Here is a 68,078-nt window from a genome sequence, read left to right as displayed (position 1 = left end):
TTGAGAGCCTGCACGCCGCCCTGTCCGAGATGATCGTCGGTGGCGTGGTGATAGAGACGAACCTCGACAGGATCGTCGCGGGGGTCAAGGCCCAGGGTACGGTGGCGAAACGGCCAGTCAACGAGTCTAGGAGCACGGGGCTGGGCGCTGGCCTCGGTATGGGCGGGAACTTTGTCTGGGCTGGGAGATGAGGCGAGCTCGAGCACGCACAACTCATAAATGGCTTACGACAGCTGTGGGCCGTGGTCAAAGCTACTATTGAGGTTCTGTCGGGCGACATGCTGAGGCAGTCTAAATGCATATGGGCAAGGACAGATCCGAGCGGTGGGCTGCTCGAGGACAACAGATGGCTTAGAAACGATGGTCGCCCACTTCTTATCTAGAACGGCAGGACTTAGGGGCAGTGCGATACTGGCCCTGGAGCAGGAGGAGAGATCTTCCATTGCTATGATGCCCGGCCCGACTCTGGAACTGATTGCTATGCCCTGGGTATCCCCAACCAAACGCCGAGAAATGCAGCAAAACAGATAGCGAGATCGTCGAGGACGACCTCAGTGGACCCTCGGTGAGCCTCCGGGGTTACTGTTTTGTTTAGGACCCCCAGACTTAGGCTCATACTCAAATCCAAGAGAGTTCCAAAAGCTTTTTCGAATCTGTGTCTCCACGTCAGTCGTAGTCTTTTGCGAATGGTTGCCGCGAGACACATACTCCATCAAACGGTTGATGCTCCTGCGTCCAGTCCATGAACAGGGCCGCGTATACAATTACAGCTGGAATCTTGTCAGTTTGTGCCCTTCCGCACTTTCAATTTCCACTGGTAGTAGATCTCAGCTCAACATACTAGTAACAGTGAAGAGTTGGGACCAGCTTGATGAACTTGGCCCATCTTGGCCGTTCGGCTCTGATGGCCAACCGCCGCTTGAACTTCTTCTCGAATTTGAGCTGCTCCTGCGGCGACAGTCTCTTGAAGTCAGGCGGCCAGACCTTCTTGGGCGGGTAGAGCTCCCTAATCTTCCGGATGTACTCTGCGCTGGACGGGGACTTCGTGCCCTGTGCAGCCCTCCTGACGAGAGTTGAAAACATGTTCGATGAGATCCCGAGATGTTTCGTGTCTCAGTATCGTAAGTGAACCAGATGATACGCCTCGGATGAGTGGCGTGCAGCAAGGTGAGGTGAGGTGAGGCTATTCTGCATTAGCAGTGGCAGTCCCACAGCAGTGAAGCCAGCCAAAAACCCTTCCACAGCTTGCCGCAGCCACTAACCTGCACCGCAAGCCCCTGCAAGCTTGGCTCGCTCGGAAGGTGCCTCGACATCCCTGTCGTGCATCCGTCGGCCTGGCTCATGAGCCTATGGGCCACCAACCCCGCGATCGGTTCCTGGTGTGAAATTTTGGCCCCTCCATCCAGAGCCAGTAGAGGGAGCATCTGAGTACCTGCCACCGTGACTCAACTTTGGACCTCGAGCACATCCTCAGCCTCGCAATTCAGACCACCAAAGACCGCCACAGACCTAGGGCGGTGAGTCAATTTTGGAAGTAGAGAACGTATACATGTTTTTCTGACCATCTCCTCCTTCCAGAAATCCTGTTACGAGTGCTGTAAACAGCAGCAACCACCCATCATGGCGGCTCCAAACGTCATCGTCCCCGTCTCCAAGACGAAGGAGCTCAAGGGTGTAGGTCTCCATGTCGCTGATATACTGATCTCTGTACTCACCTACCCTGTATAGACCGAGAAGCGAGACGCCCTGGTCGCCTGGGAGAAGCAGATCCAAGCGAAATGGGAGGCCGACCGCGTCTTCCAGCCCGACGCCCCAACGACCGACGAGATTCCCCTGCACTCGATCAGCCCCCAGGAGCTTCGAGAGAAATATCCAAAGTTCTTCGGTACAATTGCATATCCTTACATGTGCGCCATCCCGTCCCGATTCCACGTACTTCGATTATTGGAGGAGTATAATGCCAGCAGGCTATAAGAATGTGCTGCTGACAAGGGCGCTGGACAGGAACGGCGTTCTGCATGTCGGCCACGCATTCTCGGACAGCAAGATCGAGTTCATGGCCGGGTGGGAGAGGATGCAAGGCAAGAGGGTCCTGTGGCCTCAGGGCTACCACTGCACCGGTCTACCTATTCGAGCATCCGCGGACAAGATCGCAAACGAGGTCAAGCTCTTTGGCCAGGAGTTCGAGAACTACAACGAGGACACCGAGATCCCAATAGAAAAGCCGGATGGCAAAGAGAACACCGTGCAGGCCAAGAATGAGGACGTCACGAAATTCAAGGCCACCAAGGGCAAGGCGAACGCCAAGACGGTCAAGGCCAAGTACCAATTCCAGATCATGGAGTCAGTCGGTATTCCCAGGAATGAGATCCACAGATTTTCCGACGCGAACTACTGGCTGGAGTTCTTCCCTCCCCTGTGCAAGCGCGATCTTTCGGCCCTGGGCTGCAGGATTGACTGGAGGAGACAATTCGTCACCACTGACGCGAACCCATACTACGATGGTAAGTGTTTGCTGGTGCTGGCTTGCGGAATTTCATCGTTGAAGGCTAACATCCTGTTCCCCAGCATTCGTCAGGTGGCAAATGATCCGTCTCAAGGAACTGGGCAAGATCAAGTTCGGAAAGCGATACACGATTTACTCTGTCAAGGATGGCCAACCTTGTATGGACCACGACCGGAGTGAAGGAGAGGGCGTTGGACCTCAGGAGTACACCGCTCTGAAGCTGAAGGTCCTAGAATGGGCACCCAAAGCGGCTGAGGCCATCAAGGGAAAGCTCCCCGAGGGCTCCAATGTCTTCTTCGTCCCTGCGACTCTGCGACCAGAAACAATGTACGGCCAGACATCATGTTATGTCGGACCCAAGCTCGTCTATGGCATTTACCAGGCTTCCGACAACGATTACTATGTCATGACAGACCGCGCCGCTCGCAACATGTCTTTCCAGGGCAAGCTGAAGGAGGACGGTGTCACTCCGATATCAAAGGCCGAGCTGAAGGGTTCTGACTGCATCGGGACCTTGGTGCACGCCCCTCTGTCGCTGCACAAGGACGGCGTCCGCATTCTGCCTATGGACACCGTCCTTGAGACGAAGGGAACCGGTGTGGTCACCAGCGTTCCGTCGGACTCGCCTGATGACTACGCAACCGTCCGGGAGCTCGCGAAGAAGGCCGATTTCTACGGTATCCAGAAGGAGTGGGCCGAGCTGGAAATCTTCCCCATCATTTCCACGCCCAGCTATGGAGATATCTGTGCCAAGACCCTAGTTGAGAAGCTGAAGATTGCGTCGCCCAAAGACACGAAGCCCTTGGCCGATGCGAAGGAACTTGCCTACAAGGAGGGCTTCTACCAGGGAACTCTCCTGGTCGGCAAATACAAGGGCGAGAAGGTCGAGACTGCGAAGCCCAAGGTTCGAAACGACCTGATCGAGGCTGGCGAGGCCTTCGCCTATGCTGAGCCCGAGGGCGTTGTTGTCAGCAGGTCTGGTGACAAGGTGAGTCATTCTCCTATGCGTATTATGCAATCGCTCACAATAGCTAACATCCGCCTTTCTCCAGTGTATTGTGGCACTGATGGACCAGTGGTACATCAACTACGGCGAGGAGCAGTGGAGGGACCAGGCCATTGACTGGGTCCAAAACAACCTCAACACCTACTCTGCTGAGACCAGGAATGCCTTCGTCGGCGTCCTGAACTGGCTGAACCAATGGGCATGCGCGAGAACCTATGGCCTGGGCTCGAAGCTGCCCTTCGACCCGACTTTCCTGGTCGAGTCTCTGAGTGACTCTACGATCTACATGAGCTACTACACCATCGTGCCATGGCTGCACACTGACCTCTTCGGCCGGTCGCAAGGCAAGGGCAAGATAGCCCCCGAGCAGATGATTGACGAGGTCTGGGACTACATCTTCTGCAGGAGAGAGCTGAGCGACGAGGTTCTGGAGAAGTCTAAGATCCCCAAGGCGACCCTGGAGAGCATGCGCCGTGACTTCGAGTACTGGTATCCTCTGGATGTTCGTGTCAGTGGAAAGGATCTGATTCCCAACCACCTTACTTGTGAGTGAACCCACGCATCCCAACATCCATGTTATGGAAGGCTTGTCGAAGCTACTTTGATGGACATCTGCTAATTATTGGTCTTCAAGTCTTCCTCTACAACCACATTGCTCTGTTCCCTCCAGAGTACTGGCCCCGTGGAGTGCGTGCGAACGGACACTTGATGCTGAACGGCGCCAAGATGTCCAAGTCGACCGGAAATTTCATGACTCTGGATGACACTGTCAAGAAGTACGGAGCTGACGCCGCCCGTATTGCTCTGGCAGATGCTGGCGATGCCAACACCGATGCCAACTTCGAGGAAGACGTCGCGGACAACGGAGTCCTGCGACTCTTCAACAACAGGGAGTGGATCGAGGAAGTCTCCAAAGACCCAGAGCTGAGGACTGGGGCTTTGAACTCCTACCAAGACGTTCTGTTCGACAACGAGCTGAACGCCCTGGTGGCCGAGGCAAAGAAGGAGTACACTGCAACGAACTACAAGCTGGCCCTGAAGGCTGCATGGTTTGACTTCACTTCCGCAAGAGACTTCTACCGTGAGGCATGTATCGGTGCGGGCATCAAGATGCATAGGGAGCTGATCTTCCGGTACTTTGAGCTGCAAGCCCTGGTTCTGGCCGTCATTGCGCCACATTTCTGCGAGTGGATCTGGCTGGAGATCCTGAAGAAGCCCCAGTCCATTCAGCTGGCCCAGTTCCCTGAGGTGCCTGTCGTCAACCCGGCTCTGTCGGCTGCTCGTGATTATGTCCGCCACACGTCCAGCAACATCAACAGCGCCGAGTCAGCCCAGCTGAAGAAGAAGGCCAAGGGCAAGGAGACTGTCTACGACCCAAAGAAGCCCAAGCAGTTGACGTAAGTTGGATTGAAATGACTCATCTGGGACACGAGTCTCGGGCCTTGACGAGAGCCTTTAACTGACCAATCTCATAGCATCTTCACGACCGACAAATTCCCTGCCTGGCAAGAAAAGTACGTCGACCTGCTGCGTGAGAACTGGGATGCCAACAACAAGTCCATCACCAACGAGAAGGAGCTCAACGGCAAGATCGGCAAGATGGGCGAGATGAAGAAGGCGATGCCCTTCGTCATGCAGCTCAAGAAGCGCCTGCAGTCGGGCGAAGAGCCCTCGGTGGTGCTGGAGCGTAAGCTCGCCTTTGACGAGCAGAAGACGCTGCTGGACATGGTGCCGGGCCTGAAGAGGTCGACGGGCTTCCAGAGGATTATCGTGATCAAGATCCAGGAGGGTACAAAGAAGGGCAACGACCTGACGGACGGCGGCAAGGAGGTCGACATCACCAGCCCCATCGGTGACAATGCTGTGCCTGGGGTGCCGAGCTTTTTGCTTGAGAACTTTGAGGCATAGAGTGGAGTAGATACTAGACAGGAGTGAGTAGCAAGAGGTGATAAATATCAAAAGATTTGTTCTCGGTTAAGTAGCACTGCCTGCTGATAGACAGTAGACCCGAGATACTTGACGTGAGGTACGCAAGAAGTGCTTGGATGAGTGCTGGATAACGGCCCATTCTAGACAGGGGCTGGTACACCATCACGCTGTTCATTCCTGAAGACTATACAAGGGTATTTGGAAAGGAACAAATATACAAGAACACATCAATACGCTGCCCCCCATGCTGTCGACTGCCGAGCACATCACACCCGCGAAGCCAGCTTCCGCCACCACAGGTTCGCAGTGCCGGTCGGCCGCGGCGAGGTGATCCTGAGCAGCGTGTCCCCATTGGGATCCTCGAATACGGTGTAGTTCCTGGCCTGGCTGGTACCGACCCAGGCCGGGATGGTGGCGACGTCCAGAGGCCCGTGGATCACCTGGCCCGAGGTTTCGTTGACGGGGATGGTGTCGCTGACGGAGAGGGGGCCTGCGTAGCAGAGCAGGCTGGATGGGAGGCATGAGAGGTTAGCCAAGTATTTTTTTGGGTGCCAGGAAGAAGTGGAGAGGAAGAGAGGAAGAGGATATAGTGCAACACGTACTGCTTGCCGACAGCTGCCCACGCCGCGTCCGTCTGGTTCGGCTGGGCCGGGAACGTCAGGTCCAGGGGCCGCCACTCAGGCTCCGTGGCTGTTATCGTGGCCGACATGTAGCCCTCAGGCGTGTAAGTCAGGTGTCCTACAGGCGCGGCGCCGTATGCCTCGTCCAGCAGGGCAGTGCCGTTTGAGGTGATTCTGTTGTTGGCGGCATGTGTTAGACTCCTAAACAGGTCTGGGCTTGACGCGCTTGGGGTTGTTTGTTACTTGGACTTACACTGTGACATTCAAGAGAGAGTAAGTGCCCGCAAGGGCTGAAATGATGTCTGCCCGCATTATCGTGAAGGGCTTTTGGGATTGTGAGTGAAATGAGTGGGCGTCCCTATGAACTTGGGAAGATATAGTGCCGTTGTGTGATGGACCACAAGATCATTAGCCTACCCAGACAGTTTTGCTGGCCAGCAAGCACTTGTTTATACATGGTGGCAGCGTGCTCGAGCCCCGGTATACGGCAAGGTTGACAATTGACAAGAGCACCCAAGACACGGCAGTCAGGGTCAAGACAGGCATGAACAATCTCGCAATGGCAATAAAAGCTGCGGGGCTAGGGGCGACAGTCCCAGATTGGTTCGTGAGGCCCGTGGATGGCGGCGGTATCCCTCCCTGCGGCATGGCCGGCCGACGAGAATCAGGGCCCCTTGAAAGCCAGTTATATTGGGACCTACAGACCCTGTCCCTGTACGTTCATCCCATTGCCAAGTCGTTCGCCAACTTTACCTCCGAATGCTTGTTTCCGTCCCACCTTGACAAGGAGCCACATTTTATGGATCTCGAGAGGAATGTTTCACAACTTCATGCGAGCGATCGTGGCTTTTGTGATACCCAGGGTTCGGTATGGAGCTGTTGGCCGTTTCACAGCATGGCAGAGACATTGGGATCCAACGAGGTGCAGAGTCATGCGGCCGTACGAGCTAGCTGCATTGCCACAAAGTCTCCGGCGTGGTGGTAACTTCGGCGCGGATGCAGTGGATAAAAGTAGATCCTACTTAGAGTTATCAGACGAATCCACACTAGAATAGACCAAACATCCTTGGTCGGCACCAGAGCCTGTTTGAGCCTCAATCTGGTGAATGGCCCGTCCCTTACGTACACAGCCCATTCTCCGAAGGGACTGCGCCTCGGGTACTCTGTTGGCCAGATTCCTTTGATGTTGACATAAATCTTCAATCATTATGCAAAGCACGCAAGTGGCGCGTGCCGATGTCTCGTGGGCCATCTTCAGTGATCCATGAGCCCACATCAAGATTGACGACTGCGTTAAATTGTCTTTTGATCAAAAACGACGAAATATGTACCTGGACCTGCGACTCCGTATCCTTGAAAAATCAAAAACGCGTCCTGAAAAGTCGACGGTGTTGAGTGCCTGTTCCGTGTTGTGCCGCCCTGGCTCTTGGGCGCCTCCTCAAGGCACAGCATTTAGACATTGTTCATGCGGAAGCGTGAATTTCTCGTAGCCAAATAGTGAAGCGCTTGTCCACATCCCGTAGCCATGTGAAAGATAATCAACTAGAGACAATGACACTTATCGTGAGATAACTTGCGCCCCGAAAGGAAGGTGAATGAAACAGTTTCAGGTTCATTACCAGGGTCAAGTTTCGCTGTGCGCTGACTCGCCACGGGAGAGGGGGTTCAGGGGGCAAGGCAGTAGGCATTGACTTTTCCTCTACCGCTGTCTCGGCGGTGTTGAGGTGCTTGTGGATAACGAGAATTTTGACGTACACCTGAGGTCTATCAGTTGACAATTTGTGTTGATTGAGGTTCATGGCCCCTGTTTAAGAGCACCTTGTGAACATTTCCATTCTCTATTCTCATGAACATGGAGTTCAGGATTCAAAGTGAGATCTAGAGCCAGGCCAGAAATAGGCCGTTCAGCATTGTCGACACAAGGCATGTCTCTCCAATTCTTGAAAACCTTGGCCTAATACTTGGCCTACACCCAAACCAACTCCATATCCGTGGAAAGCACACCCATGGTTCAATCAATCAATCAATCTAGTACAGCTTCTAAATCGAGGCACAACGTCAGGAGACGGATTATTCAGTGTCTTCTAATTTTAGCATGTTCTCGGTAGCAGGAGTGAGGTTGGCACCACTGGTACCGTCCTTGTGCAAGGTCAGCTCTGTCTCTCATTGTCCAGTGAGAGACAAAATTCATGCGTCTTGGTCTATTCACAAGCGAATGATTCTAGGATATGCTTACTTGAGCACAAGTGTGTGTTTATCCCCTCCCATAGCAATCAACGGCCCCCGCCCCGGATGTTCGCATGTAACATATTCAAACCGAAAGCGCTCTCTCAAGCCTTTCTCGGAGATGTGTGAACAACGTGGTAAGGATGACGCCTACATCTTTGTTAGTCGGTAGGTCCATGTAGGCTGGTTTCTCACAAACCAGAGGCTCACCTGTCAACATAGCCACAGCGTATCTGACATACTCGCTTCTCCATAAATATCTGGCCCATTGAGAAGACTTCTCTAGGTAATTTTGTGACTCTGGACTGTTGGTAGGCTTGTATTTGGGATACCCGTCGCCATTCCGCTGATCATCATCTTTTGGTTGTGTTTGGCCACCCATCTCATCATCTTTCCCTGTGACCGAAGCCGTCGTTGTCGAAATGTTCGGTTGAAAATCACCAAGTGGCTTTGATTGTTCGTCCAGAATCTTTAAGACCTCCTCCTTTTCATCCAGCAACGAGATCTCAATGAATTCCCTGAAAGAGAAGCGTCGTGTCGCGTGTGTGCCGTTTTCCGATGATAGACCGAACTCACTTTCCTGCCAAGGTAGTTGCCACTCACCAGGTGTTACCGAAAGAGGCCACTGGGCTGTGAATTTGAACAACAGGCCTTGCTTATCCAAATTGAGTAAAAACTCTCTCTTCGAAGCCGTGGTATCCTCGTTCACGGAGATGTCGAATGAAAACTCCGTCTCAGATTTAAACCGAAGAAACAGCTGGAGAGCCTTGCTATAGAATTGTGATAGTAGGTCATAGTTCTCTTTCATGACCAAAGACATACTCTGCCTTGTGGGATGGTACCGTCTTATCAGTAATTCAAGCAGCAAATAATGCCACAACGTCAGATTGGGAGAGCTCTCAGGACATTGACACCAAAAGGGGGATCTCATCACCGGGCGGCAGCTTGTGATGGTGTTGGGAGAAATCCAACCTTTTCTGAACAGTGCTTCAAGGACTTCCAGAGATCGGTGGGGTTTGTTGACAATCTGATGGGGTTTACCTGGTAGTCCTGCTCCGAAGCCGGATAAGCAGAAGCACGCGAGAGTCGAAATACTTTCAGGCTGTCCCGAAAACTCCGACTTGTTGGTAATTTGCCATAGGGGATAGTCGAAAAGGCCATGCATGATCAGTCCATGTAATGGGTCCGAAATAAAGTGGTATTTTACTTCCTTGGTCTCTCCTGAGTTGGACGAGATATCAGCATTTGTTTCGACTGTCTCAAGGGTCTCCGAGACGTCCTCGGCCCAGTCGACGACCGAATGATATCTGTATTCATCGCCTGGCCAACTAAAGACCATGAGAGACATCGTTTTTGCAGACAGTTTCTCTCTCGTCTTTCCAACGGCCAGCAATTCTCCAACGCGTTGGAGATAGGTATACGGCGCTTGTACCAGATCATAACGTTTCATGATCTCCAGAAGTATACAATTTGTGATTCCTGACCGCGAGGTGTTGTATACTGACGTTGCGTTCTCATACAAGACGTCGCTAACCATCAGGTTAAGAACGGCGTCGACGTGATCAAAACGTCTCAAGTTGAGCTGCATGTCATGTTGGACTTCATCTGATTCCAAGAAGTCCGAGATGCTTCGATGCACGAAGTCTAGCTCCATGGGCCAGCTTTTCCAAGCAGCCATGCAAGGTCCCTCACTTGTAGGCCCTGTACTCCACAGAGGCCGTTCGTAAGGCTCGACGAGGCCTTTGCACCAGCCGGCTAATCTTCTGCTTGAAGATTCCGCCCGTTTCGTACCCTGCTCGCCGGTGAGCTTGCTCATGGGGAAGACGTTGTCTCCGTTCATGAAGAAGTTTTCTCCGGCCTCGTACTCCTCAAGAAAGGAATATGCGAGTAGTGACATTCTGTAGTCGCCGTGTTTCTTGAGCTCCATCACCATCGAAAACGTCTGGTAAGCTTTCCTGCGTTTTGACTTCCCCATAGACATTAAAATGTGTTTGTAGAGACTTTCCAATTGGTCCGGGAGAATATCAACCTCTTGTGTCAGGTCTGAGCACGACAGGCCGTCCTCCAGTCCCTCCCTGAGAGATTTTACTACGAGTGCTACCCATAGGAAAACCCCGTTTGCCTTGCTCATAATCAATGAGACAAGATTTTCGAAGCTCTCTTCTGCGCTCGCATGCGCAAGCTTGTCTCGAATATAGATGTCCATGTCGCGCCTCGTCAAGTCATGGAAGCGGATTCTCAGAGTTGGTGTGAAACCATCCATGAAGGCGGGGTACTCTCGGCTTGATACGCATAACTTGATATTTCCAGATGGATTTGCTGCCCACTTGCACAATAATCTCACCAAGTCTCGATGGTCGTCTTGTACGGTCGCCTGGAACTCGTCGAGGCCGTCGATGAAAAAGGCAAAGCAGTGACTCTTCAGCACATCGTGAGCCTCAATGACTCCGCGGAAGGCTTGAATTACGTCTTTTTCTGAGACTTCGATGGTTTTGGAGACAAGCCATGGCGCCGAATTGGCTTGTGCCCATTGAGCCGGCCAGACCTGGGGTATGAAGTCTGGGCACTGGCTGAAGATTGATAAAGAAGGCTGCGATAGAGTCCCTGAAGCGACTTTTCGTAATCGGAGCCAATATTCCAGAAATAGAAGGAGGCGATGGTCAACTTGCGGCCGTCTATGTCGATGGAACTATTCAGTGATTGCATCTTTGACTGAGGCAGGTGTGAGACACGTGCTTACCTGCCCACGAGTTGAGTTTCTCTTCGGTGCGAGGACTCGCCCGTATGTGCTTCATCAACGTCGACTTTCCAGATCCTAACTTTCCAGACAGATGGAAAACATCGCGCGAACTTCTGCTTCCCAGCCATGTCCTAAGCTTCTCTCTTGCACGGATTTTCTCAATGTCTTCAACTCCCCGTGGCTGGCTGTCAACCACACTGTCCCCATCGTGCTCCTCAGACGGTTCCTCGGCCACGGAGTCGTCTTTTAGTATCCATTCGTAGGTATTGGAATGTGTATCAACCACCATGTTAGAGCGTCGATCCATTCCCTCAAAGGAGAGACAGCTCAGTATTTTGCCCTGAGCCATTGATGTGAAGACTTTCTCTTCCTCCGCAAGAAGCGTCATCAGCATCGGCTTAGCTTCCGAAGTGGAAGGGGCTGAACTGATATTTTCGCGTAGCTGTGCAATGTGGCTCTCAATCCTGTTCAGCTTGGCCTCGTCCAGTTTCGACGCTTGAATTAAGCTGTCCAACTTCTCAAGCGTCTCAGCCCTATTTCGAGTCAGCGAATCAGGCATACGACATTTTTGAGAACAAGTACAGCTTACCTTGTCAGATTACTGAGTTCTAAATGAAGTTGGGTCCGACAGTCATTGAGTCTCGCTTCCAGGCCTGCCCTCTCACTATCGTAGATCTTGTTCCGCAGCGCCGATGCGAGGCTTTGAGTCGTGGAGCCTGGGTCTTTGGGTTTAATTTTCTCCAATAAAGAAATGAACTGGGTTGAAAGCTGACGGCATTCTGTGGCCAAAATGCTCAAACTTGAATTGTCGTCCGCTTTGTCTGGCGATCCGGAGACCAACATCCGTGTTGACATTCGCTGCATGTCTCGCACAACCGCCTCACGGCTCCGATTTTCCTCGAGGACCCCATGCTGAGAATCGTGGGCTTCCTTGGCGCTCTTGATAAGTCGGGCACTGAAGTCGATGAATGAGAGGATGTTGGAAACGAGGCCTATGGCCGTCAGAGGGTCCATGGTGCGCGTCTTCAAATAAGGATCAAAAATGGATGAGGGCCGAAGAGTCGTGTGTATTGTAAGAGACCGATATGGTGAACTGTCGGACAGCAATCAGTTGGCCTGGATGAGTGAGGACAGCTTCAATCACAGATGGATGGCCTAGCAAAGTGAACGTCCCCGCTTTCTCAGCTAAAACTTCTGCAGGATTTGAGGCAACCAGCGCTTACGGAATTTGCGACACACAATCATGGTACCCATTGGACGCCTTAGATCCCACTGCATAATCGCTGCTTACCCTCGCACTCAGACTTAAACTCAGACTTAATTGGGTAATTGAGGGTTGCATTATGTGGTCTGATCAGTCTGGCTTGTGAGATGACACACAATTCAAACACCAAAAAACAAGCCTGTGGTAGCGAGCAATTGGGGGGAAATTATTTAGGTCATGCATTAGCGGTTAACAACAGCAGCCAAATGCAAAAAAAAAAAAAAAAAAAAAAAAAAAAAAAAAAATTAGAGCAGAAGAGGACAGTTCGGCACAGGAAACACAGCCAGCAGTGCGGAACGCCATGCATTTGACACGGTTGCACAATTCACCCTCAACAGCGAGATGCGACGGAAAGGGCCAACCAGGGTTTACTTGGATTCCACTAATCTCTTGGGTCGATCGCAACAGGTTAGCCCTTGGGCCAAGCTTCTGCTGACAGCCTCCCTCCCACCCACTGGCCTGCTGCCTGTGCCGATGTTGTAGAATCATATCATGGCTCCTGGACACGTTTCTTTGGCAAAATCTCGTAAAACGAACTACTGTGTCATTTGACACCGTCACCAGAGTGAGTATTGAATTATAAATACAGCCTGGAAGCTTGCTGTGCACCTTCTTTTGGCCGTCTGTAACTTTTATTGCATGGTCCCTCCGGTGCGTGAAACGATACTCACCCACACAAAAAAATTGAAAATGACACAATCACGACAAAGGAACATCGGATGGGGCTTGCCCCTCGTGATTCTCTGTGTGCTTGTTGTCCTGGCTCCTCGTAGCCACGACTACTCGGCCGAACAACCTTATCCCTCGCTATACGGTACGGTCGTCGGTATTGTAAGTCTTACATTGGTAATGGTCTTTGCTCCTCTGCTTATTCTAGTCGGATTCAGAGCCATGGAAACTAACCTTCACCTTTGCATATTTTAGGATATCGGTAGTGTGAGTCTGACCACGACTCAAGCAATTAAAAAAACCTATATTGTGGACTCCGAGTCTTTCAAAGAACCCAAACAAGGCCCCTGAGACAGAAGCGTGCTAAACTTTTCTAGGAGAATTCGCGGGTAGGCATAATAAGAGATGGAAAACTTGATGTTCTAGATCACATGGCGTCCTGTGTCGCTTTCACAGACCAGGGCGTTCTAGTCGGCAACGGTTCGTATATGCCAAGTTACCTGATGCCCTTCGGTGTGCCCTAACTTCTCGGCAGAAGCAAGGTCTCAGAGGACTGACAACCCATCCCGTACCATTTGCGACGTGCGAACGCTACTTGGCCAAAGGTGGTCGGATCCGAAGGTGCAGGAGATAGTCAAAAGCCTGCACTATCGAGTCGAGGGAAAGGAAGGAAAGCCGGTCGTCAAAGTGGACATACAAGGACGAGAAAATACGTTCACACCAGAACAAATAGCAGGAATGTTGATGGCAAAGTTGGGACACACGGCAGCGGCAACCATTGGCGACTACATGGGATGCGCGGTGATGGCCGTGCCGAGCAGCTTCAACGACAACCAAAGACAGGCCGTCAAGGATGCGGGCACCACGGTTGGCCTGAACGTAATCCGCATTATCAACGAGCCAGCGGCGGTGGCGATAGGGTACGAATTGGATAGGCTGGACGACGAACAAAACGTCCTTGTCTTGGATATGGGTGCCAGTAAGACCGACGTAACCATGCTCTATATTGACCAGGGGGTCATCGAGATACTGGCAACGGTATCGACGCCAATCAGCGGACGCTTGTTCAACAGGCGGCTCGTGGACTAGTGAGACATGATTTCTCTTCTGCCCACTTTTTCGTCAAGCTAATGTGTGTCAGCATCGCTGCTCAGTGCGCCTCGGAGGGAGTACTCCTCGATCGGCAGGCCCGAATCAGACTGGAAGAGAGTATTGAGGATACCCAGAGACACCGATTATTTGGACCATCTGCATACTGCCTACCCGTTGACAGTCTAAAACACTGCCCGGGTCTGTCGAACTCCAAGATCAAGCCTTCGACTCGAGACTTTGGTACAGACCTCACTGCCGAGGTGATCGAACCACTCGAGCATGTGCTGGGTACGTACGGATCAGGTAAATTCCTTGTTCAGTATCAAGTACTGACAGAGTTTTAGACGCTTCGAATATGACCATGGAATGGGAAGAGAGCAGGTGGTTTCCGAAGGAGGACATGCCCTACATCCCCTCAAGCATAAACAATGTCGGAAGGGTTCTCGCAATTGGCGGCTTCAGCAAATCTCCAATGGTACAGATTACCCGACCACTCTTTCTCGATGGGGGCTGACAACAATTCTGAAAGGCTACCTGGCTCCTGGATGCCCTTCGACGGAACGACCCTTGGACCGACAGGGACTTCGACGCGGAGGAAGCCGTCCTGAAAGGCGCAGCCATCCAAGCCAGAGTCTTGTCTGATGAGGAGCCCGTCGTGGCTTCTTATGTATCCGTTACTCTTCTCAGCCTCGGTCTGGTATGTTGATTGCCATCCAAGCAGCAGATTCTCTGGGAGTATGCTGATATTCACACCAGGAAACAAGCGAGGGCTACATGCACAAGATCGTCCCGCGCAGGGTGCCGATTCCCAAACGCAGGGTCCAGAACTTGACTACGGCTTACGACGATCAAGACTCTATGGTCATTCGTTTCCTCGAAGGCGATCGCATGATGGCCAGAGACAACTTACTCCTGGGAGAAATTGAGCTGACAGGAATTCCTCGAGCACCCCGGCATGTTCCCGTTGTCGAGATCTCGTTTGAAGTCGATGTATGTCCTCTCCAAGAATTTAAGGACTCGAAAACGACGACCAAATTGATAAAATTTGCCAGTCCCTTAATATTCTCAAAGTTATTGCCCGGTGTCTTGGTAAAGTCCAAAATGAACACAGACTGGGTGGGGTACGTGGCTGACCTGTATGCAGGCACGAATATCGAAGCATCAGCCATTTTCGTAAGAGTACTACCGATTCTTCAAGCCACCAGCTGACAGTCCCGCCAGAATAATACTGCCGTTATAAGTGGAGTACCATATAAGGACATCGAGCAGCTTGCATTTGAGGCAGAGTATTGTTACCCGGACAAGTCCCAGTACGAATCGGGTGAACGCGTGATTTGCTAACAACACTATAGACGGCAGTTCGAGGATACTACACCAATCGACAAGGCGGGCATGAAGCGCTACATCGACATTGTGGAGCGAGCCATGTCCAGGGGCGACGTCGTAGACGTGCCCGGCGCTGCCGACGACCTGAAGAAGTAGGCAAGCTGTTCCACACCTCGCCAGACAAAGCTAAGAGAACCTGCAGGGAGGCCGAGAGAGTCGTCCGGGATACGAAAGAGTGGCTTGCCAACAAGTCCGACATGTCCCCATTTACAGAGTTCAACCGCCGCAAGTCAATGTTATGGGACGTGTAAGTCATCCCTGCCAGGCACAGAGATGTGTAAATTTTAATACTAAGGTTTCAACCATCAGGACTCGTAAGTTACTGGACTTCAATCCAGCCGGCAGGATTTACAGCGTTGGCCCCCAGAAGTCTGTTGACAGAGAGCACGACGAGCTTTGAAATAATAGGGATGTATTGGAGACAAATCACGGACATTGTCCTGTTTCGGCTTTCACCTTGCAATCTGCCACCTGTCGCACACAAGATGGCGGAAAGGGACTCACTAAAGCTGCTTGCTGCCCGTTGAGAAACCGGCTTCATGCCCCCTTGAAAATAATAAGAGAGTGAAGGATAAATGCTAGGCACGACTTGGTCCGTTGCTGAATACCAAATACTTTTCATTCTCATGACACGTCTAATCAGTGCTGCGAATGTACTGTCTATCATCTAAAGCATCTTGATCTATGATCTAGACACTCATATCTTCATCCATTCCTAGCCACCGGCCATGTTGAAACTTAGACCACACCAAGCCTTCAAGGCGGCCAGACAATACCGCCAACCACACCAGGTAGGTAGAATGTACACCACCGACAACCGAAGACACAACCCTTAAGCCCACTGCTTCCTGAACTTCTCGTCAAATTGCTGCTGCACCATCTTGAACATCCGTAGCACTTGCGCCAGGTTCCTCTCACCATCGCCTTCCCACGCGGGCCCGGCAGCCTTGGCGGCAGCCTCGGCAGCCTCTGCAGCTGCAGCCTCATCCTCGCTGCTCTCGTCATCATCCCACGAGTCAATCACCTTCGGCTTCTTGGTCTTCTTCAGGGCGACAGTTGCTTCGGGCTTCTTCGGGCCCTCGTCTTGGACCGGCAACGCGCCATGGGCCATGTCGCTGGGGCCGTCATCGGGCTCCAGCGCATCAGAGGTCTCACGTGCCGCATCCTCGGCGTCCTGGACGTCCATCATGGCCAGGTCCGAGTCAGCTCCGGCGTCAAGATCCAAGAAGTTTGTCAGGCTCGTGACGATTGTTGCCAGAACCAGCGAGAAGTCCTTGAGTAGGAACCAGACGTCGCCCTTCTTGATGTGATTGTCTCTGACCAGGGCCTCCATATCCCCGTGCTTGAAGAAGTCGTAGAGATATGCATTCCAGGGGACACCGTTGGTGTCGTCAGGGAACAGGGGAATATAAGGAATTGCTGACTCCTCGAGGAAGACGTCGCTGCGAACGGTATCGCAGAGCTCGTGGATGGATTCAAAAGAATTGTCGCCGAATCCGGAGAGGGCGTGGAAAGGTGAGCGGAGCTTAGTCGGCGGGTTGTGACCCTCGCTGAAAACCCCTTCAACGTCAACTTCGCCAAGGGTACTCTTTGGCGCTCCAGCCTCAGCCTTGGTAAAAGGCAGATGCATGTCCGGCTTGTCTTCCAGGTGCTGTCGGACATATGTGCTGACGTAGGTCCTGAATATGTCAAGTGTCTCCTGGTTGTGCTGCCTCAGAGTCTGCAGAGCATCCTCTGGTAGAGGCGGAAGGAATACGATTGAGTCAGATTTGGTCACCGCTCCCATCCAGTCTTTCTTGAAAGTGTTGGTCGATATGCGGCCGAAAATGTGCGACAGTACAAGAACGATTTCCAGGAGCGTTGCTTCGGACGCAGTGCGAAACTTTTCACATAGCTTGTGGAAGTAGCCTTCCTTGAGAAGCGAGTGGAAGGCGAACACCGAGTTCTCCGTGAAGTAGAGATGGCCAACGAGGCCGGCAAAGTTGAGCGGAGCACCATCTTCAGAGAGAAGGTGCTGTCTCCGAAGATACTCAATGGAGAAACGCAGGTGGTGCTTTATGGAAAGCTGCCCAGAAGGTCCACCAAGGTACAATCGTGTCTGTGACAACAGCGACTGCACGGCGCCGACTGAAAAGTCCGAGTTGTTGGTGTGGTGAAGTAAGCTGAGCGTCCGCAGCACCAAAGAGGTCGACAATGGGAAATGTCCCCTGAGATCAGGCAGCCTGGAGGACATAATCTCGTACACTCGTTCTTGGGGCATACCGACAAAGACCACGTTTCCGAGCAAGTCGAATCCTCTTCGACCTGCACGACCTGCAGCCTGATGGTAGTTCAGAGCGGTCAAGAAAACGGAGTCTCCGAAAAAGACCACCGTCTTGCAGGGCATGTTGAGACCCAGGGCTAGGGTGCCAGTGGCGACGACCACAGTGAGGAAGCCCTTGCGGAAAAGCATTTCGACAATTTGACGGTACTTGCGATTCATACCGGCATGATGAATGCCTATTCCACGGCGGAGCGCGTTCAAAATATCGGGGTTGAGGTTCTTCCAGCGAAGGGACCAGATCATCCACTCCAGCTCAGACCTCGTGATCTTGGTCTCGTCACCGAGGCAGAAGCGCTCCAGAGGAGCGTCTGGGTCGAAACCCGACAGAGTACTCGGGTCATCATCCATTCTCCCATCGCCCATATCGTCTTCGTCTCGCTTGCCTTTGGCCTTTGCTTTGGTGGTCTTCTGTCTGAGCGAATCGGCTTTGGCCTGATCCTTCTTGTACTGCTCGAACTTGGCAACCTTCCTTTTCCAGCCAGCATCTGTTGATTTCCATGCATTTTCCGCCTCTTGGAGGTCGGAGAGGATACGGAATGCGATCTCCTCACAAGCAACCCGGTCGTAGTTGAACAGAATAGCTGGCAAAGCACCCTGTGAGCGAAGATCTGTCAAGAGCGGAAGGGCCGAATCCTCAAGCCCCTGGCGCGATGATGCTGAGACATGGCATTGCGGTCGCAGGTCTTTCTGTACAGCGTCAAACGGCGAATTGCGATCCAGCATCCAGGAATGGAGAGTCTTCTTCAACGAAGCCTCGTACTCTGCCACGTCGGGTTTTGTTGCAACCTTGGGGAAGACATTTGGCGGGGTCAGCTCTCGATCGAGGGGATAATCAGCGCTCTGATGTTTTGCCATGCTCTTCCACAGCAAGAGACAATCACGCGGCTCCAGAGTGAGATCATCAAGAGTCTCGCGGTTCCTGTTGACCAGCGTAGCCACGGGATGAATCGGGAAGAAGTTTGAGGAGTTTGCGCTGTTATCGTCCAGTCCAGGGACAGGTAATCTATCCACAGGATCCAAGAAGTCCAAAGTGTACTGCTTGGATGGCTGCCAGAGGAACTTGCGTAGATCGGAGTACCGTGTTTGGTGAACAATGGTCTCAAAATCGAGGCCTTTGGACTTAGCTGCGCTCTCGAGCCATTGCCGGAACTCCAAAGGGTTACCAACAGTGGCCGACAAAGCAATGATAGGGCACGGGGCCAAGAGCAGCAATTGCTCCCAGATGACTCCATCATCAGCTTGCCCGATGCAGTGAACCTCGTCGAAGATGACGCGCTTGATTCGGCGTGACCACGAGTTTTCATGCTCGGCGTTAGACGGCGCCATAAGCATGATCTGCAAGATGTGTGGAACCGTGACCAGAATTTGGCATCCGGCTGGGTTGTTCACTCGGTAGTCACGAGTATGAATTGCCCATACGGACCGTCCGTCGTGCTTGTAAGATTTGGTAAACCGCGCTTGGATTTCGGCAGCGATCTGGTTGACAAGAGCCTTTGTTGGTGCCACATATACCAGCACACCGTCATCGCTTTCCTTGAGTACTTTCCTCATGGCATAGAAAGAGATGAAGGTTTTACCAGCTGACGTTGGCGCTACAACGAAGAGGCTCTTGTCTGCATCAATAGCATTAAGAACATTTCGCTGCCAGCCATCTGGATTGAAAGGCACACGAGGATCCGGGGCGGGATCGAAGCTTCGCTCGAGGAATGGTCCGCAGTGTTGTAGCTGGAAGTCGAGGTCAACAGGTGCCAGGTTCGTTACCCCGTTTTTGGCATCAAAGACACAGGAGAACGGAAGTTTTCGAGTCGCGGGCGACGAGGGGTCAGTGGCGAACTCTGCTGGAACCTGCAGAGACGAAGCAAGAACGTTGAGCATCTTGGCAGTGGGTGCGCTAAGGTTGGCGTTGTTGACACTGCGGACGATGGACCAGATCAGGGCGGTTAAGCTCTGCCTCGTCTGAGGTTCATTGCCTGCTTGGACGAGTATGGCGGCGAGAACGTTGCAAGCATACAAGGAGACTTCCGCCCCAATTGATGAGGCGAGATCCCCAGACAAAGCACTGAGATACTTGATGGTCTTGAGATATCTCTTGACCAAGTCTGGCTCTTGCGACAGTTGCTTGCACTGCTGCTCCCACCAGATCAGTCTGTCGTTAGTTTTTGAAGAAGCTTTCTTGTCCTGCAAAGCCTGACTGGTCTCCATGGCCAGCTCTTTACCGCTCTTCGCCTTGCCCTTCTTCCCACCCTTCTGCGCGGCTTGCTTCGTAGGCTTGTTCTCTTCGCTTTCTTTCTTGGCTTCTCTCTTGACCTCCTTCTTGGTCACCGAGCTTTGGTCCCGATTGATGCCTCCGATGATGACTTCAGGTTCAATACGTTTGCCAGAAGCATTTGTTAGACTTGCTGAGTATGCGATTGTGCTGGCCATCATCTTCTGGTCAGCTCTCATTTCGCGCCAATTCTTGGGCGCAGGAGGGCGTCTGCTAGCAACCGAGACACGGGCATTGTGCCAATGGGTCAGCTCTCTGAAGATCTTGGGAAGGGTTTCCTGCTCAGAACTGTTCGTTGGGACAAGGTGAATGTCTTGCAGATAGTCGTTAAGCGCAGGCTGGCTGAAGGGCAATACCCCATGTTCATTGAGGCTACCCTCGTCGCCGTTCTGCGCCGTTCGCGGGACAGCATCCGGAGATGTCTCCGGAGCAGGCAGGGAATCCGCTAGGCTGACACTCGTCAGTTCCTCGATTTTGTTCGCAAATGCGTGCACTGCTGTGACCAAGGACCGAGGAAGCTGTGGCTTCTGGCTCAGGACGTATCCCAGAAGCCTTCCGTCCACAAGGTCGAAGATATCCCAGCGGAGGGTGGGTGCGAATTGATCAAGTAAGGCGGTGCTCTTGCTTGAAAACTCTGCCAGGAAAGCCTGCGTGTCTCTCTCACCTCGATCTTGGACGGCACTGAAAGATCGCTGTGAGAGGGGCAAGTGCCGCAGAAGGACGAGATGAACAATGAAGGCTGAAGCAAAGGCCGAAAATTTGGCCGATTCGTCTCTATGCGCCGCTGCCATGCTGGCGAGCGCATGTAATGAGACTGCCTCCCGGAGCGATAGGAGCTGGTTGTCTCCCCATGGTGACCACTTTTCTGTGGCACTGTGGTCTCCATCAGAGGGACCGATGGCGGGCTCGCTGTCTCTTGCAGGGGATTTGGGCAGGACAGGCGTCACGCGTTGCAAATTTGGCAACGGCGATACGACTGAGGCACGGACCCTTGAGCTCGAAAACTCCACACTGTCTATAAAGGCGAGACAGAATGCCCTTGCAGCAAAATGATGAGCAATGCCTAAGAAGGCCTCTTCTGAGCTGCTGGAGCATGCCCCGAAAGCAGGAGCGTCCAGACACATGAAACAGTGGATGGCATTGTTGGCGAGATAGTGTTGAAAGGATGGGCCGTCCAGGCCTTCGAACTCGAAGGAGATGGTCTTGGCGTCCTCGGAGACGACAGCATCCTGCGACGGCTGTTGCCGGTTGAGGTGGCGGATGAGGACCGCCCGTATCAACAGGTATTTTGGCGACAGCACATCAGTGGCGTCGCGCGGTAAGCACAGGGCCTCGTGGTCACGGAACCAGATAACGTGGAAGTTCAAACCACGGTCCTGCAGCTTCTTTAGGAAGCTCTCCACAGCATGGATGGCATGCAGAAGCTGGAATCCGCCTGCATGGCACGTGTAAGCCGGTGGCCACCACGTGTAGAGGGCAGAGGAGCTGGCACTTACTGTCAAGGTCGACCTTTGCCTTGGTGATGCAGTAGAGCATCAGGGCGTCACCGTGGATGGCGAACAGCTCCTTGCCTGCGAAATCACCGACGAGATCCACCCCAAGCGGATGCAGCGATTTGTACCAGGTGTCAGGCCCAAGAGGGCCGACCTGGTCCTCAGTCGACGACGCCATGTTGCGGGACGTGTGTGAAGGGCCTCAGCGGTGATGAGTTTGCCGAGAGTCGACTGTGGCAGGAGAGGGGGGAGAGAAAGGTGGATGTGGGATGCGGGTGGAATGTGGTTGATGCAGGAAGAAAGTAAGGACGCAAGTCGGCTTCCACAGGCTGTTGGATGTTGACTCGTTGCAGAAGTTGCTGCTTGATTTGCTTGTGCTGCTCCTGCACCTGCATTGCACCTGCACCAACCTGCACCTGCACTTGCAAACTGGGCAGGCAGGCGGGAGGACACACCCTACCACGGCCCTCCAAAACATGCACGGAGGTTTGCACCGTCGAGTTTCAGGCGGGCGTTCGTTCCACAGATGACGTGCAAACCTGGACCTTCACTGTCCACTGCTTCTGTCTCCACGCCGACATGGTGACCTAGGTGTCAAAAAAAAAGCATACAACTCAGCTGCGGCCGCCCCTTTTGCAGTTTAGGCATGCTGAAGCAGTGAATTAAAGATTATTGAGTCGTTCATGGCGCCCTGAGGCTCATGCTGCCCTGCCCTTGAGACGGAGAATCTGGACCGTTTCTCCACGGCAACGGGGACCCACCTAGCTAGCCCCAACCCTCATCACTATCTAGGTCCCTCCCCTCCCCCACCACTTTCCCTTTCCTCCAGCCCAACAGTTTGAAGGATGTGCAGCATGCAACATACAGCATGCAGCTTTTCGGCTTCAATGGAAGGCCCCCTGGCATGTGAACAGTCCCCGAACAGGCCCCTCAATACGCACTGGGCCAATCTCAATTCGGGTATTCGAGACCGTGTCCGAAGCGAAACAGTGGGTCTTTCGTGTCGAAGGGCACATCCTCTCGACTCTCGCTCGCAGCCTTCATCGACCGTGGCAGGTCAAACGGCAGCCTGCCCCGGGGCGACGACTTCCCAATGCCCAAGCACACGTCGAGGAACGCGTCTGTGTCGCCCCCGTAGTTCGCTGTCAGGGCACTTCCTACCCAACTACTACCGTTGGCAGCCTCCTGGGCCTCGACAATGGGCGTCAGCACAGCTGGGCGGTCCAGGTAGACATCGACGATCGATGTGGGCACCGACCTGATCAGGTTCGACACGCGCGCGGCTTCTTTCTCGGGAAACTCAAGCGACCCTGAATGGAACATCGACTCGAAGCCACCCGGCCGCGCCTGGTGCGGAGCTCTCAGCCGGACCAGCGCGATGTCCGCCTCAGCAGGCGTGTCAACGATCTTCAGGCCCCGTCTCCGGGCGACATCGGCATCCAAGCCCTCCACGTAGAACGTTCTGTCTTGTTGGGACGCAGGGAGAGGGAACACCGCTCCGTGGTTCGTGAGTACTGTGAACGCCTCCCGTTGCGCAGCCTGGCCCTGCGCGATGAACTCGGGCTTGCCCGCAATTCTTCCCGCCTCTTCTACGTCCACGAAGCGCTTGCCGTCGAACAGACCGAGCACGAACTTCTCCCTAAGCACGCGGCGGACCGACTCGTCGATGCGCACCTCTGAGACGAACCCCTCCTCCACGGCCTGCACGACCAGCTCGGGCACCGACTCGCCGCCGAACTGGTCGCATCCTGCGTCGAGGATCTTGACCGTGCGCTCCAGCTCGCTGAGGTGCTCGCAACCCCACGCTCGTGCCGGCATGTCCTGGCCCAGGATGACTGCGTCCGTGACGAGGCCCCAGTCCGTGACGATAATGCCCTCGAAGCCAAGCTCTTTGCGGAGGAGGCCCGTTATGATTCCCTTGTTAAAGGCGAAGCCGACTTGTTCGTACTTTGTTCCGACTGGCATCGCATACGAGGGCTAGAGTCACGTAGCATAATCAGCTTCAGAGAACTTCACAGCACTGAATCAAGAATTCAAGCAAGCTCCGATCAGTTACGCAACGTACCATGATCTGTCTTGTGCCAGCCAGAATTGCCTTTCTAAACGGCTCCAGATGATACTCAAAATTTCCACCAGGGTAAATCTGCTCTTTGCCGTAGGTGAAGTGGGAGTCCTCCCCATCCATCTCAGGGCCAGCACCAGGGAAGTGCTTCGTCGTCGTCGACACGCTGTCCAGACCATCCCCAGTCCTGGAAAGGCGCCCCTGAAGACCCCCAACACATGCGGTAACTAACTCGGAAGCCACGTCGGCGTCCTCTCCAAACGTCGAGTTGACCCGCGCCCACCGGTACTCGGTCGCCAGGTCAGCCTGCGGGTGTAGTGCTACGCGCAGGCCGACGGCGATGTACTCCTGCCGAACGACATCCGCGAATCGGCGGGCGAGCTCGGGGCTGCGCAGCGCCGCGAAGCCGAACGTCTCGGGCCACTGACTTAGAGCGCCTGCCCGGGAACCCGTCCCGATATTGGTGTCGAAGTGGTTGCGCGGGTCCGACGACAGCGTGACGGGGATGCCGAGCCGCGAGTGGTCCAGCACGTGCTGCTGCAACTTATTGTGCCAGCGCGCGACGAGGCGCGGGTCCGAGATTGGGCCGATGATGTTGAAGTGCGACATCTTCTTGTCGTCGAGCATCTCCCTGGTCGAAGGAAACCCGTTTGCTGGATTAGCCTCGGCGAGGGAGCCTCCTGGACCCGGAATGATCATATTGTGGAATAGCTGCCCGGCCTTTTCCTCCAGTGTCATGCGGGAAAGGAGGTCCGCGACCCGCTCGTCGGTCGACAGACTGGAATCATTGTATGAGTACAGTGGCTTTGTTGTGGCGGCTTTCTGTGGTGATATTCCGGAGTCATTATCTGTCGTCGTTTTGCGATCGACACTAGAACTCCTCGGACGTGAGCTGTCGGCCGTCATGATGCAAGAACGCACGGGGAAGCAAAACAATCAAAACGCTATTCCATGAATCTCGAAAAGAATCACCTGAGTCTACCAGCAAGTTCAGCAAATGCAAAGACCCTTGAAAGAGAGGCATAGACAGAGAGAGACTAAATACGATCAGTCCATGAGACAAGCACTTGCATAGCGAGAACACTGTCATGGAAGAGTGGGCCCTCTCCTCTGCAAGTTGTCAAGCCATGGCCTTTTTAGGAAAGTGTCACGGCCCGACACGCAGTGAGGTCCGATAGGGAGCCTCACGCCATCGTGGAGGGGCATGACTACACATATGGCGGTCGCACGGCATACTCGTTGCAGCTGATGTGTCTACCAAGTCCGGCGAGTCTGGCACGCACAACCGCAAAGCCTTTGACGTGAATAGCCCTTGCGTCTCCTGTCGTGGGTCGGGAACACGAAGGGGGGATCATCCTTGTGGGGCCAGTTGTCAGAGAGGACTACAGCCGAGGTTTAGCCGGGCAAAAAAGGTCTGGTTTTGGTTTCGCGGAAACCCCGTCAAAACTTCGGCCGGCTGCTAGCCTGTGCCAGGAGCGACTCAGAGTTATTGCCGGTCGCCTACTCCCGTGGGCTTTGGCTCATGCGAATCAATGGATGCCTGCCTAGTCTACATGGATGGGCCTGATCTAACCCCTCAACCGCCGATCACTCAGAGAATTTAGATTCACTTCTTCGATGTGGGCCGCCAGAGCTTCTCTGCTTCCTCTCGTCTATATCGGGCGCCGAGAGTTGCTTCAGGCGTCATCGCCCGGCAAAGCTGAATTGACCCCCGACTACCTTCACTGTTCCAAAAAGCCTCGCGCCTGGCAGTCAGACTAGCGATTGTGTGCTTAATAGCAACCAAATCTCATTACTGAGACTGTCCGGATGTCGTGTTGGAGTCAGTCACATCGCGGCTGTCTAGCATGTGGACAAAATATCAAAACTGCCGCGATGTTTTCTTCCATGCGTATGGTCGGGTCATGCTTCGTCAACGATTGCAACCTCTACGTCTTATCTTTCGAACCTTCTCCACTTGGTCTCGTGGGCGAGTTCATCAGCCGAAATGCCCAACCCATGACTCACAAAACCACAGGATCGAGAAATGGCTTGAGCTTTGCTAGAGTCTTCCAAAAGGCTTGTCGGCTAAATCGACCAGCTCGTAGGACTTCAGAATAAATTTTCCGCAGCCTCACCGTCGCGTTCCCAACAGTGGAATGAAAAGTCAGATGCATGACCAAGACTGCGTTGTCTGAGGATTACATGTCTTCTTGCGGACGCTACGTGAATGTACGGCCAAATCTGGAAAGCCTTGGGTCATCTCCCCAGGCCCTGCGGAGAAGTTCAACATATTACCCCCCCGATTTCAACGGCAGGCTTCGCAGGCATGTCAAGCCAGCGGCCACACGTGTTAGACACGATGTCACGCAGCTGGCCCGGACCCTGTCGCAGATTAATGAACAGCCTTCCGATCAGTAGGCACTGGACGTAAGCATCCTGCAGAAACTCGAGTCTAGCCGTTTAGGGACCTCTCGTTGACTGCCCCCGGGGCTGCAGAGGTTTTGTCTGTAACGCCCTTTCCATCTCAATTTACTGATTCGTTGCGAGGACTGCGCTTATGGCCCGCCTTCGCTTTCGCTCGAGATGGTTTTGTGATTCGGAGGAGCCGAGGAGTCTTCCCAAAGTGACTCGGCAGCCGAATGGCGTCTCATAGACTCGTCTGAACGAACGAGGCGCTCGAAACTGGATATCCCGGTCTCAACATGGCAGGACGCATATGGATATTCGTCCAAAAACGATTGCGCGCCTGATTTGGCAGACATGGGACATACCTTGTTGTTCTCGAACATCTCGATTATCAGCAATCTGGTTGAGGTTTGGGTAGGACTGGAGTCGTGCCTTGGAACGGCCCCCGGACCAAGCAGAAGACTTTGTAGCGCCGTTGTCCTCTGCTCATCGCTTGAGAAGATGATTTAGCCTGGACCGTTCACTGGATCAAAAGGCAAAGTCTTAAGAATCAGCCTTACGGATCTGGCATAGAAGGTCTGCCTCGGCTCATAAACATCCCATCATGAAGACATGCAGTCACACTTCGCGCTAGTCTAGCTTCCAAAGGGCACCACAGCTCCATGACCGCCATTCTAGTCTGCAGGAAAATCTTTAACGGGCCTTGAGGGCTTGCGCTGGTTTGCTGTCAATTAGCCCCAGGAGACATACGTGGGAACTTATAGCCACCTGGGGGCCCATCGTGGTACTATATAACCGTGGACTCGCGCCGTGAGACGGTTCTGGGGGGCATAAAGGGCCGAACCAGTTCACGTGTAGAGCATGACGCGACACTGTCTCATTCGAATTGTATACCATCACGCGAAAGAATTTAGGCCGTGCTTACAGATTAGGGAAAAAGAACAGATTGAGGCAAAGCAACAGGACAAGGAAGAAGAGAAACGCGACAGAAGAGGAACTTCAGGGGAGGGGTGGGGGGAATAAAATCAAGGAATGGCAACAATGGTAAGAGCACCTCCTGGAGGTATACATCAACAAGATCGGTTACCGGCCTAAGGAAAGCCGGCAGAGTGGTGTCTTCTAAGCCATCCGCCCTTTCTAACCAAGCTACTATCGAAATATTTCCATTGCACATGGCCGATTTCCGCTTCTCGAGAATGATATCCGAGAACAATTGCATAGGCTTGCCAATAAGAAGAAGCAATGATAAAAGGCAGTTGAGAAGGTTCGGGAACACGAGACCACGGGCATCCCCGAGCAATGAAGGTGGTCTCTCTACTCAACTGCCCATTACCACGGGCTGGGGTAAAACGGATACCAAACAGCATGTTCAACAAGTTCCCATCGCTGTTGCAGTGAAGGCTACAAAAGTACGTATGTGTTTGTGTGAGCCAAAGGATCAAGGGAAACGGCACCTGAAGTACGACGCACGTTTCTAATGCCACGGGTCGTCGGCACAACACTTCGTCTGTAATTCAGGCCCAAGGAATAAAGCCGTCCAGCAGTCGCCTCAAGGGATTCCGCCTTCTACACTGATTACACCGCCCTCTCTTTCGCTGAAGTCCTCGCCTCTTCCAGCTCTGATGCCGCAGATGATAGGCGACCCACTTGCACCGGATTTTTGACATCCTACAAACCCAGAAATCACTGGCCAACCGGACGACTTGAGCAGCGCAGAAACGACAGCAGAGCCGCATTGCACCGCGTCGAACTCTACCAATGACACACGACCATGCTGGAGGGTCGGCTCGCTGACGGATGCAGGGCTCACGGGACGGCAAGAGTTGACATTCCGGGTGTAGGTGCCAGGGCTGGCTGCTGAGTCCATCACACCGTCCTTGACGATCCTGCTCACTTCCCCATTCAGTCGCTTGACCTGACGGGGCTGCCGTGCCTCGGGCCTTGTGTGTCAAGACCATCGCAGCAGCTACGCTGACACAATCATGTTGAGACTGTCATGGCATGCCATTCCCGATGAAACACAGGCCTGAGCTTTACGGGGTCGTTCAATGTTCTCAAGCCCAGCCACAGACCAAGTCCTCACGGCATGCTTCAGTCGTCGCCACGCCTGGGCAAGCAGCGGCCTTCAGACTGGGCTGGGGCGACATTACGGAAGAAGCGGCCGCGAGTGGGTTGCGCGAGGTGTCACCGTGTGGGCACCCCAACTGTCACACCCTCAAGCAGGGGGGGGGGGGGGCGGACAGACGCCTATCGTCATCCTGACTGGCAACACCGAGCAATCAATTGCTCCCTCAGCGGCGGCTACACATGGGCAGGCACGGCGACGAGCCGGGCAAGCTGGTGCAGCGGGAGCTGCAGTCAACGAGGGGGACGAACATGTGACCCAGGACGTATGTGAGTGTGCGCCTCAACAAAAATAGCCGGATTCAAAGTGAACAGTCAGCTTGGGGAGGGTTTATCTGTATGCGCGTCGGGCGATGAGGCAGCCCATGGGTGCATGCAACACACCTTGCTTCGCGATGAGTCCGTCCTTCGATGATCCTAGAGGGGGAAGGGCAGGTTTGTAAGCGCTTGAGTGAAACCCACATATCCCTCGGCTTGGTGCGCATCGCTGGTGTGGCTTTGCTCGTCTTGTGCTGGAGAAGCAGAGATGTGAGGTCGAGTGACTGGGTATGAGTGAGCGAGGTGTGCATCGCCACATTCGCCACATGTTGCAATATGTGGCTGATCAATGAAACAGGAAAAGAAAAAAGAAATGGATCTCGATCGTGGTTACAGGCTCAGCAGATGGGCAAGAGGAGAAAACCTTGGCCGGCGGAGCACGGTACGTGGGGGACAGCCCTCAGGAATTCTGGCCGGCCCAATCACGGCGTGCATGACTTTTTGGCCTTCAACGGTTTTTGATCGGCCCCGGTCTTTTTGTTGAACTTGCATGCTGCAGCCAGCTGATGATGAGAGAGGCTCGAGAGACGATCGGACTTCAGCTGCCAACCCTGCAGTCTGCTGCAGCCTCCGGGGCCTGTTCTCACTTTTGCCGACGCAGGAGAACAAGGGCTGTGCAGGCGTGTCGCGCCAATTGGCTGCGCGATCAACTCAACTGCCAGGACAGGATGGAGGGCCGCAGAGTTTACCTCCCTGTTCACCCGACAGCCCGAGATGCAGCTGACAGCTCGCATTGTGCAGGATGCAGCAATGCAGCGGGCCATGACATCAGGCGGATGTGGGATGGATGCATGGCCCTATCTGCCATGCAGCCCACACGCTGCTGATCTTGAGCCTCGGCGCGCGGGAATCTCGCTGCTTCTGCTGTCTGTTTCGTCAGCACAGCCAAGGTCATTCGTCTGTGCAGTGGCAGCCGGCCCTTGTATGTGTTTCGTTTTGGTCGCGTTGCATATGTGTGGCTCTGCCGGTTTTGAGTTTCGCATCGCAACACACGTCCCGACCTCACGGGCATCAGGCTTGGTTCTCGTCACTGCCGAGCAACAGACTGTGTGTACTGTCTGTGTTTATTCGCGGGGGGGACAACACACTCGCCATGGGGAATCATTCTTTCCCAGTCATTCACCGTCTTTTGGTGAGGCATTTCCACGGCCATTTCGCCCACGCCCTGCCCTCATCCTGCTCCGTGCTCTCGACGTTCCGGCTCTAGCCCACGTCCCGTTGTGGTCCTGGTCCTGCCATTTTCCTTGCTTCCCGCCCTTGCAAGCTCTGTTCTGTGCTTGGTACTGTCACTGTCACTGTCGCTATTATTACTGCACCGTCATGCCCTGCATGTCAGACTGTGCCAGGCTACCAGCACAGGGGCAAGTGCTAATGTCGTGCCCGGATTGATAGGCTGCAACCGGGGATGCTGTTCAAGGTTGCAACGAACTGCTGTTGCTACCCTTGTTTGCTCGCTTGCTCGCTTCGTCTGACAATCTGTAGAGCTAGCTACCCGTAGCTAGCAGCTATCTCGGCCTGCATGTTCTTGTTTCCCCTCTCGCGTGCTCACACAACAAGCCGCATGTCATATCATGTCACAGACATCACCTTCGTCCAACGTTGTCTGCTGCTGCACACGCTCACCAGACACCAATTTGGCTCACCTCACCTCACCTCACCTCACCTCCAGCCTTCTCCGTTTTGCCCTCGATCGAGCAAACCACCGCCCTGACTGTCTTGACTCTGCCCTGACCTTCCCGTCCGTGAGAGGGCAATCCAGGGGCTCGGCCTTATTATTCCAACCACCCTTATCCCAATTCGGGGCTCCACAAGGGGGGTCGAGCTCAATCTGACTGAATCTGGGCCTCGCCCTGCGACGGGGCCACTGGGCCACCAGCAGCGAGAGACAGACCAGGACAATTAACCCAATCCGCACTTGCATTGGACGACCCCGGCTGATTGCCTCTGCTGCGTTTCTCCCCGCCGTGTGTTGCCCGGCTTGCTCCACATGTCCACCTGCCCTTCATTCGCTTCCGTCGTCTGGACTCTGGCCTCTGCCTGAGGAGCCGAGTGTCACCGACGTCAAGGTGCTGCATCCCAGTCTGTTTGTTTCTTTTCTCCCTCAGGGCCCTCTCCACATCGCAGCCCGGGGCAGTTGAGGATTGAAAAGCCTCCGATCTGCCCATCTTGGTCCCCTAGAGGGAAGAGCCACAACCAGCCCAACCAGCCAGTCACACTCGGTCACAGTCACTCGGTCTATCTACACACAACCTCTCCAGCATTGCTCGAGATAGACACTCGGACCAAGGCAGAAGCCGACCTCTCCACCATCCACCACCGATCAGCGCGCGCATTGTCGTCGCAGAACATCATCGTCGCAAAATCATCCCAAGTTGTCAGACTTGCGCCAGGTTTTGCACCCACAGCAGCAATTCAAGATCATCCTTATCTTGCCTATCTCGATCCGCCCATCTACCCTCCACCACCACCACCATCCAATGCGCCCATCTCACATCCTCGCCGCCCTGGGCGCCACCACCACCACCTTCGCCCAGGCACAGGACACAAAACCCAACCCGGACCAGGTCGCCCAGGCCACCGACTGCTCCTCCTCGACAACCACGACCTGGGCCCTCCCCAGCACCTCGGCGCCGTCGACGATCCCGGCAAACTTCACCGTGACCCTCATCGACGCGCCGGCCAACAGCACAACCACCGACGGCTCCTTCACGCTGACGATCACCAGCGCCGGGACCGGCCCCGTGACCGCCACCTCCTCGTCGTCCCCGGCCGCCGCGTCCAGTAGCAGCAGCAGCGTCGCAGCCGCGGCCGCGGCCGGGGAGGGCCTGTCCAGCGATAGCAGCATGCTGGGGCTCGTCATCTTCTTCGCCCTGTCGTTGTGCCTGCTCTAAGCGGAAAGAGGACGAGAGCAGTTGCTCGCCCTTCGCCCTGGAGCCCACCACCACATGCGCCATGCTAGCCGTGGGCGACGATTCAAGCTGAACTGCACGAGGCCTTGACGGTTTTTTTGTTTTTTTTTCCATTTCTTCTTTGCTTGTTTCCAACAACGAGCACTTGATTTTCTTTACTTTGTGTCCCACTTTTCGTTTTTATGTTCTGGGGCCAAACGGGGTTAGGTTTTTGGGGGCGGATTTTCACGAACGACGATACCACTTTTGCGCACACAGCGCACGACATTTTGCATCACGGGGAGTTTTTCTACGGGCATGGGTTTGACGGTGCAACCCTTTTTTCGAAACGATCATTCGGGCATACCCGACCACATGGCTCAATTCGAGGGTCACGATTCTACTGTTTCTTCTGGAGTTGGGAAAATGGGCAGGTCGAATTCGGCTGCATCTGTAGCAGGGCTGAGGGGTGGAAAGGGAGCCCCCCTGGCCGGGGCCGGGTCCCAGGAAAGAACAATAATGCTTAATCTAGACAGGATCTGAGAAAGGATAGCATTGCATCTACCCAACCCCTCTCTCTCCCGAGACAATCTGTTGCGTTCCAGCTGCGCGAGACACGGTTCCGCATGCGGGAGGCGGTTGCGGCCGCGCCCGCTGCTTCCCGTCTTCCATTCCAATACCGCCCTCAGCGCGGTACTACCAGCCCCTGGAGGTACAGGTTTCTCTCGGAGAACGATAGTCTCCCCAGTCCTGGAACATCCTGATGCAGATGGAACTCCTCGCGCTTCTTCTCGCAAACAGTGTCGCTCCCATCTGCCGAGGTTCTGGCCCGTTCTTCTCAGCCTCCTGGTGCCCGCAACCGCCTCGTCAAACCGCGGCGCCGCAGACGTCCACCAGCAGTAGCTGTCACGTTGGACCGGGGGCTGGCGTCACCGTCCACCACCATAACCTCGGGCGCTGCACGACACCACCCAGCCTCGAACGGTGTAGTGCTTGCGCCGTCTCACGTCTGGCGTGTTGCGTTGCACGCCTCGTTTGGGTGGCCAGACTCCAGGGCATTTGAATTTCCGGGCTCGTTGCGACCAGTCTGTTGCCTTTTGTCCCCATCCAGCAGCGTGCGCATGATGTAGTCCTCTCCGGGCACCAAGCCATAGTCTCAGCGCATTGCCTCAGGCGGCGACGGGGACTTGCGCCGGCGTCTCGTCGGCGGCCGGGTCGGCATCTGGCTCGTCGGGTTTGGGGAGACTGTCCTGTTGCGCAAACGATGTTAGTTCAACAGCGCACAACGACGCGATACAAAAGGCTTCCTTCCGCCCGCGACGCAACAATGCGGCGCCGATGGGGAGACTGCCCGGCTGGTTATTCACTCACCACCTCGTATATGACCCGTATCATCAGGCTGCAGCTGGGGCACACGGCGATGTCGTTGGACTCGTCCTGCAGGTCGGCCAGGGCGATCTCGAAGCGGTCGCCGCAGGGGCACGGGTAGTGGTAGGTCTGCAGCGTCTCGTCGTACGTCATGTCCTCGATCTCGACCTCGTCGTAGACGGATATCTCCTCGTCGTCCGACATTTTGGCTGTCTTTATTCCTGTCTGTCTGTCGGCTGTGCGGATGCTGAACTGGCCGGGTGGCGATTGCAGGGTGTTGGTCGGAGTGCGTTCGAGTGAGGGGCGAGGTTGGGTTGGGTTGCTGACTCCAAAGTTATTCCAGATGGGATCTCGAGCAGACGGTGGCAGAAAAGATTTGATCGCTTAGGGAAGGCGGTCGCAACTTTGAGTCACATTATTGGATCGCTTCATCCTAGTGCTCTGGAAGTACCTAGGTACCGTCAACGGTGGGTGAATGACCATGCGACAGCTCCTTCCTGCAGAATCTCTCCGAGTCAACGGTCGAATCACTGTGCATGGGACTGTTCTCATGGTGTTTGCCTCTTCATTTGCGCCATTTGACTGAGAATTCAGTGTGGGTTTGCACATGCTAGAATCAAAAGAAAACAAGAGAAAGAAAAGCAGGGTATGTGCAGCGACAGCCAGCACGGTTGTGTGTCTGGCAACCCCCCTACCCAACTCAGGTGCACACTTCTTCTTGGAGTCACCAGTCGTCAACAGCCATGTGCAGCTGATACCTATGACACAAAGCCGAGGCTCCGAGCCATGATGTAGAACATGCTCTCCTTCTCAGGCGGGTTGTTCCTATTCAAGGCCCAGCCCACCGCCACGCCCGACTTGACCTCCGTCTTCACAGCCCCGTATTGAAGCCCCAACGCTTCCGACACCGCCGACCAACTCTGAGACTGCAACGCCGGCTCTATCACGCAGACTTTATACAAGCGCTTCCGAATATCGCTCTGAAGCATGCCCTTCATCACGCTGTTCATCCTCACTGGCCAACCGCTGTCGGTGTTGACAGCAGTGAGGCTCATATTGTCGAGGTTTTTGTGGAACTCATCGTCAGAGCTGGTCTCTAGGTCCACAGTGTATGTCACTTGCGCCTCGTGCATTATGTCCTCGTTGAACCGAACGGCGTGGGAGACAATATTTCGCGTCAAGTTCAGGGCGTCGGGCACGATCCTGGCAAATACGCCAAATGCCCGCAGCAGTTGTGCAGCCAGCTCGTCGATCTTGGATGCTCTGTTTGAAGCGAGCCACGGGTGGTCCTTGGTTGGGAATAGGTCGGCCCCGGTGCCGCCTTCGTCGTTGCCCGTCGGGAACACGGCGTCGATGGCTTGTTTTCTCCACGTGTGCCTCGCAAATTTATCTGTGGCGGTCATTCAATAAGCCGCCCTCCTTGCTGTAGTTCTGAATTATAATGCCTGCCTCCTACCTTCCGGGGTCTCGTTCTCATACTGCATCAGCCAGTCGATCTCGTCGATGTTCTTGATGTAGTACGCAGCATTCTGACCCGTCGCAGCGTAAAACTCCCTTACACCGTCGAACGAGAAGATCTCTTGCACTAAAAATCTCCAGATGTATGCTGTCCACATCTGGCAGTTCGTGGCTTGAGGCTGTATCGCCAGTTCTCGAAGGTCGCTGTTTTGCGTTAGAGCCGACCGAAAAGCCTTTGCTGAGCCTTCTTTTGTCATGGCGAGGGCGACGCGCTCTCTGTGAGATGGGACAGCCAAGCATCCATCCAAATCTGAGACAAATACGTCTATTTGAAATTTTATATTTGCAAATTTCTAGACTTTTCTTAACAATCATCATTCAGCATCGGGTATTCGACTTGGCCTACCAATGCCGCGGCTTCGGGCAGCAGAGTCTCCTTTGACCGCGACCTTTGCAATGCCCTATTGATGCTCACTTGCCAATTGAGATCCCTTTGCAAGACCTTAACCTGGTCCCTCAGGGCATTGTTCTCCTTTTGCAAATCGGTCCGCCCCTCGACGCGCGAAGAAACCATGGTGTGTTGCGTTGGGTCGATAATAATCAAGGGTCGGGGTGGCTGTGGTAGACTTTCCTGCGGGTTGAACTATCAGACCAATCATCCACCGAGTGCGAGTGCATTGAACTGTGTTATTTGTATTTGCTAAAACGCGTCTGGGCACATCTATACTGTATCCGGCCTGTAGTCGGTTGGAGCTCACAAAGACACAAAAGTCACAATGTTATCTTTTGGCTTGGGCAACTGTAATTTCAGACAAAGCAGATATGATCAAGGCAGGAAATTGTACAACACGGGTGCGCACTCCCAGGAGTTCCTTTTAAGGAATTAGACCATGAGTCTAGCTTATCCACCTTCTCTGCATTTCCTTGCCTCCATACTAGCAAGTACGGCTGATGGACTACATGTTCATGATTCTAGACAACCAAACTGTCCTGCTTTGCCCTATTATGGACACCACAGCCCGTGAGTTTCGTTGCGTGTGCAGCAAAGCATTTCAAGTACAAGATACGAAAACAGAAATGCCAAGAATGAGTGTCCCATGGTACATCTCGCCCAAATGCAATTATAAGAAGTCCGCAGTGACGCTGTTGTAACGCTGGCCTGTATCTGTGTCAGTGACCATGCTTGGCCTGAAAGGTCTAGTGTACGTACCGTTGTAGATCAACGTGAATGTGATAGTCTGCGATTTGTCTATTGTCCAAGTCAGGGGGCTTGAAAGGACTATGAAGTGATGTGGGAGACATAAGCACTTACAGACAATTTCAATCTGGCCATTAGTGGAGAAATACATGAAGCCGTCAATTCCTTGGACCTTGGTCATCTGGCTCTCAGGGATTTGGCTGAGGTCGGCCTCGACAGTACAGAGCTCCCGGACCGTTTCGGTCTTGCCCAGAGGCGCCACCTGGGAGGTCTCGTCACTGTAGATGATGAGGTAAATCCGCCGAGGCTTTCCATGATTGACTTTGTTTGTCACCAAGAAGTCCTTGAAGAACTTCTTGCTGTCGGTGACAGAATCGCCCTTTTCAAAATAGTAAGCAACGGCGCATGCTACTGGGTTGCCTACCGGCTCTTAACTGACCTGATTGATGAACCAATTCATGACCTCCACTTCGTAACAGCCGTTCAACCCATCCCAGCGGCGCTTGTCGAAAAGCTCGGAGTGCATGGAGTCCTGATAAGTGACAGTGAGTTCCGTGCCGTAGTGCTTTCGCGCCTTGTAATTGCTGATTCTAATGCGTGTACTGTCCTCTGGGCTCATTTCATGGAGACCTTTCATCACAGCACCCTCAACCACAGCCGTCCACGCACGACGTGACCGATGTACTTGGATTTGTCGTTCTCTGATCAGAACATCTTGTTCAAGCTCTTCCTTCAGGTATTGGCATTGACCATACCCACCGACCATGATGATGGCCGTGATGGGAACATTGGAGGCTGCGATCTGCTCAGCAACCAGCAGCTTGATCCTCTCGATACTAGGTTGGAAGAAGGAAACAACGTCGAAAGCTGAGATTCCGATAAGCTCGTTGGAAATATCAGCTTGACGGTTGTTGGCAAGGCCAGGCACAGTCACAAAAAACCTGTGATTGTTCGCTAAGAGAGCGGAGTTGACTCGGGGTTTGATCTGGTAAGATGGTCAGTATTTCAACCCACTAATAGCGTCTGGGTTCACGACGAGAATCACTCACACGTGTATCAAAACATTCCACGGCATCCCTAAGCACTTCGTCATCGAAGTATTCCAAATCTCCAATCTTAGACACAAGCCACGTTCTGAAGCGATCTGTGACGGTGGCACCGCCGCACACATCGCCAGACCCCCGAACTGCCTCATCAACTACAAGCGGATGTAGTTGACGGATGATGTAGCTGATGAGGTCGACGGTCCCACCGCCCGCGTCTAGAATCATGAAGCATTCGCCTTCATTGACGATCCGGGTCTTCGATCGCTGGAGCTCAGATATAGCAGCAGCCTCTGGCTCCGAGAGCACAGTGATGTTTTGGTTGCCGCGAAGGTCCATCGCATCCTGGAACGCGAGCTTGGTTCGTTGAGTGGCGCGCTCGCTCCAAATTGCCGGGACTGTGATCACGTACTTCAGCTCATAGTCCTTGACCAATCCGGCTCCAAGGGAATTGGTCAATGCCTGCAGAACTTCGGCCCCGAGGAGCGAGAGGTAGTCGACGATCGCTTGGTCCGTCCTTCGATTGTTGTAGGCGCGTATGTTCTCGGGGACAACCTCAGCTACTGAAGCCCTATCATCTAGTTTCCTAAGTTCATGGAGCTGTCATCAGCAATTTCCCAACCCGTTCACAACACATTAAATTGATCCCAAAGAAGAGCTCTTACAGTTTGAACCACCGCAAGACCTCATTGCTCGGGGCATCAGACGGCACCAGGAAACCCCATTGAAGATCGCCGTTGCCAAGACGCCTGAGTTTCGTTGGGACCTTCTCGGAGTGTGTCTTCACGCCCGAGATGTTTGGCCATCTGCTGATGATCTCGACGTTGCCCGATTGAGTACTCGTGCTTATGGCCCATGCAACGCCTGAGAAGGTTGTTCCAAAGTCGACACCGATGACAATTCTTTTAGCAACTGAGGGTGCCATGTTGTGGTCCGACTGCAACGTTCTCGAAGATTTGTTCCGGCGGCTTGTACGTGGCGTTACGATGCTTTGCGTTCTCTGGACAACAAGACCGGCCGGGAGCCAGAAATATCAGAGAGTAGTGTGTCTTCAAGGAGACCCGTGGACACAACCGTGCTTGTTCACTGATATGAGAGAAATACCACCTGGAAAAATAGTTTGTTGCACTATTTACCTTGGATGCAATCCCCTGGAAGACTATAATCCGTGGATGGATTGGAACTCTGGAATGCGTAGATGCAGCTTGTGTGAAAGTCTGAAAGGGACGTGAAACCTACGAGTCCTTGTGGCCCGAACGTGGATCATGGAGTTTGAACGATCTCTTTGTTGATGTTATCTGAGACAATTTGCTTGATTTGCGCGGCAAAATATTCAATGCCCATTTGTGCCAACCTTGCGCTCCCAGGCATGCTTGTTCTGCTCTGCTACACTCAATAAGAGCAAATCACTTTGCAACGATTCAGCGTGCTACAACTTGGAAGTTGACTTACACCCACATCACAGATGAACGTAAACAATCGCATAGGTCGCTCTCATAGGTCTCAAATAATGAACATTCATCAAGTCGAAACAATTTCGTGAAACGGTCAGGCTTTACGATGTCCGCGATGACACAGACTTGAATGCTTTCTTTTACCAATAAGCAGCCAGCACCACAAGACCATGTTCTGGTCAGAGACAGTTTCAAACTTGAAAGCTGTTGGGTCTCAGGGCTCAGAGTGTTGTGAGAAGCTCGAGGATGTGTAGACAAGCAAAAATCAGTCTGTAAAAGGCAATGACGAGCGCAACTGGAATGCGATTTGCAGCTATTTTTGAAATCCACCCGGACATCCGAACTGTGCCATAAGAACTACAAGTGATCAATCTATTCAAGGTATTCTGATGCAGGAACTTTCCACCACGACTATCTGTCTGCTTTCATCTCGAATCAGAGCTTCTCAAGACGACGATAAAAGATTGCGTGCGCCGTGGAACAAGCTATTGAAGTTTCTCACGACTCTCCCCCGAGTTTTTGCCAGGGTCCCTACAGTGAATGACAGAACAAGAGGTCCTTGCTACATTTCATCACAATTTCGATCGTTACACTACGGCAGAAACCTAGCCATGTGCTGGCCTCGTGGCACAGAGACCGGCACAAGTACAAACATCACGGGAGGCTCAAATGCGACAGAGAGAAGATCGCGGCCAAGTCAACAAAAACGTCACACAGACCCTGAGAATGACCATCTGAAAAGACTCCATAATGAGTCACAGAAGGGGCGCCAAATTCCTGAAGCCGCGGACAATGTGCGGCGACAGGAATATCATGATTTGCTGCTGAAGTATGATGGACTTAAAGAAATCTATTCAGCTCAGGAAAAAGAAATTGGGCTTCTTCGGAAACACATCTTAGAGACCCCATCGAACGAGATGAGTCACCGCATGGACGAAGTGCAAGACCGATTGCAACAGATCTCCATCAGTCTCGACTGGTTCAGGAGCGAGCATTCCAAAGTCATCCATGAGTATAACAAACGCTCACAGCACAGGTTCTCAATGCGGAAAATCTTGGATCGTCTCACTAGTACGCTTGTCATGGTGACAGAGGAGAACCAGTTCCTCAAAGCAGGCCCTCCCATGAATGCAGACAGGCCTGCAGAATCGGAAAAGGACGAGTTTGAGTCGACGGCTGAGCCCGAAGAGCAAGTCCGGAGAGGAACCTCGACAATCCATCGAAAGAAAGCAAGGTCGAATCTGAGGTCCCCAGAGGTGGAGACTTGTGCATCGCAGTTGAAAAATTCGCATGAGCAGCTCGTGCACAGCCCGGGACGACGGACCGATGACCTTCTCAAAGAGATTTCAGCTACACGTGCTGAACTCTTGACCTTGCAGTCAAAGCTGAAGTCGGCTGAAACGCACATCGTCAAGATTGGCGGAAATCTGGGAGCCCTTCTGCCTCGAGAGACAGTCAAGAATGTAGGTACAGATCCAGACTAGTGATAAAGTCGATACTGACCTCGTGACGATGGATCTAGGAGTTCAGTTCCCTCATCGTTGCAACACAGATTTGGGTCTCAACTTGCGTGCTGCCATCAATCAGCAGTGCTGAACAATGTTTCCAGGCATCTGAGCGTGCTCGGAATGTGTGGGCCGGAGACACGGCACTATGTATCTCCAGATGGCGGAATCGGGACTTCTTTGTTGCGAGCGAGTTCCCTGCGGCAGACGAGAACATATTTCTGGTGATGATATTTGACATCCTCATTGATAAAGCTTTTTTCGCCAAGGTCCGGTACCTCGAGGAAGACTTACAGAGGGAGATCGATGTCATCAAACAGCTGGAGATATCAATGAATCTGAACCTCGAGTCGAGCAGAAGTGAGTTCATCTTGTAACTCCCAAGTCTCGCGAAACTTTCAAAATCGCTGTAACTCTCGCATTGGACGCGATGACTGACGGAAGGCAGGTTTGTACAATGCTCGCCGCTGGATGTCAGAAGCGTTGGCAGCAATTCTAGCCCGCGAGGAGACGCAGGCTTTTCGTGATGACTTTTCGCATGTCCTGACACACTTCATAATCCGTTCAATAGGCCTGGCAGAAGTTTTGGGCCCAAACAAGCAGGCTGCACTAGACATAGCGGCAATCTCGATCCGGCAGGACGTTGTCCTCCCTGCTATAGAGCTCGGTGACAAGATGCTATGCGCCATTGACAAATACTCTCTGGATGTTTCATCTTACTGGTCGGTGCCTTGCGCCTTCCAGACTCAATTCTTCCGAGACCTAGAGAACTTGGACTGCAAAAACCTCAGCGGGGATCCCCCCAGGTTCAAGCTAGAGAAGATGCAAAAGCGCCTGTCAGATGATGAGATCAAAGACCAGCTGAAAGCTATTTGCCCGGCCATTCCTGCGCTCCTCTTGACGGAGGTTGACGACAGAACGTGGGGACCTCCCACCATTCTGGTGAAGGAACAAGTATGGGTCGCGTGGCATTCAAGGAGGAATTTGACACTACGGCCCGAAGAACGGGGGTTCTTTTGGTTCCTCTACAACCGAGAAGCCATTCAATATGAGTGAGGTCACAGGGAACCTTTCGGATCCATGGTTCTTATTTTGGAAGATGGAGGCAACCACGGACTTGAATCATGGGTCTGCATTGTGACAGGGTCTCGCGGTTGAAAGTTCACAATCTTGATGCCTGAAATTCCCTCTTGTCCAGGCACCATGTGGTAGGAATCGATTTCCTCTGACAGCGCCTTTCGAGTTGAGGTCATGGAATAGGCATTCATATGTCTACGGAGAAAGTCGAGACAGATGTACTGAACAACCAAGTGCAATTTCTTGAGTGTGAAAGAGAAACTGGCCACGCAAGATTCATAAACAAACAAGAACTAGGTAGCAATGAGAGGTCCATGTCAATTTGGTCCAATAGCACGTCAGGCATACGTTCTCAAGCCATATTAACAAGGAAACGCATTGTCATACTCTGAAACAAGGCACGAAGAGTCGTCTGGAAAGCCAGTCTAGATTTCGAAGTTTGGCTTATAAAGCATCCTGTGTCTCGCCTCGAGTTCGATTTTGTCTCGAGTCCAATGATACTCAACACTATCTGCAGTCAAGAGTGCGAAATCTACGCTGAGGCATGATCCCCAAATCCTTCTCGTCAACGACATCACGCGACTGGCAGAAAATGGAACCCCGTCAGATTGAGTGTGCAATCTGCGCCGAGACCAAAGACGCAAACGAATTCCCCTCGAACCAGCTCACCCTCAGCTGTCTGCACCCGCCCTCGACCTGCTTCGACTGTGTCTCGGCGAGCGTCAACACACAGTTCGAGACAAAGCTGTCTACCAGCATCAGCTGCCCTGAGTGCCCGCAACATCTCGGGATGGACGCGGTTCGTTGCTGTTTAACCGAGGAAAATTACTCAAGGTATGTAAGCCAATAGAGATGCACACCTGTGTTGATTTTCCATGGCATCACTCATTTCAATTCGCCTTGAACGCAGGTACAAGCAAATTTTCCTTGAGAAAATCGCCCTGAGAGTCTCCAACGTGGTGTGGTGCCCATTCGGTTGTGGTACATCTCAGGTACACAGCAGCGGCGAACGACAGCCAATTGTGCAATGCCGCAACTGTGGCCGTCCATTCTGCTTTGTCCATGGCGTTGAGTGGCATCGAGAGCACACCTGTGACGAGTACGACATGCACCTGCGTGATCCGACCTTTCGCAGCAAAATCCAGCGAGAGAATGAATCCAGGGAGGCTCTGAGCCGACACATCGAGGAAACCAGACGGCGCATGCAGCACGCCGAAGAAGAATACCGACTGCGGTGTCTTCGTGAACAACAAGCGGCCGAGGCACGCCGCATCGAAAAGGCTCGGATCGCGAGAGAAGCGAGGGAGGCGGCCGAGTGCGCTGCCAGGGAAGAGGCACGGCGTCGGCAGGAAGAAGAACAGAGACGGGTGGCTCAGATCAAGGCTGATGAGCGTCTGGGCGAGCAGACGGCCACAGCCAATGCGACGCAGTGCCCGGGCTGTAAAATGTTTGTTCACAAGATTCTGGGTGGTACGTAACCCTGGATAGCTCAAATCAACCATTCCTCCTCATTTTCTCCTTTTACTCCTACTCATTGTCCTTGCCCCTCCGATCCCTATCTTCTGCACACTTAGGTCGCCTCCGGTACCGTCGCTGACCAACTATTTACAGTATACACATGACATGTAAGTGCCTCTGAGAGAAGAGCTCCGCGAAAATGGACAGCCCCACCACTTGAGGTTCGATTGACTGACTGACGGAAATGCTCCGTTATCGAAACACAGGCAGATGCGGAGCAGAATTTGACTACGAAACTGGCAACAAGTGGCAGAAATATTGGTAACAATAGGGACTGCACATCTAGGACGCTGAGACCGACCTACAGTACCATACATTTGATACTTATGTGGAAGTCCAGTGCATGAGATAGCTCGCATAGATGGATTTCGACCGAAAGTCAAGTACCAATCGAGTAGTCGCTTGCAAAATGTCTTTGAAAGCACTATACTTCCAGGAGCATGTAGACGGTGAAATAGGGAGACATCGGCGGGACTCATTTCACCGCCGTCTTGATAAATGCATGAAATGTACATCTATTTCTCTAATACCTTCCGGACTTAAAACATCAAAGAGAGAAGAGAATCCAATTTGATGCGTGGATGCCATGTCACAGTCCTCGTATAGCCATCTGATCCTCAATCCGGCCATATTGTTTTATATATCATCTTAGCCAACAATAAACGTGCTCTTAAGCAGCTATCTTAATTACATGAAATATTTATGATCTATGTGTTGTTATGTATCTGATTTAATCATCATTGTATCTGATTTAATCATCATACTCTTCGGAGGGGGGCCACTCAGAAGGCCAGAGCGCCCCAGAGCGCCACAGACGGCAGAGTGCTATAGAGGGCGCAGAGAGCAACGTAGAGATAAATTATGTAGGCTCTGAAAGGTACTCATCTTTCTTGGTTGATTTCCAAGAAAATGATGTACTAGGTTGGCCGCTGAGTAGGCCGACCTTGGCAATACCACGCGCATCCGTTTTGGCAACCACAGCGACAATCATTGGCAACACTGGGTCCGCAGCCTTATGCGTAGACTAGCTAGCAACATCTTTGCAGTGAGAAAAGATGCATGTCCAAGGATGGCTAGCTTGCTGTCACGTCCGTCTTATGTGCATGAGCTGTTACACAGAGAGAGGGGTTTAAATGCAGACACGCCACTTCGAACGCAAATCCGCTTCCATCTTTTGCACTCCTTTCGCTTTCAGCACGTCTCTACACTAACAAGAGTGTTCGGACCGAGCCCAGGGGCAGCTCAATTTTCCATTAAGATCCTCGCGAAACGATCCGACGACACGTTCTGGAATTTATAGCACTCAAGGCCTCGTCGCTAAAATCTATGTTTATCATCCTTAGCTCGTCATGCGACTGATCGACACCCGGACACTTGAGCTCTCGGAGTTCTTCGGGGACAAGATATACAAGGAATATGCCATCCTCTCACATACATGGGAGGATGAAGAAGTCACATTCCAGGACTGGAAAGACCTGAGCGTTGCCAAGAAGAAGAAAGGCTTCTTCAAAATCGACATGGCATGCGAACAAGCCCAGAAGCATGATCTGGACTACCTGCGGGTCGACACGAATTGCATTGATAAAACCAGCTCTGCAGAACTGAGCGAGGCAATCAACTCTATGTTCAGCTGGTACCAAGAGGCCACTATCTGCTACGCCTATCTGAGCGACGTCAGACCAATGCCTCCAGAATGGGACGAGATGACAGAGAACTACGTCCAACATTTCTGTCAAAGCAAGTGTTTTACTCGCGGCTGGACGCTCCAAGAATTATTAGCGCCCGTGAAGTTGACCTTCTATTCTCGAGATTGGTCCAAGATAGCCTCGCGCCCAACAATGGCCGGGGTTATCTCTGAGACGGCTAAAACCGAACCAAAATACCTTTTCAACAGCTCCCTACTAAGATGGGCCAGTGTGGCAGAAAAGATGTCATGGGTATCTCGTAGGGTCACTACAAGGATCGAAGATATGGCATATTGCATGTTGGGCATCTTTAATATCAACATGCCATTATTATATGGCGAAGGCTCAAAATCATTCACCAGATTGCAGGAGGAGATTATTCGAACCTCAACCTACCATACTATCTTCTGTTGGACCTGGATCGACCTGGTACCTCCAGGATGGCACAGCATACTCGCGCCATGTCCACAAGCGTTCCGGAACTCTGGAAAGTTTATCAGTGTTGATGATCACATTGTCAGCAAGCCCACATTCAAGATGACCAACGCTGGTCTTTCGATTACTCTTCCGATCGTTCAAGCTTGGTCTTACTACCTGGGGTAATTCAATGCCAGGATTCGCCGCACGGAGTTTGTTGCTCGCCTTGCCTGCGTGCCCATTGAGGGGCATCTGAATACGGATGCATCAACGAGACGAGCAGGGGTGATGAAAAGGATCCCGTTCCCTCCAGGCCCGGTCTCTGTATATGCTCCGTGGGTTTTGTGCCAGTCGCGTTTGTACATACGGTCTAACCCAGATCCCAACGAGAGCTGCGGCCAGGCGCCGCTCTTCGATTCTCCTCGCGCACCCTTATATTCCTTCTTGCTTGCCTTCGACAACGTTGAGAAACTACTTGACGACGACACCCTGTCCTCAGGAATCATTCGGTCAAACCATTTTAATGGGATCTGCCTTATGGAATCAGCGAGGGGTTTTATTGGGACCAAGGTTTACCCGCGGGAGGCTTTCGACCCCACCAAGAGTTGTATTACGCTGAGCCTCACGCCTTTGTACTCAGGAGCCTTGATTAGACTTGGGACGAACGCGAAATCCCGCGTCTTGTTCATCGGGGTAGTGGCTCGCGCAAACCAGCCATATCGGTTTTGCGGAATAGTCCCTAAGTTCATTGTGAAGGCAACTCGCAGTGAACCTGAACTCCTCAGTAGAGTCATAGATGCTGCGCGAGAGAAAAGAGAAAATTGCGACGTCAGCTGGGGATACGGAATCGGACTTACCATGGGTGAGGCAGTCTCTACTTACCCTGGAATGATCAGTGTAGTCTATATCACTTGTGAACGGGGGCATGTCAGAGTAGCAGGCGGGTTTGAAATAGCTCCTTGCAGATTATTTCGTTCAGAAGACTATTAGTGAACTGGATGCTTGGGCACATATCAATAAGGTGGGAATATGGATACATGACAGCAGACACTCCCCCTACTATTGACACCACATGATATTACGGGTCTTGTTGGTTCTGAGGAACCAAGTTGGGGAGCTTTTTTGCAAAGTGAAGAGGACAAGGAATATTTCCCTGACAAGAAAGAGGAGATGGGCCCCTGCATGCCTAACAGCCCCGAAATGTAAGAGCTCATATCAATTGATTTAGTGGCTGTCTGCAAGACCCGGGTTGATTCCCAATGGCCGAATGGGTACCGCTATATGGCCCCCTCAGATAGCAGACGATATATATGCCGTCCTGTGGATCGAGTGGAGCTACGGAATGGCATACCGCATTAGCAGCGCGGGATGATAATGGTGATGAATGGAAGCTTCAGAGTCTAGATTTGGAGCCTGTGTCTCTAATGCTTGGGTGAAAGGCCCTACAGGTCGGACTGCGATGTGTATGCTGGTATATAGGGTAAATATGCTCTATTCAACCACGCCCTCATCACCACCGATTGAGTCATATGGGTACTGGATCCATCAAGTTCTAACAGCCATCAGTCATATCTTCTGTTGAACGTAGTCTCAGACAGAAATACCTCCACAAACCATCGGTGGAATATCAAAGAAGAGTTTCAAACTCAAGAAGCAGTGATGGCCAGGAACTGCAGCCGAATTTCAAGGCCGCATCTTCGGCCAATGATCTGTAATAGCTGTGTCTTGTGATGTATAGTATCGATATCCACCTCAGTGAACCAACGTACATTATGAGAGTGGAGTACACGGCCTCAATCACCAGGTGGAGCCAGCCTCCGAAGTAACCCGATTGCCAGAGTTAGAATATGCAGACTCCATAATGAGCCATGTTGGGAGCATATCAAGCTAAATGAGGCTGTGCTTTAACTCCACAAGTGATGGACAGGAGTGATTGGCGTCTCCTTATGTAGGGCATGAGATCTGTGACAGGGGCGGTAATATCTCGTTTGAGAGCCACTGCGGGTAGGCTATTTAGGCTATCGCCTCCCTCACTCAATTGTCTGGCTCACGTACGGATAAGCTTCAAGTTACATACTTTCCCGCAACATTCGTCGTAGTCATTTGCACCCTTTGATTTCACCTTCCTTCAAGATGGCAGACAATTCAGGTGCTGCTCACGCCGATTTGCTGTCTCTGGCAGTTGAGCCTCAGACCACTCGCTAATCTGCTTTTCCAGATGCAGACACGTCATTCCCTCGGGTCATCAGCAACGAATGGGGTCGTAGTAAAATAACACAAATCGACCCCGAGGTCATCATCAAGGAGGGCACGTCGGTATGGACAAACGAAGAGGCTGCCCTGAACCTTATCCATTCCACCCTACCACCGAACAGCGTCCCCGTACCCCACGCATTCCTCGGGACTTACAATTGCGGAGAGGACGGCGTCGTCACAAAGGGCTCAATCTGGATGGAACACATGCCTGGAAAAACTCTTCGAGATGCGTGGCCTTCCCTCGACGAGGAAGCCAAGGAGAAAGTCTGTCGTGATACGTGGGCCATGGTCGACAAACTCAGAGAAATACCTCGACCAGAGACGGATGACGGCGCTTTCTACCTCGCAGCCGATGGGACGTCAAAGATAATCCAAACACTTCTTGGCGACGAGCATGACAACCATCCCGCGATAAGGAACGATGAAGACCTACGTGCACGCATATGGGAGCGCTACGTGAACAACAACGGCCTGTCGTACCCTGAAGGAAAGGGGGTCTATGAGATGCTGCCGCGGTCTGATGTTTCAGTTTTCACACACGGAGACATCCACCCGCGCAACATTCTCGTGGAGCAAGACACCGAAGATTGTTCTGGAGTGCGTATTACAGGTCTTGTTGATTTTGAATCTGCAGGTTTCTACCCGGATTACTGGGAGTACAGCGAGATGATGGCTTGCGGCAGGAAAGATGCAGAGTGGATGGAGATGATGGACCGCACGAAGCCTAGAGAGTGGGATATCTCGGGAATCAGGAAAGTGAAGCGGGTTTTATTCTAAAGGCTAGGAATGTCAAGGATGTTCGTTCTGCTCCTGTATAACCTCTATACAATATATAGACTTCGTTTGAGTTGTGACCTAGCTATTTCTAGTCAGGGATGCAGTGATAGACATTTTGTTGTCAGCATGTAACATAGCTGGATAAATCTGCGCTGCGTAGTTGCTCGTCCTCTCCATTACATAGTCCCACGATATCTCCAAGCAATCGGGGGTCCGATTTGCTACATGAAGTGGAGGAGAAAGTGCGTGTATCGTATATGACTTTGAGTAGTCGCGCTCCCAGTCTTGTCTCCGCCTGGACTTGCTCCAGTTCCAATATGAAAATCCTTCATCAGCCATGTCTTCCAGGCTAACCTGCTCGTAATCCATGCCCACCGCTGGCTCTGCATGTATGCGGAATAGACGCGCATGTCTTTCGTCATCAAAGCCGTCGGGTATGAAGGCATGACGTTCAAGGATCAGGACTTCATTGGGGACAGCCATCAAGGCATTTGCCATCCTCGTGAGCTGCAGAACGCTGTGCTCGATCCACCACCCGCTGAAGACCTCGTGTTGGTCTCTGTCAAAGATGTCCATGAAGCGGCTTCCCTTGACAGACAGCATGACGCCGTTATTAACCTTCTCGCCAAATTCGTGGCCAAAGACATTCCTGAAGCCACTCTCGCGTAGTGGCTTCATGTCCCGGATGGGGACAACGTCGAAGTCCAGATAGATGCCGCCAAAATCTCTCAAAATGCCCGGCCTTACAAAATCTGATCTGTGCTCCATATGCTCGAGCTTGCCACCATACTTTGTATGTGTTGGAACCTCAATGTGACGGACCGCGACGCCGGGGATCTCAAACACCTTGTGCGTCCAGAAGCTGCTCTGATGATGCTGTGCAGTCGAGATGGCCGAAGGGCGTGCATTCGTGTGTATATATATCATATCTGGACTGAGATACAGATATGATGAATAAATGCTGACGAAATGTTTGAACTGAAACTCAAGAGCCCCTTCTGGGTCTTTAAGTGCCCAAACATAATGCACGATATTAGGTATGACCACAGCTGATCCGGCGCTCGTCGTGTCTTGGATTCGGGAGGCCCAATCAGGCAATGGCCGCCACAGATCCGTCCTTTGTAGACCAAGTCCTCCTGTGAGAGGTGCGAAAAACCGTATGCTATACAATGCCGCGATGAAAGTAATGGAGATGAGACCGAAACGAAGTATGCCTCTGGCACGAAACATGCTGGAAGTGCCCTTTAGACCTGAACCAGAACGAATGTTGAATCAAAAATGAGCGGAAGCTGGTTCTGGACGTGCTCTCGAGCCAACATTGGAGTTCGAGTCATTACATACGCCAAACCGTCCAGCAGACATTTTTCGATCGTCCCACCTGCTTTCTTTTAATGGACCCTTGAGAGTTCGAGTCAGGACCTGGACAGTTTCAAGGGGCCGCCAAGCGGACGGACCCAATGACACTGAAACAACGAGCACGATGTACTTTGCAAGTAAGTAATAGATCATTTTCCTGAGGGTGGCACATGGGAACAAACTCCCTATTCCACTGAGAAACGTGCAAGTGAAATTGCAAGACGCAAGTGTGCAAAATTATGAGCTAGTAATTTTACAGGTTAGAAGAAATAACGGATCTGCTTGTACATGTCGAAGATGTGCACGCGCTCAGACATGTTTTTCAATACAGTTGGACTTGATCATTGCTTTCACATATTTCAAACTTTGCGCCATTATATAAAGATTGATTCCTATCCGCCGAGAGTGATCCAAGGTTTTAATTTCACGGTGCCTGAAAGAGTTACCATCGTGATACTTGGTATAGAACGCAAAGGGAATACACAAGTACAATGATGTGCACTTTTTCAAAGCCAAGAAGCTCAGGAACCCAAGTAACACCTCTCGCAGTCTTCTTGGGGTAGCGAGCCCCAGTAAGGGGATCTTTGACCAGCAGCTCCTCTCTTTCCGGAACAGTCGGCGGGAAGACGGCGTAGAAGATGGGCGTGAGGCAAGCAAAGAACGAGAACAACCACGGCATCGGCATCCAGCCCAGATGGGTCAAAAGGTAAATCCCAAATTGAGCCCCGTGCTCGGGAAACTGGTGGTGTGCTCTTGCGATGACCGAGCTTACTGCGGTGGCGCAGAATGCGACGAAGAGCAGGTGAAACATCGCGCCGTCTTTGATCAGGATCGAGCGTAGCCGGCTCTGCAATGACGCCCGCTTCTTGGCATTTCGTTCGTGCAGATGGTTTGGGATGGATCCGGTTGGCACGAAAGTCAGCAGCTGGCCCCCAAGCCAGGTTGGGAACACAAAGGTCTTCAGCTGTGTGATGGTATGATCTGCCGCGGGTGTTTAGTCAGTCGACAAGGTAGACATTGCGTCGCTCTCCGTTGCGAAAGTGGCACTTACAAGGCGCGATCCAGATCTCATTGCACTGTTCCATCATGTGGGCCCTATAACCAGTCTTCAAGGACATATGGCACTTGAGAGCGAAGGTGCTGATGAAGGATAGTGCTGAGGCTTGCGTGAGGGCTTTAAGATCGTTGTTCGTTGCGTAGACGACCCATGGCGTTCCGGCGAGCATGAAAAGGGGAGCAGTGAACAGGCCGAGAGTCATGAGTGGTAGTGTCAAGGCCCTCAAAGGATAGTAAAACCACCAGAGTCGCTGCTTCCAGCTCAATCCTTTCACATTCTTGCCCCAAAGGCCAAATCTTTTGTCCATACCAATGATCAGACCACCAAGTTTCTACAGATGTCGTAGTCAGTGTCTTGAAACGTGACATCTTTCGCGTCGAGAGAGAATTGCGCAAGAATTTCGCAAGATACTCACCCATCTTCTGTGTTGCTTTAGATGACTGCCATATGTGTCGGGCACCAATCCAAATTGGAGAGACTGCGGAATGAAGGCAGTGCTCCAGCCGTTATTGGAGATGCCAGTGGACATAAAAGCATCCTCCCCGATCGTTTGCATTGGGACTCCTCCGAGTTCATCGATAGCGCAACGTCTGGCAACCCATCCGGAGCCGGTACACCAAGCATCGTTGATTCTATCTCTCGAGAATTCCTCCCATTTGTTGTGCACTGTCTGAGATTGCAGCAGCCAATCGTTCACAGGGACGTTATAGAAAGTCTTCACATTGCTCGAGTCAGTTTCTGCGTCGATTGAGGCCCAGAAGACAAATCATTTTGTCCCGGCCAGTAATTGGGGGCAGGATGGGGTTTCTGCTTACTGCTGCCGGGCACGTCAGGCCCATCTTGGGATCGAGCAGAAGATGAGGCATCTGAGCTCGCAACATGTTTCTCATCGGGATCATATCCGCATCAAGTCCCGACACATACTCAGCAGGCCCTCCCGGCAGTGAACTTGTGAATCTCAAGGCGTGGTTGAGGTTTCCAGCCTTGTGACGGTCATCTTCACCCTTGACGCGTGCGGTGTAGAATAACAGTGCCTCTGGCTTCGATCTAGCCAGCTCAGTGACGCCGCTCTGGAGCTCCTTGCTTGCTCCGTCGTCTGCCACAATGACTCTGAATCGCGAGGTAGGATAGTCGATGTTGATGGCAGCCCGAATTGTGTCAAGGCAAACGTCGACAGGCTCGTTGCAGGCAGTGATTATAATGTCCACCGTCGGGACAAGGTGGCCTCGAAGCTTTAGATGTGGACGCCGCGGCATAGGGGTCAATATTGAAATCGTGTCCAGGACAGCCTTGAAGGTTGTCGGCACTACACAAATTCTAATTGTTAGGAGCCTTTACGAAGGAAGGATCTTTTTGCTTAGGTGCGGGTAAACTTACTGTTCACGATAAAGTCGATGACAGCGAATAAGAGACGCGTGTTCATATTCATTCCGAGGGATTGTAACATCAACAGCTGCGCGAACTGAAGCTTCCAATACCTGTAACCCGTAAACACAGCAGCGGCGGCGGTGATAGGTTGGAACATGATCAAACGTCTGACCAATTCCGAGCAGTACATTTCATCCTCCTTGTCTTCCTCAACTTGGACAATCTGGAAATGATTGACATCAGAGTACTTGGGGCTCTTGGTAAAACCCTTTCTTTGTCTTGGTGGATGTATCGGGGGCGACATTTTGCTTGTCCACGGGACCAAGACAGTCCACTCGTTTAATGTATGGGTGACTGCTTCAATCTGATCACTCCGGACGGCAAGAAATAGACAGCTGTATGAAGTAGCAAGATTGTCAGAGCCGAAGCGTAGCTGCGGTCTAGAATTTATACGCCTAACATTATGAAATTTGTCCTAGACTAATTGTGCATCGGGGGTGCAACTGTGGTTGATTTGCACAACTGAAACGGCAGACAGTGATGTGTCGGATGCTCATCCCACTTAGCAAAAGGTCCTTGGCTGATCCACACAAGCACTTCATCAAGTAGCGCGTGTCCTAAGTCAAGCGCACGGAATACGAGCGAGCATATTGGCAAGGGGTTCGATGCTAGGAGGGTGGATTCGTGTACTCCAAGCTGATGACGCCGTACTACTCCATGCCCAACCCGCGGCATAGCAACCTCTGAAACCGCAGAGGGCGATTTCTTTTATTTCGTTTTGAGATCTAATTCAAACGGCATATCAATGGATATCCGATTGAATATATTGATGATGTCTATAAGCGATGAACCTTTTTGTACAAAGGATGCGCCATATGGGTGGGCTCGGTGGAAAATAGGTAAGGTGACTTGGATGAATTCGCATTGTGGGGGCGGCTCTTAAACATGTTTGGCTTCCTGTGAGTCTCCTCTGTGGGTAAGGGGGCCAAAACAATTCCTCCCCAGGACCGACGTCTGAAACATTCATCAAAGCTCAGTATTTCTCTTCCGTAGTGTATTCCTCCGGTCAGATGAATCCAGCGAGATGTAACACTAGGGTAAGGTTCCTGAATCGCCCGCCCCGTTTATATTGTACGTGCCACACCGGAAAGCACCGTACGGAATGCCAATGCGGCATCGATGAACACGCGGCTACAGAAGCGTCGAGTCATTCACCCCAGGAGTGATCCGAGCACGTCTCAGGTGCTCGTGGCCATGACGCCCAGCCCTACGACCAAGCATCAAACCTAATCTCCCTCATCGATTCTCCGACAACATGATTTTGAGACCTGTTCATGCTTTTGGCGTGAGTCGGCTCCTGAGCCGGGACTTGCATTTAACTTTGTGGTAAACACAACCGCACGTGTCAACCCGTCATTATCTCATTGAAGCAGCCCGAATTCATTCATCAGGCTTATAGGACCCTTACTGAATATCAGAAGTCAATCACCTATTGATCAGCGTAGATCAGTTGCCGGTCAACCTCTTGGCTACATATGCTTTCGCGGAAAGCCGATCATCCGCCATTCCGAACGACAGGGTTTGTGTCTCGCGGCATGGCGTTGAGATTCCCTCTTCAATTGTTATGCGCTGCATTCGCGGTGTGGTTCTTAGTCCTTAACTTCTGGAGCCATGATTCGATGTTCCCGGGTATCGAACATCGCACCACGAGTGGGATGAATGCACCAGCCACCAACTCAACCCTTGGTTTCCAGAAAATATATGCTATAAGCTTACCTCAACGAACCGATCGTCAGGACGCATTGACGTTGATGTCAGTACTTTCTGGTCTGGAAATTGATATTGCCCCGGGTGTCAGAGGCGAAGATGTCCTTGAGAAGACGGTTCCAAAGGTAGATTACCTGGTTGTAATTCCATGAATGCGCTTGATATGCCCATTATATCATGTACTGATTCAGCATCCCACCGAGTTAGATCCCCAAGTCGGATATGGGTGGGCCCGGCTTTGTTGGGAGCTGGCGCGCACATATGAATGTTATGAAGAGGTAAGCCAAAGTTTCATCTCTACATGCCCTGGTTGATGTTGCGTCGTAGCTAATTGAAGATTTCCAGGATTGTTGACGAGAAAATTGCGACCGCACTGATCCTCGAAGACGACGTTGATTGGGACGCCAACGTGAGACAACAGATGGCTCGGATTGTACAAGAGTTTCAACAAGATCAGTCAAGATTAACAGCAGATTGGGAGTGAGTTGCTACGATTTCTACCCAAGTCGGCCGTGAAAGTGAACCTACAGGGTGCTGAATTTGCTGAGTATAGTGTTCTATGGTTGGGCAACGTCGGAGAGAGGTAGGTTCGATGTTTCATAAGCAAAGCCCATTCGGTCCAAGTCTCCTTTGCATCTAATGTCAGGTTGGTGTGCAGATTCCCAAAAGACGACGAGCGGAAGATTGTATTCCAAGACCCAACTGTCCCGTCGCGCCAAGATCTCAGCCCGGGGTTCAATTCTGTCAAGGAGTTTCCAGAGCATTCTCGCGTCATTCACCCGAGCGACTTTCCGCTTTGCACCTATGCATATGCCGTGAGCTATGCCGGAGCTCAAAAAATCCTGTATGTCGCTCTGCTAAACACCGGAGTACAAAGTATCACGCAATTAAGTGACTCAAGTGACTCTGGCTGCTAACTGACTGGATTCGGTAGCTACCACGGTGGTCTAGATAGAGTCGTTAGTAATTTCGACACTGATCTGGCCAACAATTTGCTGGCTCTATATGAACTGCATTAGTATCACACCACCCTTGTTCCACTTCGACAGGAATAAAGGTAGCTCATCCCTTGCTGAACGACCTCCCCATTAGTCCAAATTATTACTCGCATTTCCTAAACTTTACGGTATCTAACCAAAACATGCGTTGAATTCTAGGAATGGAAAGAGACTCAGATACCGATCAAGCTTTTGTCAAACACAATCAGGACGAACAGGACCCTAACTCATACAAGGTGTGTTGTCTGTCCAGATTGCGAATGTTGTATGCGATTCTAATGCTGGCATGCCGAGAAGAACATTGAGACATCGGTTCGACTCCTGATGAGAGAAAAGTTTGGAAAGCAGCCTCGAGAAGGAAGGATTTGGCGAGACGTTAGTGAGTTCGGCCATTACTTTATAGAAGCCATGGACCTCCCGGGACAATGACCTTGATTGATTGAGGGAGGTCAAATCACTGTCTACCGCTCAGACAGCATCACTATCTGCCAATAAAGTTAAACAAATCAACAATTGCTACGGCGCTTATAAGAGCAAATCACCAAGGAATTCATTCACCCGCGCTACGTGACCGGCCATTCCGCACAAGAGACAGCCAAGCAGAGCGTGAAGCATGCAGATATCGCCCAATCGGGTAGTGCGTTCCCGGTGGTCGGAATACCCGGGTTGGCTCTGCGAAGACGTGGGGATAACAAAAAAGAGAGCCCTGTGGAAATCGGCGATTGCAAAAGAGCCGAGAGCCAGAATGGGGCATGAGGGGTTCAGCGCATAAAGTTCGCCTGGTCAACCTCGGCCACCAGGTTCAGGTCGTCAAAACCAGCCAATCGGGTTGGTGCAAGCCGATTGACCAGAAGAACTGTGCCTGCACAGAATGATTAATGTTGAACGAATTGTCTTTAAAGGGGTCGATACCATAGATCCCCTGTGCCATCATTGAGTTGACCACAACCGGCTTTCACAATGGTTTCACTCCTTGAACAATTTCTCCCGAGCCTGAGCAAAGCTCTGCCAGCAGTCGGCGTCTGCCTTGTCCTCGGGATCGTAGGCTATGTTGTGTACCAGGTGTATTTTCACCCACTGTCCCGTTTCCCTGGTCCATTCCTGGCATCAGTGACCGACCTCTGGCAAGTTCATCAATTCTTGACTCTCAAACAACCGTACAATTTGACAGAGCTGCACGCCAAGTATGGGCAATTTGTTCGGTACGGCCCCGATAAACTCAGCATCACGGCCGAGGACGCAGTCCCCTCCATCTATCAGAAAGGCGGGCGAATGATGCCGAAGACCGAATATTATGATGCGTTTGGAGCAGCTCATCCGAACGTATTTGGGATGAGAGATGAAGCAGTGCGTATAGTGGCCAGGTGCACGCGTTGGCATCAAGCTAATATGTGTATAGAAACATTCCATCCGCAGGCGTCACATGTCCCACAGCTTCTCCATCAGCTATGTCAAGGAGATGGAGCAATATCTTGACGAGAATATTGTGATTCTCAGAAACAAGATCGCAGCATATGCTGACCGAGGAGAAGCGTTCAATTTGAAAAAGCTCCTGCAGTTTTACGTAGTTGACGTCCTCGGAGAGTTGGCTTTCAGCCAGTCCTTTGGGGTCCAAGTCGCGGATGACGAGTCCCTGGTTCCGCCGGTGATCGAGCATAGTCTACTCGCTGCCGTTACTGGAGCATGGCCCACGATGACCTTTACCCTGAAGAAATGGCTACCAAAGGTTCCTCACAAGGGCCTACAAGCGCTTTTCAAAGGCAGGGCAGCATGTGCCTCCTTGGCTTCTCGCTGCGTCAAGAAGAGAATGGCAGCGCTGGAAGAGGAGAAATCCCAGGGCGCCGACGGGCAGAGGAAAGACATTCTTACCAATCTCATCCTCGCGAAAGACCCAGAGACTGGCGAGCTCCTCACTCAGACGGACCTAGAAACGGAGGCCTTCGGGTTCATGTGAGCCTATATCATTATCTGCTACTCCTTATTGTGCAACTCGTGATTAACTGACGGTGCATGGAAATAGTATCGCAGGGACACATACAACCAGTGCAACATCGACATTGTTATTCTGGAACCTGCTGCACAGCCCGGAGACCATGAGCAGATGCGTGGATGAGATTAGGAGCAAGCTTCCGGACTTGGGCTCAAACAAGGTGGCGTACTCAGTCACCGAAGTGGAAGCGTCATTGCCTTTCCTCCGGCAATGTGTAAGAGAGAATTTCCGCACTACACCGGTCTTCACTATGCCACTCCCTCGTAGAGTCACGGCACCTGAGGGGGTCATCATTGCCGGGGAGCACATTGAACAAGGGGTAGGTCACAATATTACTGTGTCCGATATGCTGGTCGGAACTAACGTACTACTCAGACCTCAGTCGCAGTCTGTAATCATGCCTTCCACCACGACCCAGAAGTCTGGGGCGCCGACCACAACGTATTCGACCCGGACCGATGGGAACATCCAGATAATGCGAAGCGAGCCAGGTATCTTATGCACTTTGGCCTTGGAGGGCGGCAATGCATCGGCAAGACCGTAGCCCAGACCAACATCTACAAGTTGGCGAGCACCCTGTTGCAAGAGTTTGATTTCTGTCTAGCCAACGGGGATGAGCAAGAGTCAGCTTCGCGTGGTGAATATCGAGGCGTTCTTCCGCCCCTCATTAGTGTCGGTATCAGTGACTTGGAGGGACCTCTGATGGTGAGAGCGAAGAGAAGGAGTGCGGCGTGAATTGAGCAGTCTAGCTTGATCTGGCCCCAATTATTTCCCTTTCTTTTCCGCAGTGAGAAATCATATATGTCAGGATCGACAGAGATGATGGTAGAACTCACTGGATATGAGAACATACCCCAGACACAGTCACATCACCGCCGAACGCCCTGATCCATCGTGTTGATCGCAAGCGTGTACGTCTGCACATGCGAGGTCCAGTCCGCGCCGTAGGAGCTCAAGATGGCCCGCATGTCAGCCGAGGAAGGCGACTTGCCGGCCCCAATCCTCCGGCGGACTGCATCCTGCATCTCCCTGACCTTTCCAATCATCTGCTGCTCGGCGTCCGTGGCTGGTCGGGGCGAGCGTTCCAGCCTGTTGTCGGGGTTCAGCCACTGGTGCCGGGTGTAGCTTGGAGAGCCGCGGGGCGGGTCGAGCAGGACGTCGAGGCGGGTTTCATCGTGGTCTTTGCCAATGCTGGTGCGCCAATCGGGGCCAAACAGAGTCTGCATGTTCTCCGGTGTGTCTTTGCCTGTTTAGACCAGGCTTCGGAGTGGTTTGCTGTACCTAGTCAGCTTCTTGACCTTGAATGGTCTGTGGTGGTCGAGTGGCTCACCCTATGCCCTCAGTCGCCGCAGGAGACGATGGGAAACTTAGGTACAGGGTCTTCATCAGCGCCTGTGCCTCAGGCGACGAGCGCGCAGTCGTGTTGAAGTATTTGTGTGCGTCCACCTTGGAGCTGGCGGCGCTGGTGGTGGAAGCAGAGCTGGCAGCGTTGGCTTTTGTGTTCGTGGGACGGTTCGCGAGACAAGCCGGCTTGTGCTTCTTCCAGTGCTTCCGCTGGCAATCCTGCGAGTGATACCACGCCCTGCCGCACGCAGAACACTTTTTCAGTGGTTCTGAGAAGCTCTCGCCACTCAACCCACAGCCATGGCATTTCGTAGTGTCTCCTGGAGTGACATCAGAGCCTCCGCCTGTGAGGGATGTCATGTTTCGGTAAAATCCAGACCATGCTTCCTCAAGGATGTTCTTGTCAACCTCGGAGCAAGTGCCTACCCGGCAAAGCTCATTGACAATACCACGCTGGCTGAGCAGCTCCTCAAGAGCCTTCGCCAGCTCGGGGTCCTCGGTCGCCCAGGTCCATGGAGCAAACGGCGGGGGATCGGTTGGCTGGTGGCTGAGGGGGGACTGGCTACCCTTGACAAAAGCGTCGAGCAGGAAGGGAAGCAGAGCCTGTGCTTTCTCTGAGACGCTCGACGAAGACAGGATCTGTCCAGGCCCGCCTTGAAGGAGGAAATCACTGCGGGGGTGAACGGCGACAACGAGATCGCCAGGCGGCTCCAGCGGCACGTGGCGCACGCCGAAGACCCAGTGGTTTGGCAGGCCACTGGGAGTCGTCCGCGGTCGAGCAAGGCGGTTGAACGAACGAACTATGCCATCCATTGTGTATGCTGATAGATGTCAGTTGTTTTGTTCCACAGTCATTGGCGAGAGAGGCCGTTTGCAAATGCCGGTAATGTCTTGAGGTCAGTGCTTATGTTTTATAAGAAACGCCTGGGGGCGATAAGGTTGGGAGCGATAACGCCCCCTGTCAGGCAGTTGCTTAGCCTATACACTCATTTGCATTCCACACCGCCAAAACCACGCTAATGACGCCGCCACGTTGTTATATTGTTAGCGGGGGCAGGGAAATACGTGAGAAATGGTATCGCGCTGGATTCCAGCTGGCTATAAAAAGCTAGCTTTTTCGCTTGTTTTAAATATTTTTTTAAGAAATCAACTCTTTTCTTTTTTTATATATTTCATGCTTTAATTAAGCTTTTCATATTTTTAAGAATTTTTAAATATTTATCTTTTTTTTAACCTTTTATTTTTATTTTCCCTTTTTATTATATTAAAGCTCCTTCTTAAGTTATTCTTAAGAGAATTTAGCAAAACTTATTTTTTATTTATTTAAATAGCTTATTTTTATTAATAATTTAACTTAAGCTAAGATTTTAATTTTATATATTTTTAATTAATAATAAAAAGAATAAAAAGTTAATTATAAATTAATTATTTATTAATTTTTTTTTTATTTTTATATTAAATATTATTAAATTATTTTATATTTTAATTTAAAGTTTTAATTAAAGCTTATATTTATTTTTATTTTATTATAAAAACAATTAAATATAATTAAATTTATAATAATATTATAAATATTTTAAAATTATTTTTTAATTTTAAAATATCTTTTATATTTTTAATATTTAAATAAAATATTACTTTAATTTAATATTTATAAATTATTAAGCTTTAAATTTATTTTAAGTTTTTTATTAAATATTATATTTAAATATAATAATAATATAAACTTAAAATTAAAATAATAAATTTAAACTTTATAAATATTATTTAAAATTAATTAAAAATATTTTAAGTTTTTAATTAATATTTATTATTATTATTATAATTTTAAATTTAAAATAAAAAAAGTTATTATATAAAATTAAAATATTTATTTTATTTATTTATAAGTTTAATAAATAATATTATATTATATATTTTTATATTAATTAAATTATATAAAAGGCTTAAATTTAAAATATAATGTTATTTAAGCTTTAATTAAATTTAAATTTAATTTATTAAGAATTTAATATAATATTAATAAATAAAGTATTAAATATAAATTTAAAAATTTTTATTATTATAATTTTATAATATTTATTTTTTAATAAAAGATTTTTTTATTAAGTTTATTTTATTTATTATATTTATTAATACTTTTATTTTTTAAACTTTAATTTAAGTATTTTATAATAATATTAAAAATAAATTTCTTAAAAATAATTATTTTAATTAAAAATATTATTATTTTTAAGTTTCTTTATTTTATTATTATTTTAATAAAACTTATTATAATATATATATTATACTTTTAAGCTTAAAACTTTTTTAAACTTATTTTTATTTTAAAAATATTTTTAAACTTTAAAAATTAATTTTTTTTTTACTTAAAGCTAAAAAAAAAATCTTAAGAAATTTATTAAAAAAAAAAACTTAATTTTATTTATTATTAATTAAAATATTAATCTTGCTTTAATTAAATCTTATAGTTTATTATTAATAATAAATTAAAAACTTAAATTAATATTTTAAAAGTTTTATTTTTTATTAATATAATAATTTTATTATAAATAATTTTATTTATAATTTAACGTAAAGCACCAACAAGCAAGACACCCCACCAAGCAAGACACTTTTCCACAAACCGCTTTAATTTAACTTCCTAACGCGTTTTCTCGCGCCATATCTTACAATAAATAAAATAAAAAAAAGCAATATCTAGTTTACCATCCAAGCTATTAAATCCAACTTAAAATTAAGCATTTAATGCATAGCTAAGAAATACCATATCCCTTACTTAACACTTGTTTATAAAATAGCTAAGCAAACCGCATAATGCAATACCCACCCTAATAACAAAAGATTAATAAAAATAAAAAAGGAGGTACTTATTTAATATATACTTAATTAAGATTCGCAAGGATATTCACTTATCCTTAAGAATATAGAAGATATAGCGAATTCCTTGCTTTGCAATTATAGCGGCAACGCTATTAAGATTAACTAAGTAAAAAGACTTATCCTATTAAAATTATATTTTAAAATATGCATTAATTATATATATAATTACCAAAGGGCCTTATGCAAAGATCCTAATATAATAAATGCATAATTTAACCTTATATTTAATATATATAATAAATATAAGATTTAAGATTATAATATATATAACTTTAATAAGTTAAGCTTTATAATAAGTATTAAATTACCTAAAATAATAATTATACGTTTTAATTAACAAGGATAAGCAAAATAAATATAGCTTAGGAATTAATAATAAGCAATAGCTATTAAATTAATTAATAAGGATAGGTAATGTAAACCGCTATTCCTAATTATTAAGGCTAAGATATACCTTGCAAGCTAATATACCAAGGGCAGCCTTTTAAATAACTAAGTTATTAATATAAGTTTAAATAAATAAATAATTAATGCTATTGCTATAAAATGGATTTAGCACTTTAAAAAACATATTACATTATGAAAAAAGGGTATTTATTAGCTATTGCTTCTTAATAAGCATAAAAGCTACCATTTTATAAATTTTAAGCGATATTATAAGTTAAAGAATATTATTACTCTTTATATACCTCCTTATTTATCTTATTTACTTTAACTATTAAATATTAAGTATTTTAATCCGCTAAAGAAGGCATATAATAAGGAAATTAATTAATTTAGCAAGGCTTAAATTATATATATTAATAAAACTAAGTTCTTTCTTACCTTTTACATTATATATAATAAGGTTTTTAAGCTAAGAATTATTAAAGAAGCTTTTAAAGGTATAGGTTTAATCTTATTTAATTAAAAAGCTATACTTTCCAAGCTAAATATTAAGATTTAAATATTAATAATATAGCTAAGCTCCCTAATACTACCTGCACCTTAAGTTTTTTAAATGCCATATAACTTAATATAAGTAGTTTCTTAATTAACTTTAATTAAAGAATGAATCTCTCGTTATTAAGGAAGCTTCCTAATATTAATTTTAGTTATTATTAATTAATTAGCAAAGGGTATATAATTATTAATCCATATAATTATACTTTTAACTTAAGAAACCAACAATCTTTAAGCTATAAATGCAGCACTTTCTAAGCATTATAAGGCCAAAAGAATATATATATAGAATGGAGGAGCACTTACTACATAAGAAGTAAGGGAGATAATAAATAAAAAGGAAAAGAAGAAGCGGCTAGCTAATAAAATTAATAGTAGTGTTAATAAAGCAATCTGCGGCAAACTAATAAAAAGATAATATAATAACTACAGCAAGACTAGGCATAATGCATAAACCTATAAGAAAGATATAAAATCATTTGCAAATTTTAATTTTAATTAAATTTAATTAATTTTTTTTATTATAATGCTATAATTTAGGTTATTATGGTTTTAGTGCTGAAAAGTATCTCGCTTGGTGAGGTATCCTGCTTATTAGTGCTTTACGTTATAATTTAAATATTTTAAAATTTAATAAAATTAATAATATTAAGATTTTAAATAATTTTAAAATTATTACTTATTAATTTTTTTATTTAAATAATTAAATCTTAAAATTACTTAAGTAATATTATATTATTTTAAACTTAATAAAAATAATTAAAAGTATTATTATTAAATAATATATTTAAAAAAATTAAAAAGAAAAGCTTTTTATTTTTTATAAATTTAATAATTAAATTTATTATATAAACTTAATTATAATTATTAAAAGTATTATTTATAATAACTTTTATAATAACTTAAAAATATAAAAAGAAAATTATAAAATATAATTAAAAACTTAATAATATAAATAATATTTCTTTTTTTATAACTTAACTTTTTTATAAAATACTTTTATTATATTTAAAAAAATAATTAATAAAAAAAAGAATTATTTATAAGTTAATAAAGAATATTTTTAATTAAATTTTAAATATACTTTATTAAAAGTTATTAATTAAAAATTTAAATATTTTAAGTAAAATAATTATTTATTTATATAAAATAATTTTAATTAAAATTTATTTAATTTAAAAAAAAATTCTTTTAAAAAAGCTAAAATAATTTTAATTTTTTAAATTATCTTTAAAATAAAAATTTATAAATTTAATAATCTTTATTTAAATTTAATTATATTAATATTATTAAAAAATATAATTAAAATTTATAAAATATAAATAAGTTTATTAAAAGGTTTATAAAGTTAAAGCTTAATTTAATTAAATTTAAAAATAAATTTAAGTTATTTTAATAAAATATTAAAGCTTTTTTTTATAATAAATAATAAAGTAATTTTAAAATAATTAAATTAAAAATTATAAATTTTATTTAATAATTTTTAATAAAACTTAATTAAAGTAATCTTAATAATAATAAAGTATAAATTATAATTTTAATATTTTTTTTAAAAAAAAATAAGTTACTTAAAATTTATTATAATTATACTTTTTAAGATTATAATATATATTAATATAATAAGCTTAAATAACTTTTTTTAAATAACTTATTAATAACTTTTAAGTTAAAAAAGTTATTAATATTCCTTAATTTATTTAAAAATATTTAAGCTAGTTTTTTAAAATATTTAAATTTTATTTATATTTAATTATATTATAATTAAAATAATTATAATTTAAAAAAATATATTTATAATTAATTAAAGTTTTTATTTAAAAAAAAGATTTAATTTATTTTATATAATTAAATATTATAAACTTATTAAAATAAATTTTTTATTTAAAAAAAAGGCTTTATTAAGTATTTTAAAAGTAATTTAAAAATTTAATAATTAAAAGAACATTAATTTAATTTTAATACTTATAAATTTTATAAAATATATAATTTATATTAAAAAAAATTATAATTTTAAGTAATAATAAGCTTTTTTAAATAAATATTATTATAATTAAAAAAAATATATAATTAAAAATATTAAAAATTAAAATAAAGTTATAAGGATTATAAAAATTAATTAAATTTAATTTAAAAATTTTAAAGAAATAAAAAATAATTAATTTTAAATTATTAATAATAAGTTATAATTAAAAAATAAAAAAAATAAGAAAAAAGAAAAACTTATTTATTAATTAAAATTAAACTTAAAAGAAAAATATTAAGTTTTTTATAATAAAAATAAGCTTAATTAATATAATAAACTTAAAATTAAAAAAATATACTTAATAATTCTTATTATTTAAAAAAAATAACTTAAATAATTTTAATTATAATTATTAAAATAAATATTATAAATATTTTAATACTTAATAATATTAATTTAATTTTAATTAAATATTTATTAATAATATAATTTAAGATATATATTTTATTAAAAATATCTTTTAAATTAATATATTTTAAGGATTATATTAAAAATTTATTTTTTAAAGTTAATATAATTATATTTTTAATAAATAATATTAAGATTAATATTTTAATTAATTTATTATAAATTATTTAATATTAAATTAACTTTATTATTATATTTATTATAAATATAATAAATTAAGAATATTTTAATTTAACTTATTTAATAACTTATATAAAGATAAATAATTATTTTTTATAATTTACTTTTTTAAATATTAAAGTTAAAATAAATTTTTTATCTTTATTATATTATAAATATAATAAATTATTATATATTTTACTTAATAATATAAACTTAATAATATATAATAAGGATTTTTTATTTTTAATTAAAGTTATAAAAAAATAAATTTATATTAATTTAAATAAAATTAAAGTTATATTTTTTATTATTAATAATAAAGTTTTTAATACTTTATATTTTATTTTTTTAAAAATACTTTTATTTTTAAATATAAATTTAATATTTAAATAATTTAAGAAATATGTTTATATTTATTTTATTTTTAATAATATTAAGATAATATATAATTTAAGATAAAGAAATTAAAAGCTTTTTAAAATAACTTTATTTAAAAAAGCTTAAGTTTTTTAAAAATATTTATTAATTTTTAAAAGCATTTTTTTATTTTCTTTAAACTTTAATTAAAGCTTAATATTAATTAATATTGTTAGATTTAATATACAGTAAATGTATTGTGTTGGATGGTCCTATAGTGAATTCACGGTAAATTTATGGTGAATTTACTAGGGAGTGGCAATTTACCGTAAATTTATAGATAGAATTATAATAAATGCCTTAGGCATTAATATTCACGGGTTAAAACCAGCCCCTTTGCTAGCTAGCCTTAAAATAAAGAGCAAGAAGTAATAATTATGTTAATTATTAAATTTAATTATATATATAAGGATCTCATTATAATAATGATATAAAATTTAATAATTAAGAGTTTTATTGCTTTACGTTATAATAAAATAATTAAAGAAATTAATTATAAAACTTAAAATGCCTTTTTAATAAAGTTAAAGAAATAGCATAATTAAGATTATAAATTTAACCTTTAAGTTAAGATTTATAGATTTAAATATTATATTTATAATTAATTTAAACTTCTTTTAAAATTACAAAGATTTAATATTTATTTATAAAAGTATATTAAGATAATTATAACTATATAAGGTATTATTTTTTAAATAATTAGCGGATTTAAAGTTAAATTAAATAATATTAAAATCCTTTAAAAGAAATAATAAGGCTAATAATAGCTATTTAAGCTTATTAAAGCTAATCTTAAGATTTATAATTTTAATTTTTAAGAATATAAATTAAAAAAACTAAAGTATATTAAGGAATAAATCGCCATTTAAAAACTATATAAATAAGTATTTTAAATAATTACTTTAAATTATAAGTTAAATTACTGCCTATTTAAAATTTCGTTTTAGCAATAATACTTAAATTTATAATAAAAATATGGATTATTATAAATAGATAATTAGTTATAAATAAAGGCTTTATATAAGAGCGCTTTAAAATTATTAAGGAATTTAAAGGAAACCTTAATTTAAATTAATAAGTAGGAGATTATTATATTTAAAGCTATTTAATAAGAGATTATAAAAGCAAGATAAATAATTATATAAGTTTTTAATTTATTATAAGCTATATAAAGCATTATGCTAATATAAATAATTATATTTTAATAAATAAAAGAATGAAAAGTAATAAATAAGAACCTTAAATTTTAAGAAGTTGAGAATCTTCTTTATAAGAAGTTGCAAGCTTTAAGCATATAATATAAACTTATAAAGATTATAAAAAAAGTATAAATAATTACTTATAATAGCTTAAAAGATTGTAATAATAAAAAAGATGCTTATATTATTAAGGAAATAAGCTTATATTAAAAAGGCTTAAATAAACTTGATTTACTATATGGCTTTTATAAAGATCTTAAGAAACGTAATTACTTTTAGCTAGAAAATCTTAATAATATATATAAGGCTTATAATAAAAGCTATGCTTTTATTAATTACTTTTATATATTCTTAAAAAAGGCATTTTCTAAATTTAAAAAGAATAAATAAATAAAAGAAAAGATTTATTATGCTTTTAAGAATAATGCTAATCTTTAATTATAAGTTTAAGCTATATAAAGCCTAAGATTTAAATTAAAATTCAAGACTTTAAGACTTATAAAAAAGGAGTTAATATAAGAAATTAAAGATTAATTGTTAAGATATTATATTATTAATATTAAGGCTAGGAAAGCTTTTATTATAAATATTATAAAAGAATACCCTTTAAAATACTTAATAATATTAAATCTTATAAGCATAATATTAATTATAAATATTAAAGAATAGCTAGGAAATTTATGATTAGCAACTTATAATAATTATATATGATTAAGGAATAAATAACTATTGGTTATAATATATGAAATAATGCTTATTTAAGCCGGAATTATAATAATCCATTTTAAAAATATCGCCCTATATTTATAACTTTTAATTACCTTAATCTTATTAAAATAATTATAGAAAAAGGGTATATTTTAAGATAATAAGTATAACTTAATTACTTTAAAATAATAAAATAAATTAATCCTTTATCCGCTTATAAATATTTATAATTAATATATTATTAAATATTAACTTAATATTATTTAAAGTTTCTTTAATATATAAAAAAAGAAATATATAATGTTTATTAAGAGGAAGTTAATTATAAGCAAAGCTATCCTTTAGCATAAATAATTAAGTTACTTAAGATTAAAAGCACTAAAATATTTAATAAATTATATCTTAAGAGATATAAATTTAAGGATTAATTATTATAAAAAGTAAAATATATACTTTTATCAAAATTATGCAATAAATTTATTAATTATTAAGGGAGATTTATAAATAAATAAGTAAAAAGATTACGCTAAAGTTTTATAATTATAAAAAAGGAATTTATAATTATAAATTATAACTTTTATTAATATATAAAGTTATTAAACTTATTTAAGATTATTAACTTATAAGTTAAAATAGCAATATGCTATATAATATAATTAAATCCTTTTATAAAATAATAAAAGTTTAATATAAAATAAAAATTAAAATTATTAAATATAATAAAAAATATTTAGCTATAAATAAGCCATAAAAGAGTTCCTTAAATTAAAAATATATTAAAGTTAAGCCCTTAATACTAAATATATAAGCTTAAAATAATAATATTAAGCGCTTAAAGAGTATAATTAAAGAAAAGATATAAGCAATATAAATAAGCTTAAAGCTCTTATATTCTTTATAATTAAAGATTAAATATATAATAATATATCTTAATAATTAAATATTATTATATAACTTAAATTAATAAGCATTATACTTTAAATTTTATAAAGTAATTATTAAATAAATAAGTATTTTATATTTAAACTTAAAATTAAATTAAATTTACTTATATATTTTTAATTACAAAGTATATATTATAATATTTAATACTTAATTAAAGAAAAAAAGATATTATTAATTAATGTTATAAGTATGAATTAAATATCTTATTAATTATTATTCTTTAAATATTTATTAAATATAAATTCCCTTTATTAAAAAGATTATTAATATAAGAAATATAATCTTTAATAAATATAAAATATTTAATAATAAATAAAAAAGCTTTAAAAATAAACTCCTTATTATAAATATTAAGTATCTTATAAAATAAATAAAAAAATATACTTTTCTTAAAAATAATAAAATATTAAACTTAAAAGAAGAAAATTTATTTAAAGATAGCTTTTTAAAAGAAACCTTAAAAAGTTAATTTAAAGTAAATTAAGAAAGTAATATTAATAAAAAGGTAAAGTTTTTAAAAAAAAATATAAAGAATATTTAAGAAAGGTGGTTTAGGGCGAATTAATAAAATAATGCTTATATAAATATAAAATTTAAACTACTTCCTATATCTTTGCAAACTCCTTTATTAGCGCTTTTAGCTTATATTATTTAAATATAGTTAAATAAAGAAATTCCATTAAATAATAAATTTATTATAAATATTGTTGGCGGGTGCAGGGAATTACGTAAGAAATGGTATCGCGCTGAATTCCGGCTGGCTATAAAAAGCTAGCTTTTACGCTTATTTTAAATATTCTTTTAAGAAATTAACTCTTTTCTTTTTTTATATATTTAGTGCTTTAATTAAGCTTTTCTTATTTTTAAGAATTTTTAAAATATTTATCTTTTTCCTTTCTTTAGCTCCCTTTTATTCTTATCTTCCTTCTTTATTATATTAAAGCTCTTTTTTAAGTTATCCTTAAGAGGATTTAGCAAAACTTATCCTTATTATTTAGGTAGTTTATTTTTATTAATAATTTAGCCTAAGCATAATTTTAATCTTATATATTTTTAATTAATAATAAGAAAAATAAAAAGTTAGCTATAAATTAATTATTTATTAATTTTATTTTTTCTTTTATTTTTATATTAAATATTATTAAATTATTTTATATCTTAAGCTAAAGCTTTAATTAAAACTTATATTTATTTTTATCTTATTATAAAAAAAAGTTAAATATAATTAAACTTATAATAATATTATAAGTATCTTAAAATTATTTTTTAATCTTAAAATACTTCTTATGCTTTTAATATTTAAATAAAATATTACCTTAATCTTATATTAATATATTATTAAGCTTTAAACTTATTTTAAGTTTTTTATTAAAAATTATGCTTAAAATATAGCAATAATATAAACTTAAGATTAAAATGGTAAATTTAAACTTTATAAATATTACTTAATATTAA

The 68,078-nt window shown here is 46.7% G+C and overlaps 18 protein-coding genes across 18 annotated transcripts in view; 8 read left to right on the top strand and 10 right to left on the bottom strand.

The window, feature by feature from the left end:
• INS49_004727 (uncharacterized protein) overlaps positions 1-191 on the top strand; it is a gene marked incomplete at both ends in the record, with an annotated part of 639 nt that extends 448 nt beyond the window's left edge. The window contains one exon of the mRNA XM_043165515.1: positions 1-191. This exon is cut by the window's left edge and continues 310 nt beyond it. Within this exon, the coding sequence (XP_043018230.1) occupies positions 1-191 (191 nt within the window).
• Positions 192-666: 475 nt separating this feature from the next.
• INS49_004726 (uncharacterized protein) lies at positions 667-1,083 on the bottom strand (the record flags this gene model as incomplete). Its single annotated transcript, XM_043165514.1, has 2 exons — positions 667-770; positions 849-1,083. 2 exons carry the CDS (start codon positions 1,081-1,083, stop codon positions 667-669), a joined length of 339 nt encoding a protein of 112 aa, XP_043018229.1.
• A 537-nt stretch (positions 1,084-1,620) lies between these two features.
• Positions 1,621-5,420, top strand: INS49_004725 (uncharacterized protein; the record flags this gene model as incomplete). The annotated part of the gene is made up of 7 exons (XM_043165513.1): positions 1,621-1,674; positions 1,729-1,907; positions 2,005-2,504; positions 2,569-3,494; positions 3,559-4,057; positions 4,147-4,909; positions 4,988-5,420. 7 exons carry the CDS (start codon positions 1,621-1,623, stop codon positions 5,418-5,420), a joined length of 3,354 nt encoding a protein of 1,117 aa, XP_043018228.1.
• A 287-nt stretch (positions 5,421-5,707) lies between these two features.
• On the bottom strand, positions 5,708-6,373 carry INS49_004724 (uncharacterized protein; the record flags this gene model as incomplete). The annotated part of the gene is made up of 3 exons (XM_043165512.1): positions 5,708-5,948; positions 6,044-6,235; positions 6,315-6,373. 3 exons carry the CDS (start codon positions 6,371-6,373, stop codon positions 5,708-5,710), a joined length of 492 nt encoding a protein of 163 aa, XP_043018227.1.
• A 1,758-nt stretch (positions 6,374-8,131) lies between these two features.
• Positions 8,132-12,041, bottom strand: INS49_004723 (uncharacterized protein; the record flags this gene model as incomplete). The annotated part of the gene is made up of 6 exons (XM_043165511.1): positions 8,132-8,200; positions 9,495-10,857; positions 10,902-10,962; positions 11,028-11,560; positions 11,617-11,635; positions 11,828-12,041. 6 exons carry the CDS (start codon positions 12,039-12,041, stop codon positions 8,132-8,134), a joined length of 2,259 nt encoding a protein of 752 aa, XP_043018226.1.
• Positions 12,042-13,391: 1,350 nt separating this feature from the next.
• Positions 13,392-15,534, top strand: INS49_004722 (uncharacterized protein; the record flags this gene model as incomplete). Its single annotated transcript, XM_043165510.1, has 10 exons — positions 13,392-13,440; positions 13,496-14,048; positions 14,102-14,340; positions 14,397-14,527; positions 14,582-14,749; positions 14,809-15,042; positions 15,105-15,141; positions 15,197-15,225; positions 15,274-15,362; positions 15,405-15,534. 10 exons carry the CDS (start codon positions 13,392-13,394, stop codon positions 15,532-15,534), a joined length of 1,659 nt encoding a protein of 552 aa, XP_043018225.1.
• A 736-nt stretch (positions 15,535-16,270) lies between these two features.
• INS49_004721 (uncharacterized protein) lies at positions 16,271-21,698 on the bottom strand (the record flags this gene model as incomplete). Its single annotated transcript, XM_043165509.1, has 2 exons — positions 16,271-21,462; positions 21,524-21,698. 2 exons carry the CDS (start codon positions 21,696-21,698, stop codon positions 16,271-16,273), a joined length of 5,367 nt encoding a protein of 1,788 aa, XP_043018224.1.
• A 773-nt stretch (positions 21,699-22,471) lies between these two features.
• INS49_004720 (uncharacterized protein) lies at positions 22,472-24,488 on the bottom strand (the record flags this gene model as incomplete). Its single annotated transcript, XM_043165508.1, has 2 exons — positions 22,472-23,497; positions 23,586-24,488. The coding sequence occupies 2 exons, from the start codon at positions 24,486-24,488 to the stop codon at positions 22,472-22,474; spliced, it is 1,929 nt and encodes a 642-aa protein (XP_043018223.1).
• Positions 24,489-30,889: 6,401 nt separating this feature from the next.
• Positions 30,890-31,303, top strand: INS49_004719 (uncharacterized protein; the record flags this gene model as incomplete). The annotated part of the gene is made up of 1 exon (XM_043165507.1): positions 30,890-31,303. The coding sequence occupies one exon, from the start codon at positions 30,890-30,892 to the stop codon at positions 31,301-31,303; it is 414 nt and encodes a 137-aa protein (XP_043018222.1).
• Positions 31,304-32,469: 1,166 nt separating this feature from the next.
• INS49_004718 (uncharacterized protein) lies at positions 32,470-32,872 on the bottom strand (the record flags this gene model as incomplete). Its single annotated transcript, XM_043165506.1, has 2 exons — positions 32,470-32,550; positions 32,672-32,872. 2 exons carry the CDS (start codon positions 32,870-32,872, stop codon positions 32,470-32,472), a joined length of 282 nt encoding a protein of 93 aa, XP_043018221.1.
• A 554-nt stretch (positions 32,873-33,426) lies between these two features.
• INS49_004717 (uncharacterized protein) lies at positions 33,427-34,383 on the bottom strand (the record flags this gene model as incomplete). The annotated part of the gene is made up of 2 exons (XM_043165505.1): positions 33,427-34,058; positions 34,125-34,383. 2 exons carry the CDS (start codon positions 34,381-34,383, stop codon positions 33,427-33,429), a joined length of 891 nt encoding a protein of 296 aa, XP_043018220.1.
• Positions 34,384-35,247: 864 nt separating this feature from the next.
• On the bottom strand, positions 35,248-37,292 carry INS49_004716 (uncharacterized protein; the record flags this gene model as incomplete). Its single annotated transcript, XM_043165504.1, has 6 exons — positions 35,248-35,285; positions 35,337-35,375; positions 35,439-35,703; positions 35,764-36,309; positions 36,374-36,953; positions 37,042-37,292. 6 exons carry the CDS (start codon positions 37,290-37,292, stop codon positions 35,248-35,250), a joined length of 1,719 nt encoding a protein of 572 aa, XP_043018219.1.
• A 1,446-nt stretch (positions 37,293-38,738) lies between these two features.
• Positions 38,739-40,382, top strand: INS49_004715 (uncharacterized protein; the record flags this gene model as incomplete). Its single annotated transcript, XM_043165503.1, has 3 exons — positions 38,739-39,284; positions 39,344-39,686; positions 39,775-40,382. The coding sequence occupies 3 exons, from the start codon at positions 38,739-38,741 to the stop codon at positions 40,380-40,382; spliced, it is 1,497 nt and encodes a 498-aa protein (XP_043018218.1).
• Positions 40,383-40,995: 613 nt separating this feature from the next.
• On the top strand, positions 40,996-41,881 carry INS49_004714 (uncharacterized protein; the record flags this gene model as incomplete). The annotated part of the gene is made up of 2 exons (XM_043165502.1): positions 40,996-41,237; positions 41,314-41,881. 2 exons carry the CDS (start codon positions 40,996-40,998, stop codon positions 41,879-41,881), a joined length of 810 nt encoding a protein of 269 aa, XP_043018217.1.
• A 1,389-nt stretch (positions 41,882-43,270) lies between these two features.
• On the top strand, positions 43,271-47,056 carry INS49_004713 (uncharacterized protein; the record flags this gene model as incomplete). The annotated part of the gene is made up of 2 exons (XM_043165501.1): positions 43,271-43,664; positions 46,242-47,056. The coding sequence occupies 2 exons, from the start codon at positions 43,271-43,273 to the stop codon at positions 47,054-47,056; spliced, it is 1,209 nt and encodes a 402-aa protein (XP_043018216.1).
• A 78-nt stretch (positions 47,057-47,134) lies between these two features.
• Positions 47,135-51,141, bottom strand: INS49_004712 (uncharacterized protein; the record flags this gene model as incomplete). Its single annotated transcript, XM_043165500.1, has 6 exons — positions 47,135-47,923; positions 49,185-49,393; positions 49,464-49,800; positions 49,885-50,184; positions 50,285-50,775; positions 50,847-51,141. 6 exons carry the CDS (start codon positions 51,139-51,141, stop codon positions 47,135-47,137), a joined length of 2,421 nt encoding a protein of 806 aa, XP_043018215.1.
• Positions 51,142-54,562: 3,421 nt separating this feature from the next.
• On the top strand, positions 54,563-56,327 carry INS49_004711 (uncharacterized protein; the record flags this gene model as incomplete). The annotated part of the gene is made up of 4 exons (XM_043165499.1): positions 54,563-54,949; positions 55,002-55,552; positions 55,623-55,911; positions 55,968-56,327. The coding sequence occupies 4 exons, from the start codon at positions 54,563-54,565 to the stop codon at positions 56,325-56,327; spliced, it is 1,587 nt and encodes a 528-aa protein (XP_043018214.1).
• A 134-nt stretch (positions 56,328-56,461) lies between these two features.
• INS49_004710 (uncharacterized protein) lies at positions 56,462-57,749 on the bottom strand (the record flags this gene model as incomplete). The annotated part of the gene is made up of 4 exons (XM_043165498.1): positions 56,462-56,783; positions 56,923-57,155; positions 57,233-57,280; positions 57,363-57,749. The coding sequence occupies 4 exons, from the start codon at positions 57,747-57,749 to the stop codon at positions 56,462-56,464; spliced, it is 990 nt and encodes a 329-aa protein (XP_043018213.1).
• Between the last annotated feature and the right edge of the window lie 10,329 nt (positions 57,750-68,078).

This window comes from Diaporthe citri (assembly GCF_014595645.1).
Source record: "Diaporthe citri strain NFHF-8-4 chromosome Unknown scaffold_12, whole genome shotgun sequence".
Lineage (NCBI taxonomy): Eukaryota > Fungi > Ascomycota > Sordariomycetes > Diaporthales > Diaporthaceae > Diaporthe > Diaporthe citri.
This window is presented reverse-complemented; position numbering and strand designations above follow the sequence as displayed.